The sequence below is a fragment of the Centroberyx affinis genome, unplaced genomic scaffold (assembly GCF_046629955.1).
Source record: "Centroberyx affinis isolate AG114_WGS23_722 - 3 ecotype Tasmania unplaced genomic scaffold, CSIRO-AGI_Caff_v1 ptg002190l_1, whole genome shotgun sequence".
In the NCBI taxonomy this organism is placed as follows: Eukaryota; Metazoa; Chordata; class Actinopteri; order Beryciformes; family Berycidae; genus Centroberyx; species Centroberyx affinis.
In genome coordinates, this window is record NW_027280498.1 from 145,738 (window position 1) to 217,826 (window position 72,089).

Sequence of the window (72,089 nt, forward strand, 5' to 3'; positions counted from 1 at the left end):
TATGCATCATAACTCCAGACCCTCTTCATCACCATGATACAATACGTTTGGTGGAACGGGGATAGCCTATATACGAATAACAGACTTACATAACGGGCAACACACACACACAAACACACAGTCTTATCGCACTGATGGAACGCCACACACACACACACACACACACACACACGCACACGAAAACGCACACACACATGCACACCTCACCCGCATTTCGTCGCCCAAACGAACGCATATTTGCTAGCTAGCTCGTGTAAAACCGACCTCCGACTTTATCAACACACTTGCTATTAATTGAAAATCACATTGTGCCACAGATGCCATTCATTTTTTTTTCTCACTGGCTCGTGCGGAGAAGGCTTGCACGAATACATACCAATTCACACCTAGAAACAAGCAACACCTCGTTGGGTCATAAAATACTCAATAAAAACCTGAAAAATGATAATGCCAGGGGGCGAAAACCCGAAATACACGCTAACGGGAACCCTCCCGGTGCCACATCTGTTATAGCCTGCGGTTAGTCAGCGAAATAATATAATAATACATAATTGTAATGGTCGGTATAATGATAATGATGATATACTACTTCCATTCTTGTCAGCGACAACTAAATTGCACAAATTGAAGGCTGACATCTTAGCTAATCATTTTTTTATTCTTACCCTCCGTTTTCCAGATTCCCCAAATCCTCAGCGCGAGCCTCTCTCCGTTCCCCCGGGTTGTCGGAGCGAGCCGAGTGCGCGAGGACAGCTGGCACAGCGCGAGCCGCAGATGCTCCTTCGCCGGAGTCTGACAGCAGCCAATCAGACGTCGTTTGAACCTGAGCAACGGGAAAGGCTGGCCAATGGGAGCCGGGGAGCCGGGAACGAGGTCCTCCCTTTTTGGTACACAGGGGCGTGTCTTGTCTCCGGAGGAATATGCTGCCTTCAAGTGCCTGTCGGAAATATGGCACTTGCGACATGAGCAACAAATAGCGACTGTGAAACTTACTATGTGATTGGATATAAACCTTATAAACAAAATTCTTTTATATTTGCAGAAAAACATTAATTTATGCTTTTTTTTTTAGTTGAGTTACATCAATTTGATAATACTTACAATGATGTATACTATAATAAATATTTATGTCAGCCTAAAAATGCAGGTAAACTATTTTTTCCCACAAAAATAAAGTATCTAAACTGAGTGTAGATGGCTTTACCTGCTGCATCCCTGGATAAAATAGTAGGAAACGTGGAATTGTCTATGATACTCTGGCTGCCGAGAAGTGACGTATAGACGGAGGAGCACTTGAATGCAGCAATAAGCAGCATAGGGCCACAGTATGGAGACTAGGGCCCTCCTCCTTGGCAGTATGGCTGATTGGTGGTGGGAATGAAGGAGGTGGGAGTAATAACAGAGGTATACTGTTAAGGGTGTCAATTCACTAATGTCATTTACCACCAAAACATCCACACCTGCTTGTATAAATACCCCACTGACCACCAGGCCACCCTCCTCTTCTTCCTCTCATATTTTCTCATCTTCTCATAGTGCAGCTGGAGCTCTACAGCAGCAGCGATTCCTCAACATCCTTGTCCTCTGTTCCCTTCCTGCTGTTTCCTCCTGCGTTCAGATACAAAGCACGGGTAGAACATCCTTTGATGAAAACAGGATGAAGGCCTCAAGCACAGCGACTGATTTATTATTAATTTCTTACCAGCAGCGGTACACAAGCTGCCAAAAGTTGCTCTTCTGAGGGGCTTTCATGTAGAAGAGAGACTTTGTTACTTACAGCCTTGAGGCCTCATTGAGTCAATTAGCTATTGTTTCCAGGAAATACATACTAATACAAACTTAGCCAGCAAGCAGAGCTGTGGATAATATTTAGTTCCAAGAGGTAAAAATTAATTCACTGTCTCACTTAATTCAGTAAATTGAATCCCATGAAAGAGGTTGAGCAACTTTGTTCTAAAAATCCTAGTGATACTCAGAGATCAGCAACACTCCCAGCAACAGGCAACCACGTTTCTTCAAAAAGTTGCCCATGCATCATAAAGTCCCATAGACATACACTGGCATACAGTGAGACACAGATAATACTGAGCCTTTAGGCTAAAACACATGAAACATGTCCTTTTTTTATTCACGGTTCATTTCTTACATTGGTTCAAGTACAAAGTTAAAATGCCTTTTTAATTAGTTCATATTCATACAAGAGTAAAATAATAATAGTGCCTTTTCATTACTACGACAAACTTAAATACAGTCATTGTAAAGACAAACTTGATTTATACTCCTAACAATATATTTTTCTTATTTTCAGATAAAATTTTAGCACCTTTTGAAACACCACCAGTTCCTCCGTTCCTAAAAGCTCATCTTTCATTTAGTCCATGAGATGAGAGTCTGCATGCGCCACAGCATCGTATTTGTATGTGTCTGGAGTTAGTATTCCTGTGTCTGAGCGCGTCTGCTCTGTGTGTGAGTAACAGTGTTGCGTGTGTGTGTGTGTGTGTGTGTGTTTTTAAAGTATGTGTCGAAACAGCGCGCCACTCAGCCTAAAAGCTGATAGGCGAACAGAAACATCATCACCGTGTCACCTATCAATCAAATTGACGGACGTCAACCAAAAACAGTACGGATATCCACTGACTGATCCTCTGACCGCCCTCTAAAACAGATACATGTTGAAATAACACTGCTTGTGTTGCCCCTGAACATACAAATGCATTACAAAAACAGCATGTGTTTAGAGATACCTTGACATTTTGAATTTTACTTTACCAGGAAAAGGAAAATTCTCCCCTTTGCATCCTGTTACACTGTTGTGTTGTAATTTACTGTTTTGGTGAACCTACTTTCCCTACTTTTACTTTAGTTAGTGATTTTTAGTTAGTGATGTCAACCCCCTCTCTTTCGCCTCTACCATGGATTTCTCCTAGTATGACTGTTGAATGTTGGTGCAAAATGGTGAGACTAGAAAGAAGCCCTGGCTCTTTGATTCTGAGGGATCGACACCGAAACCTGATGTTTACTGACAGATTTTCTATCAAACTGCATTGTAGCTGCACTGGAAATATCCGGACGTGACGTTGCTTTCTCTACGCTTGGCCAGGAATAAGAAAAATACACCACCAAACTACAAGACGGGCCCAGGAATGCAGTTACATCACCAATAGCTTTTAAACAGTGCTTCAGTGTTTTAGGGGGGATTTGTCTTTTAAATTTCCTAAAATTGACCTGTTAGTATTCCTTACTGAAACCAAGTGGCAATTGCAGCTACCCGTTTCTCTCAGCTTCAGTTAGGATTGCTGAAAACCCGAACAACCGTGGAAATATTTACCCCACAATTTAATGTGTCTAGTGAAGAAAATCAGCCAACTAACATCCAAGCTATGAATCAAATAAATGGCATTTGAATGAACCAACATGTGCTGCTATTGCCAGATTGTAAAACATTAACACATTATTGTGTATTAGGTTCAATGGTGGAAGTAACAAATTACAATTACTCTTGTTAGTGTAACTAACTTTTTGTTTACTTTTTTTTTTTTTTACTTCATTTATGCATTTTTTTTACATTAAAAGATGCTAGTTTGATCTCTGTCCTCTCATTCTTTTTGCATGGGAAACATTTTAAATGTCCTACTTTTGACTTTTTTGTATTTTTACATTAATAATTTTATTTCTACTCTAGAAGAATTCTAGCGACGTAGCAGCACTTCTACTTGAGTAGGATATTTGGTTGTCTCTCCACGCCTGGTTATGTTCAGCGACAGTGCAGCCGGCGTTATTTCAACCCATCTCTTCTTAGAGTGTGTCCTGTAGCTCATCTGTCCTACAATCTCCTCTGGCATCCTTAGGTACAATAGAATGAGTCACTATACTAACTGTACAATATGCTTTCTCTAGCCTCTCTCTCCCCTATAGGCTGAGACTGAACTGAACTGAGCACCAACCTGGAACAGTACACACACACAATAACAGATTATTATTGTAATTATTATTACCATTATTATTATTATCATTATTACCTAATCTAACATGGAATCGGAGATTACACTGACTGACTGACATGCAGCACCCGGGGGGTGAGGGGATGGGGCGGGGTGTCGGGGTTCTGGAGGGAGCACCAAATGGCGTAGGGTGATGATGTCACACCCGGCGGCGCCGCGGGAGGCCTGATGGAGACAGGCGGCCGGCAAAAACACAGTATGTGTGTATGTGTGCGTGTGTGTTGTTGATGTGGTTTGTCCCGAAAGGAGTAGAAAAGTCTGCACCATGTTGGTTTTGCTGCGGTTCTGAGTGTGTCTCCAGCAAATGTGTGTGTGTGTTTGCGTGTCCGTAACCTGGTAGAGAACTGTAAAAAAGAGTTAAAGAGTTTAAAAAGCACCTGAAGGTTGGTTGTATAAATGGAGAGTAAATGTGGTGCAAAACTGTGAACCTGCTGGTTTACTGTTAGTGTGTATTCCTGTGTGTGTGTGTGTGTGTGTGTGTCAGTGTATGTTAGCATATACTGTATGTGTCCAGTTGTTAGCTGGTATCTGAGGAAGGTCAGGAGATCGGAAGGCGTCCTGGAAAAAATGGCCGTTTGAAGACCAAAAGCACCAGAGAGAGTGAAAGTGATGTTTTCTCAACAGACGGTCCTGTATAAGTAATGGATGCACCATCATACAGATTTTCATACTGAGTGTATACAGCATGTAGACGCAGACTTTTACACATGGTGTCTGCATGAAAGCATTGGTCCTGGATGTATAATAGCCTTGGAAACATTGCGGTACCGCTCTGCCACATTTGATGACTATATAAAAGTCTATCTGTATAATACAAGGAAGCATCCATTATTTATACGGGGCTGTCTGTTTCAGCTGTAGGAAGTAGAAAGCTGGCATAGACTCTGCAGAGTAAAGGTCTGCCGCTTCTTTCACTGGATGTCACAGTTCCTACTGGCGGCCATTTTGGATCCCTAATAGTAAGCGGGGTAGGAAACTAATTGCAATTGCTGGTGGATCCTGCAGGTCACTGGTCACTTTCACTATTTAATCAGACAAAAGAAGGGCGGGAGACTGTCCTGTACCCGGAAGTTGCCAGGTTGCATCCCCCATTGACCCCCTCACTCTCCACCCTGCTGAAGTGAGCAAGATGCTGAATTCCTACAGACTGCAGTGCTGCAGCCTCTGACCTCCCTGTGGACAGCAGCTGGCAAACACACACATTTTGCAGATTGAAGTTTAGTTAATAATTTCTTCATAATTTCTGGGAGGCAGAGCTGCCTTGGAGGCAGAAATAATCTCATTGGTTGAGTTAAACCTCAGTGGGCGGAGCCAAAGATACAGTACAGTTGTTCAGAGTGCAAGTTAGCTAACTGGCAAACTTGAATCTCAAGGAAGGAATTCTGGTCAATATACAAAAAAAATATATAAATGACATATTTTTTTCACTCATTCCTGACCATAACATTAATGATGTTGGAAGGCCAGCAGCTAGCTAGCTAGCTTACCTAGTTAGCTATAGGCTAGTATAGCTAGTTTGAACATGGAAGGTCAGCTTGGCTAACTAGCTAACCTAGCTAACTTATACTGAACAAAAATATAAACGCAACACTTTTGTTTTTGTTCCCATTTTTCATGAGTTGAAATAAAAGATCTAAGACTTTTTCTATGCACACAAAAGGCTTATTTCTCTCAAATTTTGTTCACAAATTTGTTTAAATCCGTGTTAGTGAGCACTTCTCCTTTGCCAAGATACTCCATCCACCTGACAGGTGTGGCATATCAAGATGCTGATTAAACAGCATGATTATTGCACAGGTGTGCCTTGGGCTGGTCACAATAAAAGGCCACTCTAAAATGTGCAGTTTTATCACACAACACAATGCCACAGATGTCACAAGTTTTGAGGGAGCGTGCAATTGGCATGCTGACTGCAGGAGTGTCCACCAGAGCTGTTGCCGGTGAACTGAATGTTCATTTCACACCATAAGCCATCTCCAATGTCGTTTCCGAGAATTTGGCAGTGCATCCGACCGGCCTCACAACCGCAGACCACGTGTAACCACACCAGCCCAGGACCTCCACATCCGGCTTCTTCACCTGCGAGATCATCTGAGACTGCACATTTTAGAGTGGCCTTTTATTGTGACCAGCCCAAGGCACACCTGTGCAATAATCATGCTGTTTAATCAGCATCTTGATATGCCACACCTGTCAGGTGGATGGATTATCTTGGCAAAGGAGAAGTGCTCACTAACACGGATTTAAACAAATTTGTGAACAAAATTTGAGAGAAATAAGCCTTTTGTGTGCATAGAAAAAGTCTTAGATCTTTTATTTCAACTCATGAAAAATGGGAGCAAAAACAAAAGTGTTGCGTTTATATTTTTGTTCAGTATAGTTTGGCTAGATTTTTTTCAATTAGTAGCAGAGCGCTGGGCTTCATAATATTGGCTTCCTCCCCTCTTATCTCTTGTCTTTCTCACTTGTCTAGTGTTACTTAGCCAGAAAAAAAATTGTGCTTCTTTGGCTGCGCCCATTGAAGTTTAACTCAACAATTCAGAATATTTCTGCCTCCAGAGCAGCTCTGCTGAAATGATTGTATAACTAAAATTCCAATCTGGCTGAAGATCCTGGTTGGCTATTGACTGGTAGAGTAGACGAACTTGCCAGCCACAGGTACATTTTGCCACCTTTTTTCACTTGTGTTAATTTCCCACCCTGCTAGTAAGCATTTGGTTTAATTCAATTAGGGAGCCAAAATTGCAGTGACAGAAGCAACCAGAGACTGGTTAGTCTCCAAGAGCACCAAGGACTGTAAAGTGTGTAGAGTGGCACCATTTGGACTCAATCACTGCCTGACCAGCACCATGAGCTTTGACTGGAGTGTGTGTGTGTGTGTGTGTGTGCACAGTATGTGTGTGTTCATTGCACTGTAATACACCAGCAGCACTGTCACTATGCATGAGTACAGATTAAGTGTTACGGTTCAGAGGGATTCATTGGCGTGTTGATTTTTTTAAAGAAACAAAAAAACAGAAAGTCAGGGCCTCTTTGTCATTTTGCCCCCCCTGGAGGTTTGACTCCACCTACCACAACACAGTAAAGCCAGAAGACACCAGTTTGAAGGTCGGACAGCATGTCTGCGTGCGAGGATATAAACAGTAGACACCTTGCACCAGTGTGTGTGTGTGTGTGTGTGTGTGTGTGTGTGTTTGGTTGTGGTTGGAGATCAGCTCTGTTGTGCGGAGCAGGGTAGCACCAGGGGACTAAGGTCAACCAGTGGTCTATATGGGCTCTGGGAGAAGCAGTCCTTTACAATGGATGTGTGGATGGAATTATTAACCTTATCTGGATGCGTTTGTATCCATGTATCTAAATGGCCATGTGCCTATCTGTCTAGTCATCTGTGTGTTGCTCTGTGTCAGACTATCGGTCGCGTAATATCTGTGTATCTAGTCATCTGCGTGTGTCTGTCATCGTGTATGCGTGTGTGTGTGTGTGTGTGTGTGTCGGTGTGCGTCTAGTTGCAGGCGAAGTACTCCTTCAGCGGGGCGAAGAGGTGCCTGATGACGGGGACGCTCCAGGAACGTCCCAGCAGCCTTTGCCTGGCTAGACGACTCATGTTGGACACGTCTGTGTAGTGGACGGGGAAACCGAACACCCTGGAGACATGACATGAGATGAGGTTAGACTAGACTAGATTGGATTGGACGGCATTTTAATAATCCCTATGGGGGAATTTGGCAAGAAACGCTTCAAAAGTTTGTGCTAAAAGACTAGAAACTGCATCAATTAGAGTGTTTGGAAATGCTTTAGAAATATGCATACGAAATTGGAATTACAGCATGTATGATAAAAAAATCAAGTATGCAATATATAACATATCAGAAAATATGAGAACTGGTATGCACATCAGAGAAAGTAAATTAAGGCAAAGAGTGCAGACAAGTCCATCATGCTTAGCGAAAGTTGCATGGACTGGAACTGCACCCTTAAATATTGAAACAACAGGACAGAGAAGCATGTAGCTCACCCACACACACACACACACACACACACACCGCTGTACCTCTCCATCTCGGTGCACCAGAGGATGTCCTCCTTGTTGTCCATGTAGACGGGGAAATGCTCGTCCTTCCCCTGCTTCACGGAGTTGGAGCGCGTCGTTATCGTACGCAGCTTCTCAAACTGGAATTAGCGTCCGAGCGTGCGCGCGCACACACACACACACACAAACACACACACACACAAATTCTCAATTAGTACCTTTTAAATGTACAAGTAGTGTCTGTCACTTAAAAAAAGTGATTACTCCATTCATTCATTTCAACAGTTTGAAAAAAATGCAATCAATTATTTATTGAACTCGGTGGCAGCTATCAGTAAAGTTATCTATCTGCAGTGGACAATTTTTAATGCCATATAATGAACTGAAACAGTATGGTAACACAAAAGTCATGTGTAACTCAATGTTTCTCTCTCTTATTTTATCTTAAGGGATCCTACACTCCTCTATTTTTCAATTCCATATTTTTGCAGACATCAGTTTTTGAGTTTATATTTTTCTACATATTAAAAAGACATTGAAAGAAATGTCCATGCTTCTCCTTCTCGCCTGTGTTAGAACCCTGTATCTTTGCACATCACCAGTCAGAGATGATGTAGATGTGTTAACAAGCTTTTTAAAACAATAACAGTAATTACAATAATAGTATCTGCTTGTATGCTGTAATGAGCAGCCTTTACTGTCTGCAGCTGTTTTAGTGTGAGGACATGCCTCGTCTGCTGCTGTTAAGCTGATTAACATGGACTTTTAGTGACAAGTCACAACTCAGCACAAACACACACACACACACACACACACACACACACACACACACAGGTGTGTACCTTGGCTGTGCGCCCATGCTCCAGGCACTCTTGTAGATCCAGCTTGTCATTCGCCATGGCTGTCAGAGGTCTGGACAAAGAGGTAGGGAAAGAAAGAAGAGACAAAATGTGTCAAATGTAAGCGTGTGTCAAGGTTGGCTGCATCTCACTGTCAGTTTAGTCAATCCAATGAGCAGATTTTCTTCAAAACTCAAAGCCTGCCAGTAAAAGTTTATCATATCCCATCTATAAAGAAATGATTGAGAATGACAGCGTAATCATTTTTATGTGAAATGGAGTTTCAAGTTAGATTTGGAGTTAAGTGAATTGAGGGAGAATTGAGCCCAACAATGGTGTGTGTGTGTGTGTGTGTGTGTGTGTGTGTGTGTGTGTGTGTGTGTGAGTGTGTGTGTCTCACCTGGCCATGCCTGGCAGGTTTCCCCAGAAGTATCGTGCGCGGTGGGCAGCAGAAACCTCCTTGGCATCGATCATCACTGGGTTAGACTGTAGGGGGACAGCAGGGTTACCTTTCTGTTCGACCTGACACAGCGTCTTCCATCAGAGTCACTTATTCTTTTTCTTTCTTGTTACTTAGGGGAGTGAGTGGAGCGCGGTTTACAGTCCAGTAAAGCTTAACACAATGGTACTGTAGAGCGTTTCAGATGCTGTAGGTGTCAAATATCATATGTCTTTATATTATTATACTTAGGGTTCCCACTGTGGCCCTGAAGTAAACTTGGAGTACTTCCATGACCTAAAAATGTTCTTTCTTCCTGGTTCTTTCTTCCTTTGTTAATGTTGTTTTTCAGTCTGATTTCCACTGGCTGAAAGCCATCTAATGCAATGTGTGAAAGTTGGAAAATACATTCTGCTATAATCATGTCAAGTGGCCCATTTATCCACTCAAAACTCCATTGACCAAAATTCCATGACCATTACAGAAAACTGTAATGAAAATCATTTTGAATGGACAATTTAATGGTATTTCTACTACTATTTCTACAGGAAAGACTGGGGTTGCACCCTCAAAATCCCGACTACATGGCACATACCTTAGCACATATCTTAGCTCACTAAGATATTAGTAAGGGTCATTTTTAATATGGGTCATGACAGTTGAATTCCTGCTGCCACAAGAGGGCAGCAAATCTATCTGTGATTATATTTCTTCTCTCTCATCCCAATCAACATCACTCATCGCTATATTTGTGTATTTCCATTGGTGTATCCAGTTGTCTGAGTGTGTGTGTGGGTGTTTGCATGCCGGCGCGGACTGTACGCGTTTGTGACTTTGTGTGTGCGCGTTCATCCGACCTCCAGGAAGCGGGAGATGTCCCGTTTGTCGCTGACTCCCATGGCGACCACGTTCTCGAACAGCCAGAAGAACGGCCGCTCGTCGCCCGGTTTGGGCCGCGCCTCGTGCAGCAGCCGGTAGAACTCGAAAAACAACCGGCCGGTTCCCTCTGAAGGGAGGAGGGGAGACACTCATACTTTAAACGAACCAAAACAAGATGCTAACCTGTCCGTCTTGGTATTTGTAGTTTTACGATGTTATGTTGTGGATGGACTGGTGAGCCCGGAGATTTCTAGACTCACTCTTACCGTAGAGGCCTTTCCGCGCGGGGTTGACTATGGACAGGTCGTTGCAGGGGCTTCCTCCTATCACCAGGTCAAATGGTCCCCAGTCCTGGATCTGACAGACAAAACGCAAAACTAGTCAACACCAGCATAGAGATAAGGGCTTTGGAAGGAGTGTGGTGAAGTAGGATAGTCAAAAAGGTGATCTCTGGGGAGTGCAGTGCAGAAACCCCACAGCACCAAAGATGGAGGCACAGTAAAAACTAAAGAAAGCCAGAAGGTCTTGCAGAGTGCCGCTTTCAATCTGTCATGGATCTGTCAGGATATCGCTTACGTGTTTGCGGGTTACGTTGCGTACGTCGCCCACATACATGATGCGTCCGTGGTGCCGCACGATGCCGACGGTGATGGAGTCTTCACACACTTCTGACGCCACGTATCGGTCTACTTGGATGCCCAGATCCCTCAGCACTAACAGACCTGAGCACACACACACACACACACACAATATAGACACGATATAGATTAAATGACTTGTTAAAAGTGATTATTTTTGAGTTGTGTTCTATTGACCTATTCTGGTTCCCCAACCTTAATCCTAATCCTGACCCCTAACCCTAATATAAGTGTTTTTTATGTGATCATGTGCATACACACTTACACACACCTGTGGCGATGCCATCAAACAGAGACAGGACTCTGATTGGTTGCCTCTTCTCCGCTGCAACTGGAGGATACAACTTGGCTGGCTCCTGCGCGAGAGAGAGAGAGAGAGAGAGAGAGAGAGAGAGAGAGAAGGTGGGCAGAGAGGCAAAGGCAAGAGCTGGATTAGATTATTATTATTGGATTATTAGATGAGAGATCATTATTGTGTAATGATCTCTCTCTCTTTCACTCTCCTCTTATTCTTTTATCCTATTGCCCTTGCTATTACATTGTTTTTACCCTCTAATCATATTCTTTTATCTTGTAGTGCTGTCTTGATTTAAGTCATTTTATGAGAATTTTGTTTGCTTTTACAGTATGTTGATTGTTAAAGGTATCATATGCAAGATTTTCACTTTAATCTAGTCCACAAAAGATATGGTGGAGAGGTGAACTTCTAATGCATTCATTCCCTATTTGACTTGTTCTTGCTCCCTGTATTCAGCTCAATGTATGAAAAAAGCTCCTCCCCTATAGCTGGAGCCCCTCCCACCCCTGTCATAAATATACTACTCCTAACTGACTTGTGTTGAACCAAGAATTGATTTCCTTTGTGTCACTTGGTGGCAGGTTGTGTATGCAGTGCTGCTTTGGAAAGGGGGGTGGAGGCAAGTTTTGTCTTTCTTTAGATTTAGATTCATAATTCATTTTCATGCCTGCAGGGGGTGCAGTCTTACACAGTACAGCTTTAAAACTTTGTAACGCTTTTTAAAAGATGCAATGCAAATAAAGTTTATGATTATCATAATCGTGACTATTTATTTATCTCTATTTATAAATAATAGAAGAAGAGGAGGAAGGAGAAGGAGAGGAAGAGGAATCTCAGACTTACAAACTCCTGTTCGTGGTTGTTGGCGAAGAAGTGCTGTAGTCGGCAGGGCCAGTCGTCCCGTCGCCGTAGCAACCCGTAGGTGTTCCGGGGCCCGCACATGTAGCAGTTCCAGGGGTCTTCTTTGATGGCGGCCGCCGCTGAGCCGGCGCCTACCAACAGATCCACACACTCCACACAGAAACACCTGCACACACACACACACACACACACACGGGATGGATTGTCGTTCCTTGTACTTCTTTACTACGGCTTGCGATTATGGGATTTACACATTTTTCGAATACGTTTTGTTTTTGGACTAAGTCGCACTGTATAAGAAAATCACCTACATGGCAAAAAGGGTCACTCTTTAATGAATACAGCACTCTACTGACCTACAGCAGTTGTTGTTGCCACACATGAGCACTTCCCTGCCTCCACAGCAGATGGTGCAGTAGGACTGGTAGCCATCGTCGTCGTACTGGTAGGCACACTCCAGGAAACAGTTCTGCCGGGGGACAAAACGGGGTGAGGAGCAGGCAGCGTGTGTGTGTGTGTGTGTGTGTGTGTGTGTGAGATCATTAACGGGAGGCTGATGATGATGAGGCAAGCTGTTTACTGGTGCCTTGTTTGATTTGAGTGGGGCCTGTGTGCGTGATTGAGCGTATATGTGCGTATATGTGCACGCAGGAACACTCAGTGCGTTGTCATTATGGCTATTTATTCCGCATTTGGCAGTACACACCTGGGTTTAGTATACAGTACGTATCTCACCTTGCAGCCCTGGCACATGGCTCCGTTGAAGAGAGGATGCTCCAGAGAGACGTTGAGGCTCCCGCAGGAGATACAGATATCTGAACACAGACAGACAGATGGCACAAAGACGTTCACACTACTACTTTTAACGTGTTGTTCAGCCCTTTGACTGCATTATCAAGGAATTTAAAGGTGCAATAAGTAGGATTTTTTTGCTGTCCCATAGTACAAACTGACTATCTGAAGGGGTAGATAGGGTTGTTGATCAACACCAATAACGCAACGATTACTTCACCAGGTGCTGAGATTTCTGGTTTTCAAATCTCACTTTCCAGCCCGTACCCCCAAACCGTGAGACTGATGCTCTGATCATTTCAGAAACCTTTACCTTCTATGTTCCTGGTCTTCTTCTTGATCTCACATATGAGTCTCTCTGAAAACAAGAACACATTAGAAGAGAAGCTTGGTCATTTTGCATATCAGCACACGCACACACATAAAGCCAGGAACACGTATCAACAGCAGTAGTCAATGTAGTGGGTGTGTTTTTACCTCTGGTCCCTTCGTCGATCACCTCTCTGATCTTGGCCTTCTCAGCTGAGTTCTTGCGGGGTTTCTTGGCAGGGGGAGGCGTATATGCTGCCTCAGGCTCCGCCCACATCTCTGGATACACTTCCTTATATGGGTTTTGTTCATCTGTGGGGGAGGGGCATAGAATCAATCCGTCATTGTGTCATATTGAGGTGAAAGACACCGGGTGTGCATTGAACGGTGTGATGGACCGAATGATGTACAGCATGTGTATGAGTGTGTGTTTATGAAAGAGAGGCCATCTTAGGTTGCTGTGAGAAGTTACCCACTGTGTGTGTGTGTGTGTGTGTGTGTGTGTGTGTGTGTGTGTGTGTGTGTACCCTCTGGAGGGTCCAATCCTTGTGGGCCACTGGGTTGGAAGCCGGTCATGGCCCACTCTATCATCTGTCTGGTCTGAAGCTCCACCCCCTGGCTCTCGGCATCATCGCTCGCATCAGGAGAGGATGGGAGAGGCCTACCTGCCCGGGTACTTGCCACCTGCACAAACACACACACACACACACACACACACACACACACACACACACACAAGCACACACAAGCAGACAAACGATTAGTGTAAGGTGTTAGGATTTGATCAATTCCGTTTCCAATCTCCGTTCTCTATAATGATAAACCCTCTGGGTGCTGTAGCGGCTGTAAATGAACATGTAGTATTCTGCTGGACCCCAAAGATTATTCCTAGATCACCAAAAATTACAAGCAACCATGGAACCCCAGATGCTGTGGAGCTGAGTGGAGCATCAGTAGTGGGTTTGTTACCTGCAGAGCCTCGAAAATGGCTTTCCGGTACATGGACTGTTTGTTGTAGGTGGGCTGGTGGAAGGCAGATGAGAAGGAGCTCAGAGGCATCAGCTTCTCCACGCAAACCTGGAAACAGAGACATAGTCAAGAATGTCAAGACAACATGCTATAGCGAACAGAAAATTTTCAACAAAACAAGCCCTCCTACAGTCCTAATCCAGGTGATTTAGGGTGCCGAAATAAGCGTTGAGATATAAAGATACAAATTTCTTCTCCGACTCAATAGCCTCAATAGACCAGAATGCAATGCAGCCACAAGACAAGTTATGTTTTGAGTAAGGAGTGCAGCCACAATCACAGACACGCCCCAATGTTCACAAACTAGTTGGCTAGCTAGCTATATTTACAGTACATGCCCGCCTTTGATTGAAAACAACAAGTCATACCCCTTCTCTGGGGTTGTTGAAAGGAATTCTGGGGAAAACTCCTGGAATGCATGAAACCTCACAGATTGATGATGTATAACAGTGTAAGTGCCTCCAAGAGAGGAATTTAACCTCAGCTCATAAATTCTAAGTTGTTGGAGTATTTTGTATGACTTGGCTGGGGAGTGAACCTCAAATCTAATCAATTCAGTTAGGAGGTTCCTAAATAAAAGCGGTGGAGGTTCTTCTTACTCACCACAGAGAACTTGCCGTCTCCGAACCACATGACCCAGCGGGTGCCGTCTGCGGCTCGACTCCGGCCGCTCATCCACCAGGACACGATCCGGCCGGGCCACCAGGAGAAACCCCGCAGCTTCCCAAACACCAGCGCGCCGATGACAAAGCCCCTGCCATCCTGTTCGCACACACAGGCACAATGTGGCTCTCAAGTCATTATGGGCAAGAGTCCAGTTTCACCCTGTGCTCAAGTCGTAAAGAACTGTAAAGTTCCAGACTAGAAGAAAACTTTCATCTCTCAAGTCCTAATTTCGAATCATCATTTCAAACTTTTGAGGGAGCGAGACTCGATAGACTCAATTTTCTCCTACATGAACAATATTGGCCCAGGCGTGTTAGTGTGTCAGAAAGTTTAGAAATCGTTTGCACCAAGTGAATGCATAAAGTAAGCAATTACCCCAAGACATCAAGTCCTCCGCCAATGATCCCTACCTTTATCCCCACAAGGCGCGACTGCAGCACCAGATGCTGTCATACATCACATTGGGGATTTAACTGCAGTGGAGCCAGGAAGCAGTGAAAATGAAGCGACGAAGTACATAAGGAAGTAGTTTTATGAAAACATTTAGGGTTAGGGTTATTGGCCAGATATTGGCCTTGCATTGTGTTATTAGTTGCCTGAAAACAGTGAGGAGGACCATCCTGGATGAACTGCATTTTTTTCTGCCCAGGGTACCCCCATATTGGTGAGTTTAGCGCACCAGCATTTCCTCTGGAAGAGTTATACACAGTGATTTAAGGTACAGGATATTAGCGGTTTTACCTGGTACTCCACCTCTCTGGGCGTGGGCTGGTCTCCCCTGGCAACAGGCTCTGGCGTCACGGCGACTGTCGGCGAGGCGGGGTCTGTGTGTTGCTGGGGAGGGGCTGGGCTGGCTGGCTCCTCCTCTTTCTGAAAGTCGACCTCCGATAGGTCGTCCATCATGCTCATCTCAGCCTCGCGGTAAGCCCGCCTCTCTGCCTGTGAAGGAAGCACAGAGGCCGGCGTCAATCAACGAGCAGCTAAAGGAGCGGCAAGGAGGTTTGGACGCTACCTCTTTGTGTAGAGCCAGTCAGGAGCCTGTTTGATACACAGTCATTGTTTCGCTTTAATTTGATTGGCTCACGGTCACAAAGAGTGTATGATGTTCAGCAGGGATAAAGACTGTATATAAACAAGTACGCAAACAAATGATATCATCAAAGAGTTACCAGCCAGTGTGGTAGGTGACCCTTACTGATTTACCCGCCAAAGACAAATTTTAATGTTAACGTTAATTTTGGACCCTGGAACAGGATCCAGAATTCAGCAAGGCGAATGTGGAAATTGCCACCGTTGTTTACTGTCCCCTTTGAAACAACAACCACACCAGAGTGCCGTTTGCTAATACCTATAGCGTCACCTTGCAACCACCAACGTGTAGCATACAATCATCTGTGGATGAGATTTTGATGGTGTTAGGTCAATATTTGTACATGCCAATGATATTGTTTGCTAACATCGACAATTATCGGTTCTAGTTTCTAGCTAGCTACCGCCGGTTTCAGCGCGGCGGTTACAAAGAGCGACACTTTCCTGTTTACACAAATGATTGATTCATGCATGTGAGCCAGAGGCCTGGAGATTTCCTGGTTGGGAGGGGCTAAAGCCTAGATGAGGAGGGGATCTACCAGGACATTCTTTTGCATAGTGACTGACACACAGCATGCAGTCGCCTGGGGCAAATATCACACCAGCCGCAATTTTGGACCATATGTTACTGACATTGGTTTGGTCAACTTGCCAGTATCTGCTGAAGGCAAAGTTTCCCCATCTGTATTCCCTCAAAAAGTCGCCTGTGTATCATGACCCTTTATGCTTTATTCCTATTGGTCAGAGACAACCTCAAGGAGGTCCCATAATTGATGTTTTATGTGGGTCTGCCCAGCTGATGTGGTGGCTGCTCTAGATCAAGGCCTTGGTGCCCTGGGCTGTTGGAACAATCCTTTAATTGTTCCTCTAAACAGGAAGTGAGTGGGGAGAACGGGAGGCGGGAGGTGGGGGCGGTTCAATGGGTTCAGCTCAGGAAGGAGGGAGAGAGAGGGAAAGAAGACAAAGAGAGAGAGAGAGTAAACAGGATTATGTGTGAGATTATATTATGAAATTGAGGAATAGAATACAGACAGGAAGAAAGGAGCGCATGTGTGATGAAAAGAGACGGACAGAGAGAGAGAGAGAGAGAGGATATACAATTGAATGTCCGTTTTGCTCCTCTCTATCGCCAACTGATATAACACAATAGTGATTCAAGCTATATCCAGTTCATGAAAGCTTTTACATTTGCTGTTCTAAACACCCGGTATCTGGCTGGTCTTTCCTGGGAAAAACCCTCTGGCGCACAGGAAGTGATGCGTTTTCCAGTTTCTTTGGAATAAACAGAAGAAGAAGAAGAACTGGGTAGTTAGCATGAGCAGTGGTAGCCACCATGACTGAACAGACAGAAGAAAACTGCATCAACAGAAAATCCAAGGAAAAAGACGTCACAGTGCTGGACACACTGTTTGATTGACAGGTGATGCCTTCCTGGAATTCCCTGACTTCCCCAGAGAATTTATCAAATTCCCCGACTTTCCCTGTCTGGAAAACACCTCTCTAAATTCCATGACATTCCAGATATTCCAGGACCAGAAGGATGCTTATACTGTATGTGGAAAAAAAGAGTCAAAAATCAAGATAGAGAGAAAGTGAACAAAGAACAGAGACAAAGTAAAAGAAAGAAAGAAAGAAAGAAAGAAAGAAAGAAAGAGAAAGCAGAGGGAAGCCGGCATAAATCCTAGCGGGGGAGACAGTAAAAGTGAGAGTGCCGGGTCCTGACAGGTCTCTCCTCGGTTTGACCCCGGGGTCAGAAGGCCACTTCTCCCTGCTCCTGTTGACCTCTGACCTCATAAACTCCTAATCAGCCTGTTACATGGATCACAGACACAGACCACACACACAAACACACTAACACACTCACACACACACACACACACACACACACACACACACACGTTTTCCCATAACATGCACGCACACACACAAATGCATTCTAAGAGAAATTCCTTATGTCGTCACTGGTTTCCGGAAGCCTTGCATCTACAGGGATTCGATATTTCCTACAGCTTTCCTGTTTTTATAAGGTGAACAACTAGTGATTCACACATCCATATGCATGTCCTGTCCATATGTTATCTACATCAGGAAATGGAATACACTTGATAAGGTGATTAGTCGCCACCTCTAGACACTTTCTGTACAAATGTATGTCTTCTGTAGAGCTGTTAATGTGAATATGACGTTTTTGCACGTCATGTGTATATGTCGTAAATTCACATATTTATTTTCTTCATGTTTGCATATTCTTATTTGTTATATGTTGCATATATCTTGATATTTCCATGTTTTTTCATTTATTTCATACCACATGTATTTCCGATTTTTGGTATACTTTCATATTGCACATATTTTTCATTCATTTTTTTTTTTTTTCTCATTATGTTCTACTGCTGCTATTTGCACACCAAATAATACTGTATTTTTCTTCCCAAACTTTTCATTCATTCATGTTTTAGTGTTGAAACAGTCAGTTGCTTATGTTTATACAACCCTCCCTGCTATATTCTTATTTAGAATAGATTTTCGTTCTGTATCCTATTACTGTTTGCTGCTGTCAGGACCCAATTTCCCCATGTGGATCCTTCAAGCTTCATCTCATCTTAACTTTCTTGTTATGACGGAAACTTGACAATTTCTGTCAGCATCTGGACCGGATAATCTAATTATAAACCTTGGACCTGACTCCTGTTGCTAAGCAATATCAGCCGAAATTCTGCTTACTGGATGAAATTGTGTTTGTTGCCTGGCAACATTAGCTGATTGAACACTCCATCAGGATGTTTTGCTGCTTTCGGAGGTACAGCATGACTCACTGGAGATAGTCGCGTCTGGATTCATCTACTCAGGTTTCAGTGGAAGCAACACTGGCTTCGAATATATCAAAGGGTCAGCTTCATGCAAAGTAGGCATGTCCAACAGGCAACCCTCAAACAGATAGAAACCCACCATTCTGGATGCATATTTCTGATTTCTGCCTTGCTAAACAGAGAATGTTCATATATATTGCAAATACTGGGTGAAGTTTTGTGGTAGACTTTTAACAATCTCTGCCTTTACATTTTATGTGTAATAGAGCAACATCATCATTTTATTTATCATACATAATTTTATTTTTCTTTTGTAAAGCGTTTTGTAACTAGGTTTAGTGCTCTATAAATAATAATAATAATGTATATTATTATCTTCTGATATCAAATGATACTCTTGTTAAAGGGATTAATTGAAGACATCCTATTCAAAAATGTTCTACATCAGTGTAAAAAATATCTGAAGCTCATCATTCAATATCTACAAATTATAGAGAATGCAATCAGTTAAAGTATGATCATATTTTCAATCAAGGTCTTAAGTTGCCTACTAGCCTTGAGAAAGTACTATGAGTTTTAACTTGTTGCTTTGATCATTGTGTGGGTTTGTCATTTTTTTTCAAGTGGTAGTTCTCATTTTGTGAAGAAAACTCTTCAATTGTAGGTTGAGTGGGATGATGCCTTGTTGTGCTGCACACTCATGCAGTGGTGGAGGTTTGAGGAAACTGTGCATGCTGTATATTCTAATCCTGGATTTCATAATGTTGTTAACACATTTTAAAGCTGTGTTTGAGCTTAAGTGTAGTGAAGAAAATATGTTTTTTCCATTGCATATATATACCATGCTATGCCCATAATGCTACAGTATCACATGTTTTCCATTGTATGTCCGTTCAACAGGTATACTAGGGGTTCTGCTGGTAATGTAACCCAATATATTTAGAGCTGGCATGGATGTTGTCATTACCATGTTGATGTGGAAACGTATGCAACTGCTCAGTATTCTAACAGAAAATTCAATTGGGAAAAAAAAACAGCAGGCATGTATGTTTTTAGGTGAAGCAGAAATAAAGGCAGAAAGTGAGTAGACAGAGAAAGAAAGGCCGTAATGTTGTGAGTTACGACTTTGAACTTAGATGAACCCCGTGGCCTGGTCAGTGTTTTCACTCTTTGCCCCGCCCCCTTGGCCTCTCACCCCTCACCCCGCGACCTATCCAATGAGCCGTCCCTTAAACCACGCCCCCTTTATGACCGTGACCGACACTGACCCCGAGATGAACCCGCCGTTGCTCAACGCACGCAAGCGGATTCCCACAAACACACATACACATACATTACGATTCCCACACACAAACATCTAAATCACAGCTAAGAGGGCAGTTAAGACCCTCGGCCGCGCCACATCGTCAATAGGCAACACAGAAAGTGAGTGCTCTTTCATTAGCATCGATCGCAGCCGTGGGACACGTTAAAGACAAACAATCAATGGCTTTCCATGAAGCTTTCCTGAGGTCTCTTCTAATGAGATGAACCCAGCAACGCCTGTCTGACGGCTGTTAAACAACAACAATGCTGCTGTTTTAAACCTGATGGGAGCCAATACTGCAGGTCAATGCTTTGGTGTCTTTTTCCATTATCAAGATGTTACATAGCCATTTGCTCGCCATTCCAGTGTAGTGGAAAAGTGGAAAATGCACTTTAAATACCACCCCCCCCCCCTCCAAAAAAAAAACAAAACATGAAAATGACCTCAGTGTATGAAACCTTCAGATGCTTTACTACTGAGGTCTCTCGTGCCGGAGCTGATGACGGAGAAGCAGCCTAGATGTGTTTTCACACCGCTTGGCATGAAGCCAGCCAGATAAGCATGGAGAATGAAGGCAGCCACTAAAAAACAAACAGTTCACTTCAGCTTATAAAATAAAATCCATTAGCAAATGCAAAACTAAACCCTGCCTGAAACAACTTTGTGTTAACGGAAACAGCTTGTACCACTTCCTATAAAAAAAAAACAAAAAAAAAACTTAACTGTAGCAGGCACCATACATATTTCCTCACATACTTACATACACTGGAACACATGTGCACAGATGGAAGAGAAAAATAAATCACTTACAGACCGGACATCGCAGCTCTGGAACTGCAACCTTTCCTCTCTCACCCTCTTTCTCTCTCTCATTTTCTTCTCTCTTTCTTTCACCTCCTCCTCCTCTTCCTCCTACACTTTCCTCTCTCGGTCTCCTCGGCTAAACTCACCCTCGAGCCTCCTTACCCTGTCTCTCTCTCTCTCTCTCTCTCTCTCTCTCTCTCTCTCTTTCTGTTGATTGGCCAGCAGTGAAGTGTGTGATTTACACTGAGACGGCTCCTTCGCCGAACAGATGTTTAGATGAACCCCCACAACACACACACACACACACACACACTCATACACACACGAACCCAGCCACCCCCAACCACAATCCCTCGCCCCTCAAATCCTGTCTTCATCACCCTTAAACCCCTCGGGCTACCAGACATAACTCTACACCTCTACTCACTCTTTGTCTGTGTATGTGTGTGTGTGTGTGTTGAGGTCAGGGGTTAGGTAAGCCTCGGGGTTGACAAGGCAATAGGAGGTGTTAGGGTCAGGACCTCACCTACACACACACACACACACGTACACATTACTGTGAAATGCAGTTATACAGTTAAGTCACAGACGATAGTCTAGAGTTACAGTCAGGAAAATAAATAAAATAAAGGTGGACACACACTACATACAATACAATAGTTCTGATTGCCACAATACATCATTCAAAGGCTTTTGTACAACTCTAAAAAAACATGTGTCAATTAGCACACGTGAACAAGTTTTCCTCCATGAATGATACAAGTTTCTTCAAAAATCGGACCAGTGGTGTAGCAGTTATGGCCTTTCCAAGTTAGAGATTTTGACCTTTAATTATAGCGCCCCTATTAGGCCAATCAGTGTAATGATATTAAATGCCAGAGCACAGTGCCAAAATGCATCATCCCTCCAAGTTTCATCAAAATCAGCCGAGAACCTTGACGAACGGATGGACGGACACAGCCAGAGAAAAATGGCAATGTTTCTCAGTACCTGATGAGGTATTTTTTGAACTATAGAAAAATGTCTGCACTCACAAAGTATGTATTTATGACCATATAGGGTATTTGAAAAGTCATTGGGACACCATAGTGAGTAGCGGTAGTAAAGTTGTTAGTAGTTGTTACTGTATTGAAATATCAGTATGGATCACACTGGCTGTGTTATGGTCGTTTCTAAGTGTTTCAGTTGTACATCAGTGTCGGTCCTTATGGAAACAAAGTGTGCGTTGTGTGACCCACTTTTTTTAATCAGTGCAAAGTGCAGTTGAGGCAGTGCTATTTCTATTAAAAAAAAAAAAAAGCAGAATAGTGTGAACACACCCTTACAGTATATATGCCCACTCGACATTATTTTTGGGGCCGTAACTTAACACTCAAAGTGAAAAGGAGCCAGCTTTTCTCCCCTGAAACGGAAAAGACTTTACAGAGTTACCAGGTTTCCTTTACACAGCAGTGATATGGGATATGAGGGAATGGGGTTGGGGTGGGGGGTGGGGGGTGGGGGGGTGCGCAGCAGCTGGCTGCAGTTCAACTGACTGACAGAGTAAACACACACACACACACACACACACACACACAGAGGCAGAAACCTGGAACTGGTTAACCTCTGTCTCCGTCACTCTGATTTCACCCCCTGCTCTCTCTCTCTCTCTCTCTCTCTCTCTCTCTCTCTCTAACTTTCTATGTCAAACACTGTCTCTCGTTATCTCTCACTCTCACTTTGTCACTCTCTCTTCCCCTTGCTATACGTCTCCTTCTTATGCTTCACTCTTTCTTTCTTTCTCCCTTTCCTTTTTGTTTTCGTTTTCCTCTTTTTTTCCTTCCTTCTTGCTTCCTTACATTTCTTTCTTTTGCCTTCCTTCTGTCCTTTCTCTCATTACTTTTTCTTTCTTTCGTCCTCCATTTCTTTCTTTGCTCCTTCCTCCCTTCTTTCAATTTTTGCTTTCCTTTGTCCTCCTCTTTCCTCCTTCCTTTCCCTCTCTTTCTTTTGCCCTTTCTTCAATCCTTGCTTTTTTGGCCCTTTCCTTTCTCCCTTCACTGTTTCTTCCTGTTCCTCCCTCCCTTCATTCCTTTCTGCTTTCTTTTTTTCCTCCTTTCTTCCTTCCTTCACTTCTTTTCTTTCTTAATTCTGTCCTTCCTTTCTTGCTTCCTTTCACGCTTTCTTTTTTCCCCCTCTCCTTCCTTCCTCTTTCGGTACACTTGTGTATAAAGTGAGTATACCTTTAAGCTAAAAACATGCCTTTCCCCCTTTCTGTCAGCGCACACACACACACACACACACGCAGAGCAAGTCTCTCTCATTTGTGGTTGAGAGTGAAAGGTGACGAGGAGACAGTTGACAGGAAACGACACACTCTACCTGGCTCTAGTGCTTGCTCGCTCTCCATCTGTCACAGACATACATGCAGCGTTTCCTCTGCAGCTAGAAGGCAAGCCCAATCTATGTGGCCATCTAGCATCTGGGTGTTTGCATAGACACCAAAATCATCCATGTGTCCCCCGGTAGATTGTTGGCTCTGGCGCATACACTATGTTCAGTTCATGCTGACACGGCTAACACTGCTAACACTATCACCACAGTGATAGCGGGCCACCGGCATTATCCAGCCAATGAGTCATTCATCTACTAGGGACACATGGATGATTTTGGTGTCTATGTACTCATCGCTTAACAAGTAGACAGATGGGGCGATCCCCTAAAATATTGGTGTATTCCCTTTAGGGATTATGAAATTTGTTGCATATGCTCAAAGTCACACAATCACACAATTGCTTGTGACTGAAGGTGGATTTGCAAAATCAACATGTAATCTACATAACCGGACTGCCGCTTGAAACATCCACAGCAAGTGTCATGAAAAAAGGGAGAACATTCCTAGTAACATTAATACAAAGATGAATGGTTATGGGTCAGAATTGTCACAATGTTACTGGATGGATGTCGTTATCACTATGAGACCTGCTACGTGTTAAAATCTAACATTATCATCAGTGCTTCTTCTGTTTATTCCAAACAAACCGGGAAGGTAAACACACGGCTGCTTTGAAACCCTTGGTTAGAAAATGAAGGAAGAGCTCATTCAAACAAATAAGATGAAGGAAACTGCAGCCGCTTCCTGTTGGTCTATCTGTCTATCTCTCTCTCTCTTCCTCTCACACACTCTCGCTCTGCCTCACACAGTCACACACTCTCTTGCACACTCTCAAATCCCGATGTGTGCGCTGCCTGTCAGTCAGCCTCTCTCGCCCTCTCATGAACACACGCACTCGCTCTCTCACGACTGTCTCTCACAGTGCCTCTTTTCCTTCCTCCATCGATCTCTTACGAGCACACACACACACACACACACACACACACACACACACACACTATCTCTCACTCGTACACTCTCGCATGTACATCTATTCACTCACACTCACTCACTCTCTCTCCCCCTCTCTTAGATACTACTGTCAAGGACTGATGTATTAAATGTACCAATAAAATCTTTTTTTTTCCTTTTGTTTGCCAGGTTCATACATTACATTACATTACTTATAAAATCCTGTTGGTGGTGCATGTTAAAAGAACAGCAGGTGAAAGATTTCCTTCCGTTGTTGGAAGGATGGCGGAGGAGTAGAGAGAGGAACTAGTCAAAGATGAAACCACAAGCTTTCAAATCAAAAGTGTGGGTCCACTTTGGATCTTACTGCATTTAAAGAGCTAAAAACCTTGACAATGACAATGCAATTTGCAAGAAATGTCTTATGAAAATCAAACTTGCATGCACACGTTGTGTGCCATCCATCACCCACAGCTAATTGAGACATCAAAACAAAATACTGCATATCAAAATCCTTTGGACTCAGAGTGACTTTATCAGAGTGGAAAGAGTTCATTTTATTTTCATTGTCAGCTCCATTCTGAAAACATGTGAAGCTGACAGCTGAGTACTGCAAGGCAGTGAAATTACAACGTGGTAATATGGATATTTACTCATAATGATAAATATTCAGCACTACTCCTACAAACAAAACAAATGAGTTCAATAGATTGCCTAGATCTGCCTTATGGGGTCTTATGTTGCCATTTGTATGGGGTATGATTTCAATGTTTGCGAATATCACTTAAAAATCATGATATATGGCAATGTATGGAATTGCAATATGCAATTGCAATGCATTTTTAAGTTGATCTAATGGGGTTTGAAAGGGTTTGATGGTAGAATTTTCTCAACCCATAGAGGACCATGTGATGAAAATATGAAAATCACCAAAATTGGAGTTACGCGGTTTTCACATGACAACAGCGCTATTCACTCTCTATGTCTCTCTATGTCTCTCTCCCACCTCTATCTTCCAGCGACTGAGCCATTCATCTCTCTGTCTCCTGCTGATGTAGTAGGGATCTCCAGCCTGGAAGGTCACTCTGGGAACTGGCCTCCTCCGCAGCCTCCCGCTCTCGCCCTGCACACACACACACACACACACTACTTACTATATTACACTGCTGTTAACTCTACTTAGAATATGACAGTGGCTGGCTACGTTTTTGGATGTAAAAGACCATCAGAGTTGGAAAAATGTGTATAGCAATCAACCAATTTTCTCACCTCTTTGGGGGAGTCGCAGCTTCTGTCGTCTGGCTCGTCTAGAAGGGGAGAAAAGTGGGTTACAGGAAATGGCCCATTTGTCCGTGTTTAACAAGAGGGCTAATGGGGAGGTAAAGTCATGGTTTTCATCACTTTGCCCCAACGTCTATATTTGAAGTGAAAATGCGGATACAATCTGGAAGTTATTTGACAATGAAAATTTTGAGCATATTCACATATGCCCAGGAAGACTTGAACGCAATTCTTTTTTAGAACTTAGAACTCAAATACAGGTCTTTTTTATGTTGCAAATGCAAACATCGCAAATATAAACACACCTTTTACATCCTCAAAATACATATAAATGTTTAGCTGTCGCATACTGTCAGTCCTTGTATCAAAAGCTTATAGAGTGAAGATTTTCAAATGAGCTTGAGTTGGTCATTTTCCCTCACTAAACATGTCAACATCATCAACATCAGTTGATGAGGCGGGTGTGCAGTCGTACTGTTTTAGCAATAGTAGGTGTGCATTAAATGTATGTCCTTACGCCTCTCGGGGTGCTCTAGTTTCCGACGCCCGCGCTTCCTGCGAGGGGAGGGGGAGGGGTCGGACTCCTCGGGCGGGGTTGGGGGGGCGTTTGCACAGGGGTCGGGGGTCACCATCTCCTGGGAAAGAGACGGAGCACAGTCTGGGTCTGAGAAAACAGCTGCTCGCCCGCGCCGAGACTTATCAAAGGCCTCCACAGACATAATAATCGCACACACAGACACGTGTACACACCGTGGAGTTATTATAATACGCACACACTCACACACACATAAAACACATCCATACACACACATGTGCATCATAGACCTATTATAATACAGACGCACACCTATTAGTCCGACCTTGTTAGTGCAATGCAAAGCAGGTACGCCCCAAGGGAGAGCGTCTGCACATGATCAGTGTAAATGAGCCAACCGACCCCGACACACACACACACACACGCGCACACACACAACATCTATGAGATGAGAGGGGGAGAATTATTGATGTTGTCTACAGCACTAATGACAGCAGTCCATTAATGAGCACTTGTATCAGGACCTCTCTGTGTTAAATGATGCTAGCCTCTCATAACATTAGGCTAACATTGGCTGCCAAATACAGTGCAAGCTAAACTCCATCAACATCAAATAATACTCTCAGAAAAATGTACTTCCAAACAAATCATCTTAATCACGTTAGAACATACTGAGACTACAATTACAAAGCTGAATTCTTAGCATCGTATTCAACCTCCTGTGTGCGTCTCATGAATTCACCGGCTTATCCGTTAGCTTGACAGCATGTTTAACGACACTAAACCATAATCATGTGGCTGCCCCGAAAGGCTAGCGGGGTTTTTTTTTTTATGGGTGTGTCGCTAACAGGCTAACAGATTTTATAGGTGGGTATTTAGGAGGGGAGAGCAGGGGTGAGCGCGGAGCTCAAAGGCTACGCTAACGCTAGCTAGCGCTAACAAGCCCACAAAGGCTGTAATGAGCAGGTGAGAAGGACTATAAAAGGCAGGGAACACAAAAGGTGACTAAAAGGGCCTCGGGATAAACTGCAGTACGCCAGCACACACTTCTGACTGGATACTCCAACACAGGAACAGAACCAGGTTTTCCTGCATGGGCAATTTTTTGGCCCATAAAGCATGAGATAAAGAGTGACTATCCAGTAGGGGAAAATCTGTGTCCTTGGTAAGTATGAACTTGTACACACTTCTAATACATACATACTAATACATACTGCACATACTCCTTGAGTGTGTACAGTATGTATTACTGGGTCTAATAATACACTGTGCGTCTGACAGAGCAGCATGTGGGGAGATGGAAAGACAGAGCGAGGGGAACGTTATGTAGGGGCAAATCATGATCGGGTTCGAATTCACACATATACACACACAAACACGCGCGCTTAGTACTTCACACATGCACTAGCGGTTTAGTGGAAATATTTCTTGTCTTTCACACCCCCTTCTCTCACCGTCTGACCCCCCACTTCCTCTCCTCTCAGCATCTCCCCAATGACCACTTCCTGTTTCTGCACATGATAGATGCGTAAGCCTGATCTTGAATGAACTAAGAGCTGTGGAAAGTACCTGACTTACTCTTCACTTTGACAGACCTTAGTCTGAGCCGCGGCCCATCAAGAGAAGTGCAGTTTTTAAATCGCACGAAACTTTAATGATCCCTGAGAGGACACTGGGTGGTCGCAACAGCAGTGAACAGGATGTAGCTAACAATAAGACAATAGAGAGTACTGAAAATAATAAAAATATTGAAAATAATACAGCAAGTACAGTAATACATAAAGGTATAGCGTCTTCACTGACAAATGCACAGGTTGAAGCAAATGTTCAAGTGTGCATTGGTAGCTATTGACATTATAGCAGAAACAAATGCCTGTGTCCAGGCATGCAAATATGCATTGTAGCCGTTCACAATATCAGATTTACAAAATGGTGAAAATGTGCAGAAATATGTGCACACGGCACAGTATGCACCTTTTTTCAGGGGTTTGCTGGCGGCAGGTGCATGTCTCCTCCAAACAATGGGCCTGGTGTTTTGGACATGGTGTGTTTTGTGGTGCTGCCCGGGGCGCTCCGAGCCGAACATGTCTCAACTTCTGCAGCCATTATGTCAGTGTCAGACCCAGAAAAAAATAGCAGCGCCTGGAGTGTAGTAAGCAGCCTCTTACAATGACGTTAACTTTAACGACATCCTTCATCTCAGAATGGGCTCCTCATTCTCTTCTTCAAGCGCAAGCAGAGAAATCACTAACTTTCTCTTGTCCATTTTTATTTTCAACAAAGTAATCCCCTTTGTTAGCTCAGGGTAGTTAATTCAAGCTAATTTGCTAATTGCATAGCAACCACAATGATGTAACACCCCTTGCACCCTTTGAGCTGTTGCCACTCACACTCACAGCCACTGTGAAGCTCATAGCCTCATAGTGACGCTCATAGCCACTGCTGCCAACTTGGCGACATTTTTGCTAGATTTAGCAACTTTTCAGACCCACTGGTGACTTTTTCTCTAAAAGTAACTGGCAACAAATCTAGGGACTTTTTCTGACCATGATGAACAATGGTAATATAATGTAATGTGTTGACTCCCAAAGCATTTGCCGACAAATCGGTACAGCTGATGCTGATTTACTCTACTTACTTAATCCAAAGAGGTGTGATGATCGCAGCAGTTCCCATACACAGTGTATCCCCTCCCTCCACTAAGAGAAGCAGGATCGATGTAGCAAATATATTCATATACAAATTACTGTATGACATCATCTGATCATTTCTAGCGACTTTTTGAGACTTTTTGTGTTGGCAACACTGCTCTCAGCTGCGCTTTAATGGATGCAGATCAGATTTTTCAAGCACAGCAGGTGGAATGGATACCATTTTGAATTTCAGTTTGGTATTTATGTATTGTCACCGGTCACACTGTGGGGTAAAGTTTTCTACATTTGTCCCTCAGCCTTCCTCATTGTTAGCATTCATCATTAAAACCAAGGGGTGGTACAAGCTGCAAGCCATTCGGGTTCAAATGTAGAAACTTCTTCACACAAACTGACATACTGTATGTTTGGTTAAGAGAAATAACCAAATAAAAGTCAAACTGATATGTAATCCTTCAAGTGAAATACAAAATAAAACAGAACTTGTATATGATCTTCTAGCTGTTCCCCTCTAGCTTACAGTGAAGCAGACACCAAGTTTGTGGACACTTTGAATGGTTCCAGTGTGGGTTTTTTTCAGGGATATGGGTACATTTTTCTGGCTTAGAGCAGAACAACTAATATAAAATCTCTTACAGGTGTAGTATTAGAGACTAACACTAAATACGACTGTAAGTTCAGCCGCCTCTTTATTGGGAATAGAGCAGTTCAAAAAAGTGTTTCTTGATTATGATTCTTGATTCCCTAGTGTTGCTCATGTTCACAAAATATTGATTAGAGTGACAAACTTATTTGTTTTTATATCAGTTGACATCACAACTATTATTCTACAAGCAGTGATACATGTGGCTATGAGGCAATGCTGAAATAAAGTCAATACAAAAATGTTGGTAAACGAGCCAATATATCTCTTTGGCCCTACCTCTAACTCTTTAGTGTTTCAGCAAGAGGTACAGCCACCAGCCAACGCACACACACACACACACACACACACTCATAGATAACCACCAGCTGCTCCACACATGGTTCCGGTAGCAGAAAAAAGAGAGAGAGGAGAGAGGGAAGAGGGAGAGAGAGACCGGGGGAGAATGAGAAGCAACGAGAGTGAAAGGAAAGAGAAACAAGATGGAAGCTTGAAATAGTTCAGGACCACGAAGCTAATCCATTTATCCATGAAACCAACATCATTGCTTATGTGTGTGTGTGTGTGCATTTGTGTGTGTGTGTGTGTTTGTGTGTGCTTGTGTGTGTGTGTGGCCACTTGTGGGAGAGAGAAATGAGTGAGCGAAGGAGAGAAGTGAGAGAGAGGAGAGAAAGTGAGGGGAGTGAAACGATAGCCCCTCCCTCCCTCCCTCCTTCGCTCTCTGGAGTCTATAGTTAGTGTGACACTGACAGCTCCACCCTGAGCCCCACACAATAGCTCTATTCCTGGATACACTCCGGACTGTGTGTGTCTGTGTGTGTGTGTGTGTGTATGTGTGACAGGGAGAGAGAGAGAGATAAAGAAAGAGAGAGAGAGAGAGAGAGAGAGTCTGCATGAGTGTGTGTGTGTGTGTGACAGAGAGAGAGTGAGAGTCTGCATGAGTGTGTGTGTGTGTGACACAGAGAGAGAGAGAGAGAGAGAGAGTGAGGGAGATGGATAATGGGTAACATACTGTATGCTTGGAAAGAGGTTTCTGTTATAGCCTAAGTAGTGCACCACTACTACTGCTGATAATACTATTACTGCTACCATTACTACACCTATTAATACTACTACTACTGCTATAACTACTGCTAATTCTATTAGTATTATTACAGTTTTACTACTACTACTATTATTACTACTACTATTACTATTACTACTACTACTGTTGTTACTACAGCTATAACTAGTACTACTACTACTACTACTACTACTACTACCACTAGTGCTGCCAGTACAAGTGTTACTACAACTATTAATAATAGTAGTTAAAAACACACAGGCATTATCTTATATTGGCATGTTTTACATGCAGCTCTGTGTTAGTGTGTGTATGCTTTTAAGTGAATGTGTGTGTCCGCATGAGTGTGTGTGTGTGTGTGTTTGTGTGTGTGTGTGTGTGTGTGTGTGTGTGTGTGTGTGTGTGTGACAGGACCCACATTCATCCCGCCCACCCTGTCAAGAGCTCAGACATCAAAGCATGACCAGACCTGCTCTCCCTCACATATAAACACCCCTTCCACACACACACACACACACACACTCATATATGTTCGTTGACTCAGTACTCCTGTCTGACTGGAGTTGTTTGATCAGCTATATTGACTTGCAGAGATTCGACCACAGGGCTCAGTCAGCACAGGCGCACACACACATACACATAAAAGCACACACACACACACGGGAGAGAGGAGGGGAGAGAGAGAGGGAAGGTGAAAGATAGAAAGAACATGAATGGAGAGAAATAGGGGAGAGACTCTGGCGAGGAAGAGAAGTGAGTGAGTGTGAAGGCATCGATACAGTAGCTTCATGTAAGTAACAATGTAGCTTTATAACCGCAGAGGTGGAGGCGGCCTAAAAGTGACTGGAAGGTTGCCACTTCCAATCCCCAGACTGGATGAACCGGGAAAGTGAGTATCTAACATTTTCACCTTGCTTATACTGGCACTCAATGCCCAACTTGCTCAGCAAACCTTCCCAGGCTAGATAAGGGTAAAATCCAAAAAAGATCTCGTGTTGCATGTGTGAATAGATAATCAATCACTCTGCTGCGATGTAAAGCGCCGAGAACTGAGCTGACACCAGCCTGTGATGACGGTACTCACGGGAAGCGGCTTGCGTTTCCTGCTGGGCCGGCCCACTCTGCGGGTGGCGGGGGGGCTCGCTGGCGTCCCCTCCTCTGGACTGTCTTGGTCCACTCCGTCTTCGTTCTGACCAATTAAACACAGCCCCCATCAAAAACTGAGCCAATCGAGTGACCGTATGAGCAATAATTCATGGCATCATGATCATGACATTTCAGAAACAATATTTTGAGACAATGTAGTTTGGCAATGCTGTGGACTAGCAAATAGGACAAAGTGAATGTAGGTAGGACAGTTGGCTTCTAGGAATACAAATATGATAAAAAATACTGTTGATAGTTCTTTTTTCAAAATGCAAAGGATAATTTTAGTTTAGTTTAGTTTAGATAGTTTTCCAGTGTACTCTCTCCCTTCTAAAAATCCCTGTGGATTTCATGCTGTTATAAGTGAAACAGTTATCATGTGACTTACTTCCCTACCTATAGACACCATTCACTTTCATTCAACTCATTCAACAAGTATATCAAAACCAAACTTCTGAGATGGCAAACTAATGTAGTAACGTAATCCATGGGGGAGATGTGTGCGTCTATTTTTGAAAGACCTAATAAAGCATTTAAAAAATAGTTTTGTGAATGAAAAGTAGTTCCTATACAAATACATTTGAAAGTTTTTGAATTAATGCGTGCATTCAGAAAGCCCTCTTTGGATGAACGGGGCCAGATTGGGTGTGTCTGTGACGTTAGGCCACATGTAAACATTGGAACAAGGTGGTAGGAAAAACACCATAGCAGCATAGTTGTATCATCGGAACAACATTGTATTCTGAAAATTTTAAATTCTCCAAATACCTCAAACTTTAGAAAATATAGGTTAAATGTAGGACATCTATGAAATCCCTCTCGCTACAGATTACCACAAAAAAACAGGAATTTCAGGGTTAGAGGGCACTCAGAGTTATCCTTTAAGACTTTACTGGAACTGAATTTAATATGAACTCAAAAACCAAAATAGAAAAACAAAGCTGACAAAACCTAAAACCAACTGACTAAAAAACGAACTATAACCAGCTAAAGAAAGTTGTGAGAATATAAATGGGCAGAACAAGAAAAAGGGCACCAGGACATTAATTAAACAACTTGAGTACTAGTACAAACTAGTCATTACTTTGGGTGTGTTGGCTCAAAAGCAAACAAGCAAGTTCAAAACACCTTTGAAAAGCTTGTAACCAGAGCACTGGTGATGGTCTAATGGGCTGAATCATTTGCTTACATTTTTCTTTGTCTTCATTTGTCATTTTTTACACCATGTGAAAGTAAAAGAACTGTTGCTTTTACTATCTCATCAAGCTGCAATTTGAAGCTTGATGCCCTGACTGGCTGGTATATGGGGTTTTCCCTTTTGATGGTGTTTTTGAATATTGGCATAATAACCATCATTCACAGGCAGCAAAATGAGCCAGTGTACCAGTGAACTATGACCAACAGTATTATTCAGCAAACTTTTGTTCTTTGTAGGCCACATATTCATACTGATGTTGCCTAAATCCCCTTCCTGCTGAAGGCAATATTGCCCGTCTATGTAGGCTCAAAAAGTTGCCGGCATAGAACTGGCTGTTAGGCTTGTATTTCCATTAATTTCTCCCTCCCTATCTCTCCCTCCTCCGCTGGACCCTCTGTTGCCGTGACAGTGGAGTGGTTGCTAAGGTGCAGAAACTGCTTAGCAACTGTCTCCGACGGGGCCGCCGTGCTGACTAAACATTCTGATGTCACTTCCCTGACGATCAGCATAGCAACCGGCTAGAGCGGGTAATGGCCCTGCGCCCGTGTGCCTGGTGTGCTGTCCATATGCCCGTGTCACGACACACACACACATACACACACACGCACGTACACACACACAGTACACGAGCGTACTCGATTGTGTAAGTGCATCGAGTAAAAACTATCTTGTACAACAAAGTCAAATATACAGCAAGAGAGCTAGAAAGGCACTCAGCCGTATCCCCCCAAGCATGTGTAAACACACACACATACACACGCACACAGACACACACACACACACCAATCTGTCCATATATCTTTGGTCTATTTCTGTCTCCTGAAAGGTTATTTTAGGCTGCAGCAGTTGCTAAGCAACCAGACTGCAAACCAGGCGGGTAAAGGAGGATCCCATCAGCAGCAGACAGCTTGTCCTCTTTCTCTCCTCTATCCTCACTTCCCTTTTTATCTCTCTCTTCCTCTCTGTCTCACACTCCGTCTACCTGTATCTCCCTCCTCCCTCCTCTCCTATTTCCTTATAAATGTCCTCTGTCTTTTGCTCTGGACCAACTAGTCAACTAATCATTGGTTGATGAACCAGTCAACAGCACAAATACTAGACCTAAATTTATCTAAATTTAACCTACATACAGAGTTGCCAGACCGCTGCTCTACATTTTAGTAATGCATCAGTATTACTAGAAATGTTCATTTTGCACACTCTTACCATGGAAACATGAAGCCGTCATCTGCCCTCTGGATTGTACAGGGGTTGTGTGTTTTGTATTCACACTACAATGGGCTGTCCATTACCCATCTTTCTACTTTTTAGGCTTTGTCAATCAGTGGCCTCTGTGACATGAAATGAATTACCAGTGAAATCAGTCAAAACTCCCATCCCTTTCTTCTCTTTCTATCTCCCTCGGTGTCTGTCTTGCCATTTCTTCCTCCCCTACGCTGTAGCTCTCTGCCCCAAAGCTCTGTGACTCACTCTTATTTCTCTCCAGGCTTTTTCTTGTTGCTCTGAGAGGGAGTTATGTCTCAGGAAGTTAAAAAAGAACAAAGTCTATGGGGGGAAAAGCTATATGGGAAACTCTGGACTTGTTGGCATATTGCCAGTGTGCTTATGTGTAAGTAAGTAAGTAAGGCGGGTCTTTATATAGCAGTACTATAGAATGAGTTTCAGACTTCTCACAGATTTATGAGTGCTGCCCTGGGCTCTGGGGGTGCAAATGAAAGGGGCCATTTTTCACCTCATGTCTGTGTGTGTGTGTGTGTGCATGCATGCTCATTTGTGTTGGAGTAAAAAGAGACTATGTTGGAGACTAGAGACTGCGTACCTGCATGTGAGCAGGTGACTGTGGAATGCAGAAAGGCCGGTACTGAATATAAATATATAACCATTAGTTTAATAATTACTGACACACACATACACACTGACTTGCTAGCCTTTTTGTGTGTGTGCGTGTTGCCTAAAGAAATATTCTTTCTCAACTGTTCCTGCTGGTTTAGCTCAGGCTAAGGCACATCCAGTCTACTCATGACACTTAGTAGTAGTAGTAGTAGTATTATAAATAGTAAATGGCTGTAGTAATAGTAGTAGTAGCAGTAATAGTTATAGGAGTCGTAGTAGTAATAGTAGTAGTAGTAGTAGTAATATCTGTAATAACAATAGCAGTAGTTGTAGTGGTAATAGTAGTAGTAGATGTAGTAATACTACTAGTAGTAGTAGTAGTAGTAGTAGTAGTAATAGCTATAGAAATACTACTACTACTAGTAGTAATAGCTGTAGTAGTACTAATAGTAGTAGTAGTAATATCTGTATTAATACTAGTTGTAGTTGTAGTAGTAATAGTAGTAATACAGCTAATAGTAGTAGTAATAGCTGTAGTAGTAGTAATAGTAATAGTAGTAGTAATAGTAATATGTGTAATAACAACAGTAGTAGTTGTAGTAGTAATAGTAATATCTGTGGTAATACTACTAGTAGAAGTAGTAGTAATAGCTGTAGTAGTAGCAGCAGTAATTATAGTAGAAGTAGTAGTAGTGACAGTATTTGTGGTAGTAGCATTAGTCGTATAGCAGTAATAGCATTATCAGTAGTAGTTGTGCACTACTTACAACCGGAATCACTGAACCTTTTGCCAAGCATACGGTATGTTACCCATTATCCATCTCTCTCTCCCTCTCTCTCTCTCTCTCTCTCTCTCTCTCTCTCTCTCACCAGGTCATTGGAGGTGTCGTTCTCTGGTGCGTGGGCTGGCTCGGTGGCAGCAGGGCTGTTGGACGGCATGGCAGGAACGGCTCGGCAAAACCACGTTTAGAAAGTAAAAAATGGAGCTAATCAAAACATGGGAAAGGCCCTCAGAAGCACCAGGTGTGACTTCATTCAGTCTGTCTGTCTGTCTGTCGCTCGCTCGCTCGGTCCTCCCGCTCTCCTGGGGGAAGAGAGGGGGAAAAAAACACACATCCTGACATCAGTGGATCAGTGGACATGAGGGGTGATTTATGGAGACAAATTTGTCAAGTTTGAGAAAAAATAATTCTCAACTTGTGGAGAATATGCCTTTGGGGTGACATTCTACTCTCCCTCTCCCTCTCTCTCTCTCTCTCTCTCTTTCTCTCACACACACACACACACACACACACACTCACAGCCTTGATGTTAAGTCGGTGGAACAGGTGTGAGAGTGCGTCTCTATGTACTGTATGATGAATGGGACTCCTGCTCATGCAGAACTGAAAATATTCCAGTTCCGAGTGGTGACAGGTTTACACACACGTCCACACACAGTTACACACACACACACACACACACACACACACACACACACACAGGTGTCCTCAAATAAATCTGCTGGAATCAGGGTAGCTTTCAACAAGGCAGATGGAATTTGATTGATACACGGCAAGATAAAACTGTCCTATCTATTGCATTAGACACTGTGTGTGTATGGCTTTACTCAGGATGTGTATGTCACACCGTGGCCTTACGTCACCTACTGGACTAACAATGGACAGCAGGGCAGGGTTACTGGTGCAAAGAGACTGATGGAAACATTGGAGAAACGGGTGTACAGTATCCACCACACCCCCCAGGGGCTCCCAGCCCAAAGCCCTGGCCAACTAACTCCTCCAAGTCGGAGTATTTAGGTCACACACACACCTAGCACTCCTATAGCAAGACTACATTCTCTCATTTAAATTGTTCCAGTCTTCATGCCAGCAATGGTTTAAATTAGACCGTATTGAAAGGCCCAAGCAGAAGCCTGCACTAGTGGGAGGAGAAGTTGCGCAGAGGAAAAGCTTAAGAGCTGCGTCAAGCTAGCCAGAGTTAGCCAAAGAAAGAATGGGAAACAGGCGATTTTGCCTTCAAAATAAAAGCGTGAAATGTGTCGCTTTTGAAGTAAGCGGGCATTTTTGCTGGAGGCTTATTCTGGCTGATTTACAAAGATATTAATATATGCTGCAAAAGGGACATTTTGTAAAGAAAATAATCAAAAAATAGACAAAAAAGAAAACAACTATATTTTCATATGCTGCAGATTTTTCCTAAATTACATTTTTTTTTCACTTCAGTACTTCTTGTTAGGTTTGAGTTTTTGAAGGCAGATGCAAATATTTTTTAATTGAACCTGCAGATTGCCGATACTTGTTGTTGATGTTCACTATCTTTAAATTTGAACCATTTTCATGCCGAACAATTCCAATTCCAATATCAAGTGTTTCCCAGAGAAAGTTTGAAAGTTAAAGCCTCTGAAACAGTGTTTACACCATGGGACAGTAAAACTCTCCATTGAAACCCAGCATACTAACAGTTACACTAATACACATTCATGCATACTTGTGTGGAATCTGTTCAAAATGTCACATTAAGGGCCCATTCAAAGGCCCACAGACAATTAGTGTAGTATTGATCAATTCTGATTGATTACATATTTATTGTAAACTGCATCATATAGGCTACATAACACCTTTTAATGAAAGGGCAGCACTGGCAAACCAATATACTGGTCTAACTCTGCTTTGTATTACTCAGAATACATTGTGAAATGTTCGTCGTTGAATATTTTATTTTAAAAGTTTTGACCGGAAGTGTCGTTGTAATTCTGGCTAATTTGACAGCAAAGCTTTATGACAATTAATTTGGGAACGACCTCACGCGGCCTTACCGGGCGGCCTCGCTCTTATAAACGGCATATAATCCCGGTGGGGGTGTAGGGAGAGCGAGCCGCCCGTGAGAGACACGGGTCTGTTTGTCTGGCGACGAGAGGTTTTACTGGGTCAGGTAAAAAACACACACGGGTGCGCGTTTCAGACCGAATGCACCCGTTAACCCCGGTAGGCGCGTGCCCGCTCGCTCGCCGCGGAGGCGACGGTTCCGCGCGCTGATGTGTCTGTCTGCATCTGGGGGGTGAAGACGGTGCGCTCCGGTTTAACGTTACCTGCTGGGGGGTGGGGGTGGGCGAGGGGGGTGGGCAGCGGGCACTAGTCAACGTTAGACACACGGCAAAACCGTACAACTGCCCGGTTGCTGTGATTTTCCCCTCACCGTACAAAGAACCCCTCAAGTTCACTCGCCCATGTCCGTGTTTGAACCGCTCGGTCTTCACGCGCACATCATCTGCTAAAACGGACGGTTTGGCTCCGGCGCGCGCGAGCGATGACTTTAGGGGATGACTGTACGAGTGCGTAACGGCTGTAACGGGTGTGCATTCCCGTGCCAAAATTAGGTGTTTATATTTACCGTGTTGTCCGTCCCCAGGCCCCCGGACCCCGGCGGTAGTCGCTCTCTCGTTCACTCTCGCTCTCTCTCTCTCCCTCCTCGCGCTCTACCGGGTCTTCTCTCCGTTGCTTGCTCGCGCTCCCCGCCTGCCTCTCTCTCTCTCCAACCGGCCTGCTCACGAGCCGCATAGGCCGCCGCACCGGAGAAAAAGTTTCCGCGGGGTCCTAGAGTCTACCCAGCTCTCAACACACACATACGCACACAGACACGACACAAGCAGACGCAAACGCGCATGCACGCACACACTCAGGCGCACATTCACGCGGAAGACAGGTGTAGTGCACAGACTCTACAAACTAACAGGGACAGCAGTTTCCATGAAATAGACTGAGCAGGTGAGTCCAGGACAAAGCTCGGGTCCTTAACTGGTTCTTCACTTGTCATTACTGGTCGTTAACCGGGTGTTCTCTTCCACTGGACCGTGTTATGTCAGATTTGCCTGGCTAGCTTAGCTGCTACAGCAAGACATTCTTCTTCACCTCAGGGTTTAAGCCCTACTTTGGTTGACACTTGAAGTTTAATTGAAGTATCATCTCAAAAAGACTTAAAACACTGTAGCACTGATTAAAAAAAAAAAACAGCTGTTGCAGACGCACCTTGCATTTCTGGACGTCACGCAGCTACAATGGAGTTTGATAGCAGAAAATGTTTAAGCTATCATAAACATTATTAGTAAACGTCAGGTTTTGGTGTCTGTCCTTTAGAATCAAATAGCAAGGGCTTCTTTCTTGACTTGCCATTTTGCACCAACATTCAACAATCATACAGGGACAAATCCATCGTACTGTGGAAGAGGAGAGAGACCAATTTCTCCACTGACTGTAACCTCAATAGACCAGAATGCATTGCAGCCACAAGACATGTTGTGTTTTGAGTGAGGGACCAATCCCAACTTTTTCTCACATATTACTCTCTCCACCTACATGTATGTGTGTGTATGTGGAGAGATGTTTTGGTTTGCTGTGTGTTTATCAACAGATGGAGATGGAAAACTGTGAAAATCACTATAACTCACTGTAACTTAAATTATGGATGAATTAAGGACCTAAAATCGATTATGAATCTGATTATGGTGGATCTCTACTAGTTTGTGTTCATGACTCGGAGTTTTAGGAATAAGGTTAAATTCACTCAGTTTGGTGTCTGAGAGGAAAAAGAAGAAAAAACTCTGCCGTATAGGGTAATAACAGTAGGTAGTGTGTGTGTGTGTGTGTGTGTGTGTGTGAGGGGGGGCAGTTATTTATAGCAGTCTGTGAGGTCACGGACAACAGAAAACCTCAAAGAGCTTTCTTCAGTCTATAGTTTACACCCCCACCTTGCACACACACACACACTCTCTCTCTCCCTCACACACACAGAGTCATGACCTCTGAAGGAAGCTCATGGGAAAAGTGAGAGCAGCTCATCCATACTAATGAGGACACAAACAGGGGGAAAGTTAAAAAAAAAAAAAAAAAAGTCTTACATGCTGGAGAAATCAATGTGTGTTTCTGAAGTCCGTGTCTTTTCTGGAGTCTGCATGTATAGAAACTGGGTCATGACCCAAAGCTGGCTCATAGGAAGATGTACAAATGTGTCTCCAAATGACTCTGAATGGTTTGTGGTGGAAACTCGTGATTTTTTGTGTGAAGCTACTGGCTTTGTTGTACTATCCCAGCGTTCCTCACATTCCTAATATGGCTGAATTTTGTAGGCCAGTGGGTTAGTGGCCTAAAAATAGGAGACATTTTGTTAAGATACGCCTCCTTCCATAGTAGCCCCCCGAAAAAAAATCAATATTAGCCCAGAATTAAATGACTTCAAACACTTTCAATGTATTCATGCCCTCACTTTCCATGTATGTCTCAGATTTCTCTTGACTTTCTCTTGTATTTCCCTTTTAGTTTCTTAATTGCCGGGTCACTTTCTGGAATATGATGAAATGTAGAGGTTGTATTCCAGACAGGGAAAGCCAGGGAATTTGGTAAATTCTCTGGGGAAGTCAGGGAATATCTGGGAATTTTACAAATGGGCCACTTTAAAGGAATATAACAGACTTTTCCAACTTGTTTCACACTTTCACTGCATTAGACGGTTTTCCACCCAACTGAAGTGGAAACCAGACTGAAAACATTAACATGAACAAACCATAAAATGTTCAGATCATGGGAGCGCTCTGACATAAGTTATGGAACGTCATGGAAATTTCATGTCATTTTACATCACCCTGTTATTGTGTTGTCGGCCTGCCCGGCCTTTTGTGTTGGCCTACTCGGTTTTAACTGACCAGCAGCCACAGAGACAGCAAAAACACGGCGGTTGATGTTAAATAATATTTATTGTAGATGAAACACAGATCCACACTTTTCACTCGCACCGTCAAACTCCAGCAGCATGGGAGCTGAAAGTGTTTACAGTTTGATGTCAGGATGCGTCTGTCCTGTCAGTCTTGATTTCCCTCTCTCTTTCACGCACGCATCGAATCATGAACTCAGTCATTCATTAAATCAGTAATTCAGTCAGTCAGTCATTCAGCGTACTGAAAACAAATGATCATCCCAGTCCCCGCTTGTCAGTCAGACACTGGCCGTTCTGTGGAGGGCCTGTCTAACCCAGACCGATCCAGAAAGGTACAGCTTTCTGTCAGCCCCGAACCAACTAAAGCTAAGAAGTGTTGCATGACAAAATGCTAATAAAAATATTTAAATCCCAGCAGTTACATGAAAAAAACTCAGCCTGATCTGACACAAGCCCAGTAGGTCCAGTTGGGTCCTGTTGGGTTTGCATATAAATATCAATCTCTATTGGTTGGGGCGACAGGAAGGGGTGGTGCTGGGGGGGTCATTGCGGGGAGGGGGGTAGCACCTAAAACATGCTATACCGGCCTGCCCACAACATCCACAGAGAACTGGAGGGCTGTGGTAAAACAACTGGTACAGTACTTCAACTCCCACAATCCCCTGCCCAGCTTGAAAAGGCAGCATCGCTAGAAGTGACCCTGTCGAAGCATAGGCTTTTACATTCTCTCTCTCTCTCTCACACACACACACGCACGCATACACACACACACGCCACAGTAATCAGATAGCTCCTCTTTGACTGTAGTCCCACTGCAGAGGCCCGGACAACCTGAGCTGCTATCATACCAGCACCCGTGGCACTAATCTCATCCAGGTATCAGTGACCTGGAAAGGACGGGGATTTCTACTTTCCACTCCGCAGCGCCTCAGCCTCAGCCTCAGCCGGGGGACTGGGCCGGATGCAGCATAAAAAAAAAAAAAGTCCCATTAAAGCTTATCGTCTCAGCAGGGCCTGACCACACACTCACACGCGTCGCTGGCTCCACTAAAACCCAATGGATAAACGGCAAAAATCAAATCAAAGCAAAACCGAAGCAAAGCAATAAATACTAAGCACACAGTGCCGATTACAGGAAACGTAAAAGTCGCAACTCAAGTCTCGTCCTTTTCATCCGCTGACCTTCTATTTTTCTCCTCTTTCACTCTCCTCTGTGATGCAATATCTCAGCCCTGACACTTTTCTGTATATCTATATCCAAAATATAGGTATTCGGAACGGCGGATAATATCGCGATATTCACGAAACATCGCGATATTATCGGCCCAAGCCTACTTCTCTGCACATTATTAATCTTTCACTCGTTCCCTAAGTCTTTCTGTCTCTTCACGGCGTCCCTCTCACTTGCTGAACCCTCTCGCAGCTCGAAATGCGGCGCACACACGACAGCACAAATCAGTAGGTTTCAGATTCCTCATATAGCTAGGTACGATCAAATCAAAACAAGATCAAAACAAAGTACAACCACGTTGAAACAGTGACAAGACAAACACAGAATCACAGCTATACATCAGTAGGGACCCAGGGGTCGTTTGGTGTCCAGCATTGTGATTGGTTGATTGGCAGTGGAGCTCTAATCCCATTGGCTAACGATGAATACATATACACATATATATATATATATATTATCCCAGTGGGGTCAGTCTTCTTTGGCCGTGATGAAAGCTCCAGTGGAGTGGCATCACTCTGCCTGAGGAGAGATTGACAGCTCAGTCAGACAACCAGTGAACCTAAGCAGCTAATAGTCACTTTTACATGCTGCATTCATGTCAAATGGGAAAAATCAGAGACATGAAAATACCGTTTTCAACTGGTTAATACTACTAGAAAACACTGTTTCAGTTGGTAAGTACAGTAACACTTTACATTAAGTGTTACCATTATACATGCCCATTATAATACTAATACATGAAGAGTTAGGGTTTCAATTTAGTAATACATTGGTATTAACAAACATGTATAACAACAGTGCTATACAAGTTATCATGCTATAAAAATGTGTGAGATTGCACGACATTACTTACTGTTACTGTTTGTCCTGCGTTCACTTTAACCTGCTAAACAGAGAGAGAGAAGGTTCAGTTCTGAAAGTAAAACAAGTGCTACAGCGATCTGCCAGAGACCATAATGAGAAGCAGACCGGCTCCCTTAGCAGCTCATAGAAGTATAAAGTCGAGTGTACTTGGCAGGTGCGAGGCAGAATGACTAACGCCAGAGAAAAGACAAGGGCCTGTATACTACATTTATGATTTCTGACAAACGAATGTGAACATTCTTAATGCAGCAGCGTTTGTTTGAACTTGACGACCCGAGCGGGGCTGAACCCGGGCCACCTGTCTGACAGTTTAGGGGTCGGTGGGTTAGCAGCGCAGGTTAGACCTCTAATGAGTGTTCAGGGAGCAGACCAGGAAGTAGTTCCACCGCTTCCTCGCGGCAAGCGGTCCCCCTCGTAAAAGAGGAGGGGCTCCATAAAGCATGGCTAATGAGACGGCATGCTAATGAGGCTTGCTACAAGCCCACAGACGAGAGAGGCTGGGATAGGCGGTGTAATAGAGGGAGTGTGTACGTGTGCACACAGAAACAGAGACATGCACCCAAACCCACTAACACAAATGCATTTACATTTTATGACTTCCAATGAGAGCAACAGCAGAATTTCGATTCCAATATCAACAAAAATTTCAAGCAACCACATATAAGAAAATGAAGGCTAGGGTTAAACTGATATATTGGCTTTTTATTAGAAATTGGAAATCGGATACCAGTCGGTGTGTTCCTCCCTTACCACAGCTAGTCGATATATTTTCATTATTATTATTATTTTCAGATGTCTGACCAGAGAAATCCTTCCAGTGTGCGGTGGGAGGATTTTACTCAACAGTCTGTAAAAGCTGCAGTGAAACCTGCCTCACTCTGCCTTAAGGAGCTGCTGACCCACCTGAAACAGTTTCATTAGTACAGTATGGCTTTCAGTGGAGAGGTGTACCCTGCGTTCACACTGTAAGCATCACAACAATTCACCTATAGACCTCAGTAACCAGGGAAACTCCAATGTGTGGAGGGCCAACAAACGTTCTGGCTGAGAAAAGTTGGCCACGGCCGGACTTTGCGCTGTCACTGGACGATCGGATTTCGGCGCTTCCTTGTTTCCCCACTGATATCATTTCATGAACAACAGTTTCGCCTGGCAAGTGCAAAATGGATGGGAAGTTGATTCCGGCTATTCAAAGCTTCCCAGTTCTTTACAACTTTTACTTGAAAGACGACAGGAATAATCGGCTCAAAAACGATGCTCGGAGAACAGTCGCGTCCATTGTCGGGGTCGATGGTGAGTACAGATACAGACACACACACACGCGCTTACCTCTGTCCTTCCCGTTCAGCAGCCTCTCCTCTTCCTCCCGCCCATCATCTAGTCAGAAAAGGAGGGTGAAGAGTTGAGGGAGGTTTGTGAATGTGTGCCGGAACAAATCTCAGTGACTCTGTAAATATTGTCTGTATCCAGAAGAAAAAAAATCCTATCCAACTCTGTCTTTTTCATACTCTTTTTGGTAGCTAGGATGGTACTGGCAGCCTTCTATAGGATACTGAGCAAGTGTGTGTGTGTGTGTGTGTGTGTGTCTATGTACCGGAGTGGAGCTCTTTGACCAGCGAGGACATGGTGTTGGTGATAGAGTCCGCTGCTACCAGAAGGTCGTTCCTCAGGTTCCTCCTGGGACCTGGAGAACAGGGACGAGGACGAGGGAGGAGGAGAAAGAGGAAAAAAAATGAGAGATGCAAAAGCAAAAAGAGGGGCAGAGGGAGAACAAGGAGAAGAGACCGAGGTCTTTAATGTGCTCTGCTCCTCTCTGCATAGATCTCATTACAGAGTGGTTTCAAACTTGAACAGCGGGTCTCTTGGGGAATTTAACAGGATTTTGAAGGATCTTGAGGCAGACATGGTGATGAGTTGTCTATGCTTTGCTTTAGCCAAACTCATTTTAGGCTGTGAGTTTGCTATAGGCCTACTGCCTTCTGACAGATCATATTGTTCATTCAGACTTAGCCATCATTTGCTTTTTAACAGCATTACTGCTTATATCCATTGTATGTCGACTTTTTTGTGGTAACTAGTAACTCAACATGTTATTTTTTTAATTCCCATAATCCGTCATAAATTACTTTTTGAGATTATAATGTTGTTATATATATGTTTTTAGTGGAATTTCTGTTAGCGCAAACGAAAAAGAAAGCATGAAAATGACAATCCCGCAGCATCTCATGCAGATAACGTTCTGTGAATTGAAGCAACACAATCGAAGTCTGCTTGATATGAATGAGACTGACTTCCTGTTAAAATAAAAATAAAATCAGCAACAGCCTTGCGTTGCATTTTAAAACGATACTGGACAGAACACCTGGCAGCACAAGCCATATTGCTACACCATTTCTTGGAAGTGAGGAATATAAAAGTACTCTAAAAAGTTACCTTTAATAGAGTCATTTTCTAAGGCAACTAGTTACTTTTAAGGTAAGTATAACAGATCGCTTTTAAAAGTAACTTTATCCTGCACATCTCAAATGTATAAGAACACAAAAGACTCCATGAGACAGACATACAGCTTAGAAGTTGATGAATGCCAAATGCTGTGAGCTTTGCAGCACCTTCATTTACATAATGTACCACCAAAAGTTTCCCATATGTGGCGGATCTTTTTTTAGCAAACATCTCTCGCTTTATGGTAACACAGCTCGCTGCGTGGCCTCGCCTGATGGCCTACTTCCTGGACTGTGTTTCTTGTTGAGTGATGTGTATTATAGGCATGTCAGGGATTTCACAATGTACCATGAACTGCTAATAAGGTGAAACTAATCAGAAACATTGGTTGGAAACTGCAGCCTTTGTTGTTGTGAAAGGGGGTGATTATTTATAAATGGAATAAATACACGCGGATAAACTGTTGAAATGGAAATGCAACAATCATGTAATAGATTTGTTTGAGTTTTTTCATCTGAAATGAATCAGCAGCGAAAATGAAACGGTGGATAGTTCTGAGATTTAAAATAACTACAATATTTCTTGTTTTTTTTCTTTGAACCTGAAGTGTATAGCAAGGTTCTTCCTAAAATGGTCACAGACAAGTCATGTTTTGGTGAAAAACAACTGCAGCACACATTGATTCCGTATATATGAAAGCACGAAACCATAAAGAGAGACGAGATTTTTGAGAGTCGGCGTAGTGGAACCACATGTAAACCCTGCTGCTCGAGGACTGGATCCCGCCAAAACCATCTCTCCCGTGTGTCTCGAAAGAGAACAAAAAAAAAAATACCCTTATGTTGATGAGATGTGAAGGGACGGTCCCCGCTGAATTCACTGAGTTCACTGTACATCGTCTTAAACCCCCGTGACTAAACCAAAATCATACTAGGGGAGAAAGAAAATTGCGCTCAAACAATAGACGTCTTCATGGGGAGGGCTGGAACGACAACAAAAAAAATATGAACTCCGTAGAAGATCCCCAAAACGGAGTTAAAGGACTCACATCCCGCAAATAAGAGTTGAAGTGGCGGATTACGACATTGCACTATTTCCATTGAAGGGCCTGCAACCATCACAAAGCCCTAGTAAGCCTCCATCAGAGCGTGAGGAAAACTTGGGTGAATGACAGGACCGTCTCAAACCAAAGATCAAGCCCGTGTGTGTGTGTGTGTCAGGTTCTTGTGTGAGGCCCGGCGGAAGCAGCCCATCGGGCCTCGATACGTACGTACAGTTACGGGTCTTTCGTATATATATTCCAAATCCTCCGGGCCTTACCCTGGGCGAAAGCCTCCTGCACGTCGCCCCCGACCCCGGCGAGGGAGTCCTGGGGCGGGTACGCGTGCGCCTGGGGAGGGGAGGGGCCTGCCGGGCGGGCGCTCGCCGGGACCGGCCGAGAGGGAGAGGCCTGGGCGGAGCCAGCTGCCTGCGCCTGGGAGGAGGACGGGGGTGAGGTTTGTTCAGAAAAAAAAAATGACCTGTCGCTAGGAAAAGTTGACTATTTTTTTTTTTTTTTTTTTTTGGAGATAGAAAGATTCAGCGGGAGTGTCAGTTAGGTGTGCGTCCCCACGTTAATACATTGTTTACAGCACTGTGAAACCGGCAAGAGGGGAAAAACTTACTGCCTGTCGCTGTTCCTCATCCTAGGGGGCATGGGACAGACGGAAAACAAAGAGGGGAGGAAAGCACGGAAAAGAAGAGGTCAGGTGAAGTCAGAAACTGAAGTGGCAAAAATCAGAAGGAAGAAATAACAGAAGGGCATGCGGAGGGGAAAGGAAACCCTGTGTAGGACTGATAGAGTAGGAGAGGACAGAGGTGTGGAGGAAAGGGGAAACTATTGCCCTCTAGTGTGTGACAGTACTCACAGCATGCTGACACCTATGCTAGGCCAGTGTGTGTGTGTGTGTGTGTGTGTGTCACCTTGAGGAGCTTCATCAGTCCCTCCAGCTGTACCATCAGCTCCCTCCTGCTCTCCTGCAGGGACGACATCCTCTGCTCCAGCTCGTCTTTCCTCTGTCTGCAACACACACACCCACCTTCCATTACTGTCACATTACTGAAGATATAAAAAAATAAAAAAAAATAAAAAAAAACACACTGCACACGTAGGTTCTTACCATTTCAGAGTCTGCTGGCAGCAGAAACAGGCAAATATGTAAGAGTCAACATCTCGACAGACTAACAAAAATATGAATTGGATGTTTAGAGCTGGTTCACCAAACCAGGATGGGAGTCGACAATGTTTTTTCCCCGCTTCCCTGCTTGGCTCCCCTTCACATTGTGGGGTAAACGAGAAGGTAAACAAGTGAAAGAAGAGCCTGAGTCACCGATCCAGCTTTGAATCATCATGCTCCCGCTGTATAGCTTCAACATCGGGATTGATATAACGTCCCAAATACGTACAAGGCCAGTTAGAATTATATCTGCATCATGTATGACATTTGCAGACTCTTTTTTTTTTATAAGAGGTTTGCTTCCACTGTGACATTTGCACTGCTTTTGCACTGACAAAACCACCAACTCCAAGAAGAAGCTCTAAAGGGAGGATATGACCTAGAAATAGGTCTACCAGAGAAACCACGCGTCTGATATCTGCTCTTCACATAGATAAACAGGGTGGAAAGGTGAACAGATTACTGGTGGAAGGGGACTCTGTTCTGAGTATTTAGAGATGAGACACTCTGTATGGGTTTTTCGAGTATGAACCTTCTAGTTGGAGTCTGAACTCAAACTCGCTTGAACTCAAACTCTGGTTGTGTCATTTCCTTACTAAGGAATATGCAGTACATATAGTGACTTTCATGACTTAAACATTCTACATGTAGCACTGTTAATCAATAGCAGGCCTATACCATTATCAAATTAACTGTGGTAACTTGCTATAATTACCGTAAACAACTGAGACTCTGGTGGAGAAGACTGGTAACCACTTTCTCACACCAATCGTATTGTCAGTGCTACTCTTTCTCAAAATTAAGACCACATTTCCCATAAACCACGCTGCTTACTGTCCCCCCTTCCCCCTCCTCTTCGTCTTTACTGAAGAGGATCAACATGTTGGAAGTGATTTTTCCATCAGCTTTTCACTTCCACCATCTGCCCTTGCCAGAAACTGCAAATATCCCTTTGTGCTGCAAAGCCATACGGCAGATTCTAGTAGTGGAAAATGCAGTGTAGAGGCTGGTAGAGGCTGACAATCTCCTCGGTGATGTTCTCATTTGTTTACGGCAATTATATTATATAGTCTCAAATGAATGTATTTATGATTTAATGATGGTAAAATATTACACAATATTTCAGTTCTTTTTCTCTGTGCTGTTTTAGGTCAATTTTAATCAGGGGTGAGTTTGACTAGGGAAAAGGGTTGGACCCAAAGCTCTAGTAAACTAAGAAATGTGCCCAGTAGAGCGCAGACCTCCGCCATGTCTGACAACACTCTGCAATCGACACGAAAAGTTAATCAGTTCTTCCTTGGCCCATAACCACCCTTCATACCAAGTTTTGTGCAAATGCGTGCCCAGATTTTTGAGATGAGGTAAAAAAAAAAAAAAAAAAAAAAAAAAAAAAAAATGGATAGTATGTAGTATGTCGAGCTAGTTCCAGTGGCGCTCCTGGGCAGCCTGGTCTCTGGAGGAGGCGGTGACCCAGGCGGTATTTACCTGAGCAGGCGGAGCTCGGCCAGCAGAGTCGGGTTGGTGCTGCCCTTCTCCGGGCTGGGCTGGCACGCCGCCTCGTGCTCCGTACGCAGGCGGCTGATCTCTGCCAAGATCTCTCTGTGGGAAATGGAAAACACAGTGGTCGGCTGAGGCCGGGGAAACTGAACAGACTGATGATAAGACTGCACATCGCACACACCTGACGGCTGGCTTTTGCTGATTTTTTTGGGGCCTTTGTACTGAGGCACATACACTAAAGCGAGTTGGATTTTGGGGAACACACACTTGGCGACCAGTTGGATAAAAACAATCGTGACGGTCAAGGAAAGAATTTTCGTAAAAACTCACACACACACACTACAAGATCGTCTGTACGACTGCCACAGACTTGCGGCGATCTTGAAAATCGTGATGCCAATTTCTGGATACAAGCTTAAAGTCGTGTAGTGTGTCCCCAGCTTGTCTTGCGGACAAAACATGACAGACATTATTCAACACTTGTGGTAAATATAAATTTTAATATATTTAAATTCTAAATACAAATTTTCGGGCCAAATATGTGCTAAGCCACGGACTTTTTGGCATTTATGTAATCTTGGGGAAAAACAGTTTTTCCAAAAAAATGTAAAATGGTTGAAAATCTAACATGACGGATAATGGGTGGTCAGAGGCAAAGTTGTAGACTAAGGATAGTTGGATGTGTGTAGCAAGTTTTGGGTCAATCGGACTTAGAGTGTAGGAGTTGGGGCCTTTCAGAGCTCTAAATTTTGACCTTTAATTATAGCGCCCCTATGAGGACAACTTGTGTATCTTTTTAAACCCTGGAACACAGAGCATTGATGCATTGTCTCTCCAAGTTATGTCAAAATGGACCAATGGTGTCTTGTCAGAGGCCCTGGAAATCCTACTGTACTAACCCCTCAGTATACATACACCTATACACACATATACACACCTACACACACAAAGACTTAGATAAGCACAAGCAACAATACGTGGGGTTCACTTAAAATTCATAATTCCATTCAAAAGCCCATCCGCCATTTGACCCATTTCTACCTGTTTTTGCACTCCAGCTGAGCGATGAGCTCCCTCTGCTGTTTATTCACGTCAAAGTTGATGCTCCGGCTAGGTATCGCCCTCTCCTGAAACACACACACACACACACACACACACACACACACAAACACACACACAAGTTTCAGAACTTCTTTAGATCCCTCCCTTTGAACTGGCCATGACTTGATCATTTGGAAGTGAACAACATTTGTGAACAATGCAGGGTGTGTTGGTAAATTGGCACTGAAAGTGCAAGATTTAACTCCAAACTGAACTCTTAAATTCAGAGCGCTATCAGAAATTCCTGTTCATTTATTCAGCATGTGCAGCGTTCACGATGCACTCTGGATGCCTTCACCACAGCCTAGATGCAGCTGAGTGTTTGAATGTTTGCAAAGGCGGTGAATAGTATCAAGCCGAACTTGCTGGAACTAGCTGTCTGCCACTCCATACTGATGAAAATTAATCAACTTGGCACAATCTTGTTTTTGCCTGCAGGAGGGATTTAGCCATGTGACAGACAGTAATTTGACTTTTTTCCATCTTCATATCTGCAAACTGAAACATTCATAAGTCATTCTAAGATTTTGTGCTCTGCTCAAACTGAACCTGAATGCTGTTTTTTTATAGAGACTAAATTTGATATGGACAATAATATACTGAGGGGAGCAGGTTATGTCAAACCGCTGAATAAGTAGAAGACTAAAGTAGTCCATACATCACATTTACTCCTGACACATGCCCATGCAGATAAACAGGGCATCATGATTCTGTCCAGATAGGGCACCAAGCCACAGTTAATCAGTGGAAATCCATTCCACCCAGTCCATCAGATCTTTCCCACTTGCTACATATTGTAGATGGTTTAGGAAAATCCAATGTCCAATTCTGTTGTCGTTCAAATGTGGCTTCTAGCCATGTGAATGAACAATAAACAATAAACATGTCGATGAATCTTTTATCTGCATTTGAAACAAGCTGGAAATACACTGATAATGTTTGGCAAATTTGGGACTTTAGTATTTATATTAAGCAAATGTTTTACACTTGAAATTAGTTATGGGCCTTCAAGGTCAGAGGGAGATCGTTCAACATTCAGTCAGAGCTCTGGCACAGAGGGCATGTAATGTCGGTGGGCATGTATTTGTGGGTTAATGTGTGTGTGAGAGCGGGGGGGGGGGGGGGGGGCTGAGGACTCACTCCTGTGTTGTCGGTGTCTGCTAGTCGGGAGGCGTAGCGGGCGATCAGTTTGTGCTCCTCGTCTTGCCTGCCGGGACTGTCCACCACACCGCTGAAATACATGGAGAGCAGAAATCTCAGCAAAAAAAAAGACTCATGATAAATGATGTGGACGATAGCCAATATGGAACACCGGATTAGCATTTTAATAAAATGGTGTCAAACTCAAAAAGCCATGAAAAAGTGCAGTTGCAGTGCTTTTTTAGTAGTAGTTTATAAAAAAATACCTGTCAAATTAAAAATGAGGGGGCACAAAAATTCCCAGTATTTTTTTAGATTTCGTCCGGTTCAAATTATTTTTCGATGAGTTGCGAATGCGACTACTGTCTCCGCGGGCCACAGTAGGCAATATGTGGGAGCCTGTGACCGGGGGGGGGGGGGGGGGGGGGATTCTTTCCAGTGCGTTCTGGAGCGGTTTTTCCCATCCGAAAACAACTGAGCACGGAGCCTGAAGCGGTAGAAAAATGTTTGCACGCCGCAGCCAGCAGTCGAACTTAAAACGCCGAACCCACACGAACCACGATGTCAGCAACAAAAACAACCGATATGGCAAAAAAAAAAAAAAAAAAAAAACTCAAAACAAAAGGAGGGGGTAGAAGACGGGACTGGTCGGGGGGGAACAGAGGGAGGAAAACGACACCAGCTTCTTCTGGAAGCCACCGGTTTCCAACAGTGGTGAAGAAGTTAAGACAAATCTTCGTGGTAGAAATTGAGGGTTTGTTTGGCAATATGCAATGCAAATGTTCTATTTCATATTTCAATCGCATTACCCTCGAGAAGGACCACAACGCCCTTAAAAATCAGATTAAAATTCCTCTGGTTTGGTGACCTACATCTAATAATTTATCACATTAACCAAATAATAACATCTTGTCAGTCGTCAGTTGTTGCTCCATTTGACCCCAGTTTAGTCGATATAAACAGGTTTAAAAGATTTGGTGGTAAATGATACTGGATGCAGGAATTGTGCTGTAGCTTAGGGTTTAATGAACTGACAAACAAGAACAGTTGTTGAACCATCTGACAAATGGAGCGAGACAGCTCAACCTGCAAACTATCAGCTAAGAGGGAACACTGGCCCTGAACGCTCCCCGATGGGATTTCTTTTATACGGCTTCCAAATAAGACTGACTGGCGAGTGCCACACCATGCCATACCCAGGCTTTTCCATCACACACACACACACACACACACCCCCTGTCCTCCCTCACCGTGGGCTGGTCTGCAGGCGATTGACGTAGGCGGCGATCAGAGCGTGTTCCTCGTTCATGCGCTGAGCGGCTGCCAAGCTGAACAGCAAACAGACAGGACATATATTATATATTATTATTATTATATATTTTCATGTATGTATTTCATAAGTTTCATTCATTTCCCTTCCTTTTGCACACCCTGCATACCTGATGGAAATGTATATATTTTGTATTTTGTATTCTCTAGTGTCGTAATTGTCATTTGCGTTTACTTTCAATGAGATATAAAAAAAAAAAAAAAAAAGACAGAAAAAAATCTGGGGTTTTTCCATTCCTCAGGCTGGTCCTTACCTCTTGGGGGAGCCTGGGGCTGCTGGGGACAGCAACATGGCCTCACTGGTGTTCCCAACCGGGCGGGCGGGGCTGCACGCACACACACACACACACACACACACACAAAACGAATCAGACTTATGTGATTAACTGAGCTAAAAACTAATAACGATACAAACAACAAAATCACTAAAACGCAGGTCTGCCTGTCAGAAAACACACACTCACACTCACACACACACACACTCCCTCTCTCTCTCTCACACACACACACAGTCACACACTCTCACGTGTTTCTGAGTGCATTCATGCAACAGTGAATTCTACCGGCCTGAGCAAACACAGACAGGGCAAAGATCACCAGAGAGAGAGAGAGAGAGAAGGAAGGAGAGAGGGAAAGAAAGAAAAAGACCTGAACGCAGACCCGCAGGAAGACAGAAACGGAGAGAAACGCAAAGAGAAACGAGAGTTAAGAAGAGGAACGAGCGCTACGCATACTCACCTCTGTGCTAAGTGCAGGCCCTGTGTGCGGAGTGTGTGAGCCTAGTGCTCGGAGGTCTGCGCTGACCCAGTCTGCCGTTGTTGGGAAAATCAAACACTGTGGCTCCGACCACAAAGGGGCGGAGCCACCGAGCCGCTTGGCTATACAGCCGGTATGTTTTTTTTCCCCATGCTAACCAACCATTCAGTGGAATTCTATTGGCGATCATTGACAGAAACGGTATCAAGTAGTACTAGTGTGGAGAAACATTTCATTGTGTGGCTGTAATCGTCTCTGATTAGGAACAGTTCAACCTCTGTCACTCACTCAGGCACTCACATTCCCATTACTAACTACTGCAATACCCATAAGCTTTACTAGCAATGCAGCATTCATGTCATATGGGAAAGAGGTAATACTTACATCTGTTCCATCTCCACTGAGTCTCAAAATACCATTATTGGTTATTGTTAAAAGTGTGAGTGTGTGTGTGTGTGTGTTGCAGGGTCTTTACACTATATTAGCCAGGTTGAGGGTCCTCTCAGGCTCCTCCGGGTAGAGGGGGTGGGGGGGCTCTCGGGACGATACACACCCCAGGGTCCTGCTCAGGGCTCGGCCCAGCTTCACCACCGGCGACTTCTACACACACACGCACACGCACACACGCACACACACACACACACACAAACGTCAGACCAAAGTTCAGAAACTGATTGCTGATGTCCTGCAGAAACATATGGCACTTTTGCAAAGATATAAATGTGTGGATGAAATAAGTCTTTACCCAACATGAATCTATAAACTGCTATGCAGCTATTCAGATTGCTCCTTTCTATCTTACTATAATAGATGGCCAATTTTGCCATTATGGCCCAGAGTGTGTTTCGTTACATTTCATTTCCGGTTAACCTACTAAAGGATACATTTGCATTTTGCAGGGATGAGCAACTTTTTATTGCACCATAAGCCATTCTTCCATCCAGCTGTTAAACAATACCCATCCATGCCTTAAATGGGATCAGTGTCAATGTCATCAAATCTTAAAATCAATTCTCAAACTCAAATTCCCAATTCTCAAACAGGTAACCAATGCAAAGATGCTAAAATCGAGGTGATGTGATCTTTTCTTTTTGTTCCAGTAAGAATACCAGATGCTGCATTCTGTACAACTGGAAGATAAGAGACACTTTTGACTGAGGTAGAGTCATTAGGTTTTACAGGCAGATATAACTGTGTGTCGTCAGTATAACAGTTTTGTTTGCAGATAATATGTCCAAGTGGAAGCATGTGAATAGAAAATAAGATGGGGCCCAAAACTGAACCCTGTGGGACCCCACATGTAATGTCTGCTGGGGATGAGGATAAGTTGCCTATCTTGAAAGTGGACATTCTATTGGAGAGATAGGAGTTGAACCAGTGCAGTGCTTTGTACCTGACACCACACAAGTTTCTCAAGTGGTCTAATAAAATGGTATGGTCTACAGTATCAGTACAGTAAGGCACTCAGATCTAAAAGAATTCAAATGGAACATCTGCTGCATCTGCTGCTCTCCTCAGGAGACTCTGAGGAGAGCCTCTGTGCTCTGAAGTGCTCTAAAACCAGACTGGAATTTCTCAAAGATATTACTTTGACTCATATATTATATGAATGGGATTGAGACAACTTTTTCTAACACCTTGGATAAAAGAGGGCAGTTTGGAGATGGGCCTGTAGTCTGCAGGAGACAAGGGGTCAAGACTAAGACTAATACCTCTTTAAGAAACTTCATAGGGACACCATCTAGGGGACAGATAGAGGACTAAATGTGAAACACTATCTCCTCCAGGACACAGGGAGCTTGATGGAGACTTAGGGATGGGAGAGACACTGCTGTGATATTTCTGGGAGGTCGTGCTGGACAGATATACTTGGATAGAAACCCAGCTATATTGAACTACTGGCTCCCTGTCTGATCTCATCAACTGCTGTTTGTCTGTACAGGATATAAAGTGGTGATTTGTCATGTGTTTTCATTGTGCATTTTATTGCCTGTCTGCTTGAATATGAATTTGAATATTTCTCATCACCATTGCTGACCTTTACTCTATATATGGGGCATTGCATTGAGTCTGTGTTACATCATTCTGTTCTATGATTGATTGTTGATCAGTTAGATCTAGGTCAGCGCATTCTCTGTACAGTCCTTTGAGACATGTTTGTGATGAAGGGCTATAAAAATAAATGAACTTGAACATGAACACACACACACACACACACACACACACACACAGTGCCCTCTGGTGTGAACAAGGCGTAAACACACGGCGACTCACCCAGGACGAGTGCTCCTTCATCTGATGCTGGCTGCTATGGGAGCCGCTGGTGTTGCCGCGCCAGAAGCAGTTCTGGCAGAGCTGGTAACCACGGCAACGGAGGCAGCGATAGCGGAAGCCCGTCATACCGTTGCCACGACAATAGGAGCACGACACCGGGTGATAGACTGAGAGAGAGAGAGAGAGAGAGAGAGTGTATGTCTATGTATTTGTGCATTTGCGTTTAGGTCTGTGTGTATGTCTCCGTGTGTGTGTGTGTGTGTGTGTGTTTACCATGCTCTACATTGGCCATGCGGTGCATCAGAGGCAGCCAGACGAGACACTGAGGAGGAGGGTCGGCTACGATGTCCAGGAACATGTTCAGCATCACCCTCTTCTACACAACAACAACAACACAAGACAAAAGCACACATTGGGTCGTTGCAGCAGCAGATAATAGGATACAGGAAAGAACAACAGAATATAAATGAGAAGAAGGGAAATGGGGAGTACTACACATAACGCAACCAACAATGTGTGTGTACCTGTTGCGGGAAGCAGGAGCGGGCCGAGGTGTGTGTGTAGCCGAAGGACGGACCCTCGTGCACGGCGGTGGGCAGCTTGAGAGCCTCCCTCAGGAAGCTGTCAAACTTGGACTGTACCAGTACCCCGCTGGAGTCGGACACCTGAGAAAACACATCTACACACACACACACACACACACACACACACACACACAGGTAAATTAACATAAGCAAAAAGCAGCATTTACATGCCTTTTCCACAAGGTGGCCCTTCTGTAACACGTATACATCTCCATACTTGCTGAAATGTTGATTAAAAGAAGGTTAAAATAGTGGAACTGACAACAGAAGAATCTTAAAATATAGTATATATGTATACTGTCTTCTTAAAGTTGTGTTATTGCAAGTATGAAACAGTAGATTTTTTCATGTCACTGATATTGTATAACAGTAACATCTTGTAATATTAGCACATATTGATGATAATATGATTCCACTTAGTCTGTAAACTGGAATAAAGTGTTTAACTTCAAATTCTATGGATCTTGGATGCCAAGTAACCTAAAAGTTATGGAAACCAATCAGATTGCAGAGCTGAAATATTAAAGGAAAAATCCATCCTAAAACACTTCAACACTGTTAAAAACAGCTATTGGTGATCTACTTTGCATTTGTGGCTCTATTGTATTGTTTGGTGGTGTATTTTTTTTTTTTTTTTTTTTTTTTATGGATCAGATTAGGGGTGAACCCTAATCTGATCCATCAGCCACTGAATAAACACTCTAAATAGATCATTGGTAATCCGCCAATCACTGTTTCAACTGCCTACTAACTGAAGTAGAAGCAGTCGAGGCAGGTTGAGGGAAAGTGACACCAAAAAAGTAAATTACAATACTTCATCACAAAATAACATCAAAATGATGATATGTAATGCAGCAACAGGATCCAATGATTTTCCTTTCATTTGGATTATGTTACTCTTTAGTGATTAGTGATCAGTAACAGATACAATTTTAAGAGTATCTTTGTCAGCCCTGGTCCTGTTGATGGTGTCAGTCTTGGTACTCACAGCGGAGCTTGTCCACCAGCTTCCCTCCACACAGCATGGCCAGCATCGCCTTCACAGAGTGCACTGTCAGGCGGCTGTCTGGCTCACTGAAACACACACACACACACACACACATTATGCTGTAGTATATTTCACCGTCACCTTAGTATGTGTGTCCCTTGTTACGGGGTTGAGCAAAAAGACAAACACAGATAGAGTATCACAGGGGGGAAAAAAGGAAAACTGACTATATGTAGCTACCTGTCAACGGCGGCCAGTATGAACTCGACCAGCAGGGCGGTGCTCTCGCGGGGGTCGATGGTGTGAGTGGTGGGCAGGCGCTTGCTGAGCTGGTTGAACAGGGAGGACACCAGGTTCTCCAGCCTGGTCACCGAGATGCCGGCGTTCAGCTCCACGGCGTTCAGACCGGCGTCCCGCACCGCCTCGATCACGTTGTACACGTCGATCAAATGCACTTGGGGGGGGGGTGATGGATGGATGGATGGATGGATGGATGGATGGCAGAACAGAGAGAGAGGTGGGGAGGTGATGGATGAAGAAAACAGTGGAAACATGAAATAGTGCGACACAGAGGTGACACTGAACAACAATATCTATCTTAAGTCTAGTTTAGTCTAGTGTTTCAATTTTTAAATCTTGTTTTCCTTTAAACAAGTGAAAAATGTGGCGTGGGGTGAGATAATTGAATTTCTTTACAATGCAGTTTTACCTGTTTGGGTGAAACTGCATTGTAGTATCAATATAAAGTCACTTGATTTAAACACTTCTAAAGGACATGGTAGCATATTTTGTCTTATTTTTCTCCACTACATTTGTGACTTGTTCTGTGACTTGCTACACCTGTACTGGCACCTCTGTTAACTGATGCTATCAATGCTGACTGGCCATTTTCCACACAATGCAATAAAAGACTAAAACTCATAAAATGTCATATCATCCTTTTCGTAACCGGTGCAACCAGATGCCACGCTGGCGGTGAATGACTTACAGTTGCATCTCTTCTGTATGAATCTCAGCTTGCAGGCCGTTCGATACGTGGAGAGCCGGATCGCATCGAAGTTCTGCTCCACTGTGACGAAAAACAAGAGAGACTCTGCTAGACCATTAGGCATTAATAACAGAACCAATCTCATGACTCATGAATCTTATGTACCATCCGCCATAATCACTGCTGGGACAGATAATGCTTCCTCCTCGCATGAGAGTGCTGGCATGGCCGGGATGATATAATTATGTTTTTGAAAACATTTTGCACCACAGAGAATGACGCACTTTCTTCAATGTAATCCCGGGATCCTGCGTTGTATTTGGCATTTCAAATGAGGTCAGAACATGGCTATTTTAGAAGCCTAAATACAGAGTTCACACACTTGCTAAGTTCAAGTGAATGAAATAATCATGTAATAAACTATACTTCATTTTGATGTGCACCCCTGGAACCCAGTCAAGGATCAGTTGTATTAATCCCCATTGACTTTTTGCACATTTTCTTGTGCTACAAAATTAGTTCGAAATTCATTTGTTTTTAGTTTTTCATTTGTTTAAAAATAGCCGTTTCTATCAAAGTGGAACAACGGAAAAGTCTTTGTCCAACATTCCATAATACAGATCATTTAGACTTGATCTTAAAGTTGTAGTTAAACAATTTAAATGGGTTCTCTTTTCAAAATTGTTATAATTTACCTCTCTTGCCAGGAAGTCTTACACCGGGTCCCTTCAATAAATCTTAATAAGACGTTAGGGCGGAGGGTGGTTCCTGCTTCAGCTTGCTGGAGCGCAGTGTTGAATACCTGCTTTAATTATGGATGACACTTGATTCCAGTGCCTGTGGTTTTGAGGAGAAAAGACATGATCTCCCTTCCATAGACTGTACGTGAAAACAGAAGGTGGCTTTGGAGTGCGCTTCCCCTCTCATGTACTTTCACGCTGACTTCATTAAGCAAATGAATGAAGAAGCCGGAGAGAAAGAAGTGCTGAAAAGTGCCGCCTCTCTGTTTTCATGGAGAGATAATTGATGTTTTTCCTCAAAACCTCAGAAACTGCAATCAGATAAGCGTCCGTAAGTGGCACGGGTATTCCGACACTGTGATCCAGCTTGAGGATCAGGAGGAGGGTCCTATCAGGGGGGTCAAAGGTCACTCACCCAGCTCGGCGAGGATCTGCCTGCTCTCGCCTCCCCCCGCCGTCGCCGTAGCCCCCCTCCCTCTGTCTCTCTGGCCCCCCTCCTCCATCACCATCCTGCAGGAGACGGAGACACGGCACAGAAACTCATCCATCCAAGTGTTCTATTATCTCAATGAAGGGGCTGTTAAACCTTTTATAATCAGGAACTTTTATTGTGATTACATACAGTACATTGGAGCATGTGAACGCACACTCATGTAAATACTTGCGTGTGAATTTTCAATCAAACTGATTTCATGCCGCATGAAAAAACATGTCTTATGTAACCGCAGCTAGTATTTCCACAATTCTCTTTTCATCTCCTCCTAATTTTAGATTCCATAGTTACAGTTTGACACACAGCTGCATGCACACACACACACACACACACACACACACGCGAGACAGTCTTGACAGTCATCACTAGGAAGATGAGTTGAGGCGCTTGGTAAATAAATCCATTAATGACAGCAGCTGATGAAACCCGATCTGGAGTCTGGCATTCGGAGAACTTAACAAGGGCACAGAGGGAGAGGGGGAGAGAGAGAGAGAGAGAGAGAAAGAAAGAAAGAAAGAGTTGTAGCTAGCCAGACTGTCAGCCACAACTGTCAGGTGACATAAGAGGATAGTCAGTCGCCATGGTAACGGTCATACCCACCCCCCTCCACACACACGCGCACACACCTGCAAATATTTGGATTCCTTGTATGAACGCAGTGACATGCCAACCCCCTAAACACACACACGCACACTCCAAGTAGTAGATACGTTTCCCCTGCACGCACACACACACACACACACACACACACTCACTCACACACACATACACACACATTCCAGAGAGGATTTAAGAGCTTCCCAGGAGACTTCATGCTTCATCCGGACAAAAGAAGGATTCCTCCTTTCAAGAACATTTTCTTTCACTGTCGCTCTCTCTCTCTCTCTCTCTCACACACACTCACACTCTCTCGCATTCCCTTACATCTTCGTACAGCTGTCACAACGCTCTCTCTCTCTCCCTCTCTTTCTCTCTCTCTCACACACGCACACTTGCATTGCCTCCTTCCCTTTCACTCTTGTCGTCTTGTACAATGCTCTCTCTCTCTTCCTTGCTCCCTCCCTCGTCTCCCCCTGTCCACTTTTTTTCTCTCTGCCTCTCCCTCTCTCTCTCTTACACACACACACACACACACACCAGAGGCAGTTGGTGCCAGTCAGTCAAGTGCATGTGTAACTATCTTTGTTCTAAACCATCTGTGCTTTGTAGACGACTCACACTGACAGCCATGCCAATGTTTTTGCCCCCTGCACTTAACCTGCGACTGCTCCACATGGCGTTGCCCAGTGGCTGAGAGTCAAAGCCTATTGGATGAGATGGTGAATTACAGGAAATGAAGTAATAGTTTGCCGGTTTGGATCCCAGTTACTGTGAGTAAGTCGTTATTTCCAGCCTGGCCTTGGTGTTAACTACACTCTGTCTGTCTGCGTGTCTGTCTGTCTGTGTGTCTGTCTGTCTCTGTAGAGCTGACACGGAGGAACATTTGGTCCGTGAGCCTCGCTTCCCGTTTTAACTCGCCAACGTTTCAAACCCTCTCAGATATAATTAGCCTTCCTGCAATTACCCCCAGCTATGTCGGATGGCTAGGAACAGCTCGGCTGCTGTTTTCCCGAACCGCGGGGTCCGAAAAAGCCTTTCATCCGAGCCCCCTTTTTTTTTTTTTTTTTTTACTCCATTATAACTCTTCTCTCGCAAACGGTCTTGGACTCGTTACTAAAAAAAAAAAAAACACAACATATTATTCCTTACTCATTTCAAAAGTACGGTGACATGGTCCAAGGCCTAGACCACTGAGCCACCGGGACGCCCCCAGAATATTGTTTTGATTATGCAACAGCTGACGAATCGCATAAGCTGACGTCGCTGTCCTGTGAAAACCTCCTATCTCCAAAATGTCAACTAACAAAAACAGCCTTGTTTTCAGCTTGACCACCATGTAGTTTTGAGGTTATCCAATGGCGTTTTGAAAGGGTTTCGTAAAACAAAGTTGTTATAACTTACTATATACTTACAACTCCCTGACAGGAGTAATTTGGGACACTGTTTGATACATTAGTTGTGTGTTACAACCCCGACTCTGGCGACTGCATCCTCTCCAGAGAAAGTCAACTCTTCTCCCAATTCTCATCTAGCTAGTTACTTAAGTTAGTATGAGAGGACAATGCCTATCATGAGGAAAAGGTATTTAGATACTAAGATATTTAGAGAGGGTGATAACATAACTTATTTGGTTTGACTGGTAGCTAACATTATTACTCATATTGAAATAGTAAGTTGTTACACTACTTGTTACTGGGAAAAGTAATGATATTACTGTAATACACTTTACCACTCCACACTACTTACAAAATGATTGCTGCTATGGTACTAAAGACCTTTCTATCAGATAAATCAATTGTGTTTTTGAATGGTGAGCAGTGAACTGATACATTTCTTTCCAGTGGATATGGAGCATTTTGAAACGAAAAAAAAAAAAACATACTCTTTTGAAAATGTAGGCTGGAAACTGCACAGCTATAGTGACTGACAGAGGAGTTATAAAGTGTTCTAGTGGTGGAAGAGCCTTTCCTTACAGAGCTCAGCTATTGAAAGGCCAAAAATAGAGAGAGAGAGAGAAAGAAAATGAGAGAGAGACAGAGACAGAGAGAGAGAGAGAGCTAGAAGAAATAGAGACATACAGTAGAGTGAATGTGTGTTCAGTGGGTGGTGATGCAGGCCACTGTAGCACCATGGTGTTTTATTATGGCTGCCATTTGCTGAGCGTTACGGAAACAAACACACAAACAACGCACACTGCTCTGCACACACACACACACACGTTGGTTTGAGGAAGAATTTAGAAAGAAAACAGGTTAAATGCTTAATTGTACAAAATACATAGAAATGCACTGTGCAGACTTGTGGCACTACTGCATCCTCACCTAAAACTGTCTGTGTGTGTGTGTGTGTGTGTGTGTGTGCGTGTGTGTGTGGTCTTACCTCTCTGTGTTAGGGGGTCACACAGGACAGAGGATCCACAATAAAGGACGTCTAGCGGAGAGAAGAGAGAAGAAAAAGGCGAATAGAAGAGAATAGTCTTTTCAGTCTGGAGACAAAACATGTCAAAAGGCTTTTTGGGGACAGCAGAGCCAATCCAGTGAGCAGAGCACACCCTCTATTATAAACACACACTGGACACCACCAGCGGGGTACACACTCATCCCTCACTCCTTGGGTTAAAAATGGCTCCTGACATTTTATTTTCAGTGAACACGTTAATTCACTGAATAGGTGTGGTGGGTCACCCTGCCCTGAGGAGCTGCTAACCCTAAAACAGTTCTATTAGTCTGCATTTCAATGGAGAGTTTTAGTGTCCCATGATGGCCTAAATGCTGTTTCAGAGGCTTTCCCACCCTGACAAGAATATAATTCTGGGGGAAACACTGAATTCTTGTAATTTTTTGGCATGAAAATGCCAAGAGGGTGGCATGGTGGCCCAGTGGTTTGCACAGTTAACTGTTGCCTCACAGCAAGAAGGTCCTGGGTTCTAATCTTGGCTCCAAATGGCCCATGGGTGTGAATGTGAGCTGGAGTGTGTTTGTCTATGTGAAACAATAAGTAGAAAATTAATGTATGAATGAATAGCGGCGCAAAACAGTGACTATGGACAGCTTCAATAAAAACACATTGGTATCTGGCTTCAAAATGAATCAAATCTGAACACCATCTGTTGTGTAGTTTTGTCATGATGTTACGCAGCAACAACACTTAATCCATATTGCTTTTATGTTGCTGCAAACTACGTAGCAGAGTTCTACGCAAGGATCTCGCGGCAAAAACGCATGGAGATTAAAGTAATTCAGTGTGGTTCTGGATTGTACTATTACAATGACACATTTTCAGTGCAGTTTTGATTCACACACACACAAACATCAGTGAGCTGGAAAAAATAGGGTGAAGAAAACAACTGGACATGGTCTGACTTCCAAACCAACATCAAAAGCTACCTGCTGCCATCCTCACCCGCTTCACTGTTTTGTTGGCAAAGATGAGAAAAGAGAGCAAAATTACACTTGCAACAAATAAAAGGATAGTACACATTGCCAGACATTTCATAAGCCTCTGATCAACCAACTCTCACTGGAGCAGAGATGCCATTCCTCCCACTGACAAGGAATCCCAAAGTTGTGCCATGAATGCAGTCTAACCCAGACCTCACGGATATGAACACAGAACTTATGACATTTCTACATATTGTTGTTGTCGTGTGAAAACCTCATTTTCATGTTGAAGGAAGGATTACACGGTCCTCTGGGTTGAGAAACAACTTATTGGGTTTATGAAACCCTTTCAAAACCACTATAATGTGAAGAATGCATTGGCAGCAAGCTAACAACAAGGCTGTTTCTCTTAGTTCCTTAAAAGTTAACATTTTGGATATGAGGAATTCACCTGACAGCAATGATACGCACTATATCTAATCACTCTATCTCTAATCACAGTTAAAGCCAGTAAATATGGGACCAGGTCTCAGGATTACTTAATCTTAGATATTCCACATGTAAATACAGATCTTGGCTAAAATGGTTTTCGATACTCTGCGCCTTACAAATGGAATGATTTGCAAAGGTCTTTGAAATTAGAATTCCTTGTTTCTTTAGAAAAGTTCAAATTCTTCATCCATGATTTTTCTAACACTGACTGTAACTGTTTCCACTGATTTTTGTTTGCTTGCTGATTGTTGCTGTGTAATGTTTGAATGAACTTGCATGTCTTTTTTATAACTGTTCTGTTAGCAGGTCTCTCTTAGAAAACAGATCTTGATCTCAATGAGACTTCCTGCTTAAATAAAGGAAAAATAAAAAAATATATCTATATATTTCTGTGTGTATATGTATATAAAGGAAGCTCCTGACACTGAGTTCAATGAATGTGCAGTATAGGCTGCTAGCCTACCTAGAATAAGTTGAATATGACAGTATTAATGCACAGAAAACCTAGGCTATACACAGTTGGGTGTGAACTACACTGATAGCTTTTTTGCTGTGCTTGTTGAATATCAATCAATAGTGACTGCAACATGCAGAGGGCAATCACAGACTGTCAGCAGATGTGACTAGTAAAATAGATAGATTAAATATATTAGACGGACATAGAATAGACAGATAGATACATAAGTACTATATTTATCCTAGAGGGAAATCCAACTGCAGCAGCAACAAACAAAACAGCGAGACACAACACTATAATAAAAGCTAATACAAAATAAAAACATAATATTCGCCATCTTGTACAATCACCCGACATATTGACATATCAGTTATAGAGTGTGGTGTCCTAACTAGCATTTGGTTACTAACTGCAACAGCAAAACAAACAGGATCCTAATCAATACACTGAAAATTGTCAGCCTGCCCCAAGCCCACTATCAGTACTACACTAGTTCAGTAAGTGTGTTAAATAAGGAAGTAGGCTTACTTAATAAGTGTTGCACACACACACACACACACACACACACACACACAACACTGTACAAGTAATCAGTATATGATCATCATATACTATGCAATTTTAAAGACAGTGGATTTTAAAGAGTACATTTTAAAACGAGTTCATTTCATTTCATCTGCTGCAGTTGAAAAATGCACACACACACACACATACTCACACACACACCTTCCCTTTCACTCCTTTCACCACAGGGTGAGTGCGTGTGTGTGTGTGTATATGTGGGGTCTCACATCAGTGCAGGCCACCCAAACAGACCACCTGTGCATCAACACCCCCCAACACACACACACACACACACACACACTCACTGTTTGTCATTACTGGTATGGTTATTCAGGCCCAACACCTGAGCAAGACAAACAAACATGAAAACACACACACACACACACACACACACACCTGTTCTGTGGATGTGATGATCAATCAGTTGCCCCTAGTCTTAAACATCAAACCACACGCATGCAGACTAAAGGCCTGGATCTCTCACCAAACACACACACACACACACACACACACACATACAATACCCATAGTGCTTCTAGACTCACCGGTGTGTTCTCCACCAACTAAATGTTAGCGAGTGGGAGAGAAGAGGTGATATGGCGATGACACCGACACAGAGCCGGGCGTCAGGCAGGCGAATGGGTACTCAAGAGGGGTAGGAGGGCGTTTACCACTTACTGTACACACACACACACACACACACACACACACACACACACACACACAAACACACACACACCATGCCTTGACCACATTAGCACTTGCAGCTGCTCCCTATTCTCATCGTCTGTCCTGACAGGGCCTGACCTACAGCATGTTTGTATGAGTGTGTGTGTGTGTGCATGTGTGTGTTATAGGTTATACATATGCTGCAACTCTAGACACTGGCGTTGTTGAAATACCTCAGAGCTCCTGTTTTTCCTCTGAATGACCTCAGTCTAGCACGGGAAACGAGGCTGAAAACATTTTCCCCATCGATCTCCAAAAAGGAAAACTTTGGTTGGAATTGAATCAAAAAGCTGGAAAATTTGTCTTTTTCCACACAGAAACACTTTCAGCTGCACTGACTACCGAATGTAAAATCTGCTCTCCGACCTTTCACTGATGACCTTTGACCCGCCCCGTGTTACTGCAGAGACAGCCCGGCTGACCCTGGGGTGTCACCAGGCAGGTATAAACGGCAGCAACAGATCTCTGGTTACACACGCGACGGACAATTAGCATGCCAGTGATCTTCGGGGGAACCGGTCCATAAGTTATGCTCTGGCCTGGCGACACAGGAGGAGAGAGAGAAAGAGAGAAAGAGAAAAGAAAGCCAGGGAAGACATGGTAGAGATCGAGAGGTGGAGAAAAGAGAGCGGAAGGAAGGAAATAATGCAAGACCGAGACATAGAGACAGGAAGCGAGATGAGAGGTGAGAAAGAGCAAAATAAAAAGACGAAGAGAGAGATAGGAAGTGAAAGTCAAGTAAAGAGATGGAACCCAACCCATAGGACAGACCAGACTTCGGTCGCTGTTGTCATGCCATTAGGAGGAAAACAGAGTAGAAATAGTGTTATAGATAGCCATCTTTAGGGAATGGATAGTGTTAGTGTGTTGCTCTACCCATCGAGCTACACAGAAACATCAATATAAAGGGTTGAGAGCCTATATCCAGAATTTCAGGGACTTGAAGACAAAGACAGCCAACCCAACTCCCCTCCACAACAACCCACTTGGCCAGGGCCTCTTAAAATTTGTCAACCCGAGACCTGAATGAGCAGTTCTTTTCCTTTCACCCTGTGACCCAGTCGCTTGAAAACAACTGGACTATTCTTGTAACAGAGGGACCCCTCCAGTAACAGGCCTGGGTTTTGTTCTGGATCCCCACAGCTTCAGAACCCAAGCTCTAATGGCACATCAACAGACAGACTGGAGTGGGACTGGTCTCTTTAGAAAGTCGCACATGGATTCTGCTTGTTTGAAAAATACACCCGCTTTTTGGAAAATAAGCTGTTTGTTAAACCATTGCGTGATGAGAAAATTATTACCATTTAGCTCACTTACCGAAGGTTAATTCGTATTTTAATTTGGACCCTACAAGCTGCTAAACATCACCTCAAAAGCACCGTCGTGTGCCAAATAGTAAACCAGTGGTTCTCAAAGTTGGGTCCGGGGTCCCCCAAGGGTCCTGGGTATAATTTAATTCACTAGAAATTATACCAATTAGAGACTGGATAAGAATGATTACACTAATCACAGGTTTCACTCTCGCCACTGTTATCTCCCCACCCACAGTGTAGACAGTAACACAATTCAATACTAAATTGACAACAATAAAAATCTTTCCATATGGGGTCACTGAGTTACATGAGAACATTTGAGAACCCCTGTAGTAAACACCCAGCGGTGAAGCCAAAATGTCTGTGTATTCCTTAAACTATAGGGGAAAAGTAGGGTGGTTAATTGCTGCCAATTTCCCTTGTTAGATGTAAACAAATCGCCCACTGCCGGATTCAAATACACAGTATGCATCTGCCAAGGAAAAAAGTAGGGGCCATCAGGGGACAGTTTGGGACACGGCCCATCAGTTATTATGATCCTCTCTCTCTCCCTCTCTCTCTGTCATCCCACTCTTTTTTAGTTTCCTCCGCAGGGAACAACAGATTTGGAAGAGCATGCAATCTCCCTGGAACCACACTTAAGCATACGCTCATTTTGTTTGTGCTCTGGTTTAAATTTTTACATCTCCTGTATGTTTTTGTCGTACTTGCTGGTATTTTTTTTTTTTTTTACCGCTGTTTGAATGATCATTTTACATTTGGCTGCAGGTGAATAAAGTGCCTCACTCATGAGGGACCTCTCGTTGTCATCCCCCGGATTATGTTACATGTTTTCTCCTAACCTGCACAACAAATTGCATGAAACAAGCCAACCACATAAGTCATATAATTTAAAAGAATATAGGTTAACCGGATATGTGAGGTTCTCCCACGTAGCCAAGCTCCATAGAAAATGTGCAAGTTTAACTTTGCTGCTTATCGGCAAACGTACGCATCTGGTTGAACACGACTTAATACATTTTACTATTCCCACAATCATCTTCCACCAACATACACCATGTTTGACGGTGGCGAGCCGTGTGAACCAATAGTAAAAGTTGAGATTTTGTTGACATAAAGTGCTGCTTGGTGGATTAATATATGCCGTGATTAACAGTGGACCCTAACGATCCGTAAAAGGTCATACGTCATGTTCCACCAGCCATGTAGTTTTGGCCATAAGCAAGGCAACGTTCAATTGCCAGATTTTTGAATGGAGCGTCACGTTCCCCCTATACAAGAGAACGGAACCTATCGGGGCTACAGCACCGCTGCTAAAAAATCAAACCCCAGTAATAGCCCTGATTTGAAAGTCGCATATCTGTCTGTTATAACACTCAAGGCGACGACACGGCACGTACAACGGCATAATTACAGCACTTCAACAATCTTCAATGGGCGCTCTCGGCTCCCCAAAGTTTCAAAGAGACTATTGAGTTAAAGTGGTTACAGGCTACTTTTAGTTCTGCCTACTTCTGGGAATCTGTGTGACATAGCGGCCATATTGCAGAAAAGTTTAACTCCCTGTTCACCTTGTTCCTCCAAATGAATGTGTTCTTCAAATCACTCTCCCTGACGCAATCCCTGACAAAATTAACATAAAGTCAGGTTTGTGGCGTCTAAAACCCAAACTTTAGTTTATGCAACAGTGCAATATCCCGTAATAGGCTATGTGAGAGAGGGTCTACTCACCGGGACTATTTTCGGCAGGTATCCGTGGCCAAATACCAACATCAACACTGAAGCGTGTGGCACTGACTTGAGCTGTAACCCAGTTTTCTCTCTCGATATATCCGCTTCCTCTTGGCATCGGTTTTGTGCCCTCCTGTTTAGATATCGTCCCCGTTCCGTTATTTATTTCCGTGGCGCACCGTGTTTCGCACCCTCCATACTCGCTGTACCGGGTGCCGCTGTGTGTGTGTGTTTCTCAGTGTGGTCTACTATTTTTGAAAGAAAGTCACTCCTCTCCCGCCGTGCGCCCTCCCCTTGACAGGCCGAGTAGCTGTGAGTGAATGGTGACAACATAGTCATGCTATATGCTGACAAAAACAAACTCATTACATTTTGACATATTATTGTTTGTTAAAAAGTAACGCATTACTCGTTACTCGTGTCAAAAGTAATGTCATTACTTCACTTATTTCTCCCTGGCAGCGGCACTTCGTTACGGTACACTACCCCTTCCGTCACTTTTCCGTTAACTGTTGATGGTTGGTGTCCTGCTTACTTTTAACATCGCGATAACTTGGTTACCGCTCCCGTGAATGAAAATCAAAGTAGTGGTAAAAGTTTTCAACTTTTCTACCAATTTTTCATCTAAACTTGATCACTCTGAGAGGACGACGACTAATTCTAATGAGAGAGAATCGTGGCATGGGGGTGGGATGCAATTTATGGATAATTCAACTTCAATTTGACACTAGTTGATAACAAAATTAACGTCTTGTTTTATTTGTTTGGTAAATACGGTGTTAAATATGGTGTTATTACTTAAGTTGAAAAATAAAAATCAGCAACTCCTTCCTAGGAAAAGCAATAACATTACTGCAGCAGTCTGTCAGTGACCTGTCAGTGTCTCTCTCTCTCGCTCTCTCTTCCTCTCTCTCTCTCTACTGTATTTGTCAAACTATCATTTTCCCACAGCTGTGAAATTCAACAGTGCTATGTGATGAGCACGTGCGCCCCTCCCACTCCCTCCACACACACACACACACACACACACACATTGGCTACATAGTAGTCTTAGGCGGACTACTCTAAAAATATGGGCTTTATTATGTCATATGGAAATTATTTAGGCCAGTAAACTGATCGTTGAAATTGGACAGTAATTACTTATTATTAGATTATTTCTGGACTCATAGGCCGATGGGATTCTGTTGAAGGCCAAATGCCAAAATTGTTAGCTGACCTTCTATTGCTTACCAATACGCCACAGTGTCCAGTAGGTTGTGCACTTGTCCACAGATCTTTCCTCTGAGCCATTTGATGTAATATCATCCAATGTGCTAGAACCGCTGTAGTAATATGTGACATTTTGAATATGAAGTAATGGAATCACATTTTGTTGCTACCCTTTAGGGAGCAGGATCAGGGCTGTAAAAACTGGTGTTTTACTATTTTCTACAATGAATAGAAACTCTACACTTGTCATTTATGACATTTTTGCGATAGCTTGCTTGTTAGGCCTGTCCCGAGCCCACCAAATCTAATGTTCAAACCTATATAGGCATAATGGGGAGGAAGCATTGCTGGAGTTAAGCATAGGAGACAGGAAAACTAGGAAAGTCTCAATTTCAGAAAGAAGAACCTGTTTGTCATTCATTTTGCAGAATTGTGAAATATACACAGCCTTACTTGGTTTTACTAAATGTTTTCCAACATATCCTGTGACTAATATATGGTCTCCCCTCGATTTCATCAGTGTAGCCTACACAAAATAGTACAGCTGTCAGTAATTTTGTTGCCACTTGCATAATTTTTCCAGCTCATATGTCAAAACAATGGTCTCGGATAATAAATCTTGGGACAAGATACATTTAAATATATTCCATGTCAAATGTATTTCTGTACCATTTATGTAAATGCACGTAGAACATAAAAGTGGCCATTTCTGTAATATTGGCATCTGTTTCCTCCATATACTGTAAATCTATGTAGCTATATGATAAAAAGTTGCAAGATTTATATGTGTAAATGTGGTTTCCATATGTGACAATTAGGGACTGAAATGGGGTTTTGATGGCTGATACCAACTTAGACTGTGGTCGTTACTTTGTACTGATATTCAATACCTTTAAATATGACAATTTTCATGCCAAAAAATATTATTCAGTGTTTGCCCCATAATTTTATTTTAGTTAGGGTGGAAAAGCCACTGAGACAGCATTTAGACCATCATGGGACACTAAAACTCTCCATTGAAAGCCAGACTAATGGAATTCTTTTAGGGTTAGCAGCTCTTTAAGGCAGAGTGACCCACCACACATAGTTAATGGTAGGAAAACAAAGACTGGCCGATCTCTGATACTTAATAATAAACTAAACTAATATATCAGTCTAACCCTAATGGTAATACATAACTTATGCTGTAGATATTATAGATAGACGTAGGTAGATGTCTATTTTTGTGTGAGTGCCAGTGGACTATGTAAACATGTTGTACTCCCTATTCTCTTGTAAATCTGGACTTTACCAAGAGGGGAATACCCGTCCGGCGTCATATTTGCGTTGTAGGGTCAATATAACAGTGTGTATGCTGCTAGTGAAACAGAACGGACAAAAACACTGATCCACTGCAGGACTTTGCTTTTAAAACTGTCCAGACTGGATGATCGTTTCATCTAAGATTAGGAGGTGAATTTCTTCTATCAGGCATCACCATCGCAATGATGTGGACGCTGGCTCTTCAGGTGGTTGCCATTGGTGTTTACCTACAGGTAGGAGCGTACCCATACACTCACCTTACAATATAAATTAATATGATATTGTGTTCACAGTACAACTTTGTAATTAGAAATGACGTTAAAATGTTAAAAATACTAAATGCATAGTGTGAATTTCTTTACCCAGCTGTAGTAAGTCTTAAAATTAACTGTGAGGTTTAAGGGGAAATTGATAGAAGTCAGTGTTCTACCTCCCCACCATCACCCTACTTGAAACTGAACAAATCCCCTTTCAGGCTTTCATGATATATTTTGACATGCTTACCTGCAGGTGCCTGGTTGCTATCCATCATGCCGTATATTGAGGTCTATAGCCAGCTGTAGCTTCCAGAACCACCTTTGGGTCCCTGCTCTACCTCCCCACATCACCCATCTGTTCCTGGAGATGAACAGCATCAGCGAGCTCAATGCCACCTCCCTGTCAGGCCTGGAGGAGCTCCGGGTGCTGGATCTCGGCATGCAGCGCGTGCCGCTCGTGATCCGGAACAACGCCTTCAGCAGACAGAGACACCTGATCCGGCTGGTGCTCGGGGCCAATGTCGGCCTTCAGCTGGAGCCGAGGGCGTTTGTGGGACTGTCCAACTTACGGGAGCTCCACCTGGATTACTGTTCCCTGCAGGAGTCCATACTGGAGGAGAGCTATCTGCAGCCGCTGTCCTCCTTAGAGACGCTTGACCTCTTCGGTAACCAAATAAAGAGACTCCAACCTTCACTGTTCTTCTCAAACCTGACGAAGCTCACAGAGTTGAACCTCAAGCTGAACAAAATCAACGCGATATGTGAGGCGGATCTGGTCGGTTTCCAGGGCAAACACTTCCGCCTCCTGAACTTGGACACCATCCACCTTCGGAACATGTTTAGTCAAGGTTTTGACTGGGAAGAATGCGGGAATCCTTTCAGAGGGATGTCCTTTCAGACGCTTGATTTGTCCTACAATGGGTTCAGCGTGGACAAAGCGAGACAGTTTTTCACAGCCATCGAGGGGACGAAGATTGGTCATCTTAAACTGTCTGGAACCATGGGTAAAGGATTTTTCTACGTCCACTTCCGTGATCCAGACCACCTCACATTAGAAGGCCTCAAGCATAGTGGAGTCCGCTTTTTAGATCTGTCTAAAAACAAGATATTTGCTTTGCACGCGGGGGTTTTTAGTCCACTGAAAGAAGTAGAAATCCTTGACATTTCCCAAAACAGTGTCAATCAGATAAATAGACTGGCGTTTCTTGGTCTTGAGAGACAATTACAAATGCTCA

At 43.4% G+C, this 72,089-nt stretch overlaps 3 protein-coding genes across 10 annotated transcripts in view; 1 reads left to right on the forward strand and 2 right to left on the reverse strand.

Annotated features, from left to right (window-relative positions):
* Positions 1–6,342: 6,342 nt before the first annotated feature.
* LOC139655125 (DNA (cytosine-5)-methyltransferase 3A-like) lies at positions 6,343–38,193 on the reverse strand. Of its 7 annotated transcripts, none has more exons than XM_071532434.1 (23): positions 37,856–38,193; positions 35,333–35,546; positions 31,370–31,474; positions 25,911–26,028; positions 25,382–25,419; positions 25,119–25,235; positions 15,523–15,720; positions 14,719–14,877; positions 14,056–14,163; positions 13,614–13,770; positions 13,255–13,398; positions 13,091–13,135; positions 12,721–12,800; positions 12,342–12,454; positions 11,968–12,151; positions 11,098–11,182; positions 10,765–10,910; positions 10,455–10,545; positions 10,167–10,315; positions 9,271–9,356; positions 8,874–8,943; positions 8,053–8,171; positions 6,343–7,645 (listed from the first exon to the last, which is right to left on the reverse strand). In XM_071532434.1, the coding sequence occupies exons 2-23, from the start codon at positions 35,399–35,401 to the stop codon at positions 7,504–7,506; spliced, it is 2,523 nt and encodes an 840-aa protein (XP_071388535.1). In that variant the 5' UTR covers positions 35,402–35,546; positions 37,856–38,193; the 3' UTR covers positions 6,343–7,503. The 7 variants fall into 7 exon arrangements, with proteins under 7 accessions (XP_071388535.1, XP_071388534.1, XP_071388533.1 ...); XM_071532433.1 differs by having other exon boundaries at positions 11,092–11,182; XM_071532432.1 differs by having other exon boundaries at positions 10,449–10,545; positions 11,092–11,182.
* A 2,006-nt stretch (positions 38,194–40,199) lies between these two features.
* On the reverse strand, positions 40,200–68,316 carry LOC139655126 (dystrobrevin beta-like). Of its 2 annotated transcripts, XM_071532440.1 has the most exons (21): positions 68,084–68,316; positions 58,740–58,834; positions 57,585–57,665; positions 56,837–57,050; positions 56,597–56,682; positions 55,549–55,703; positions 55,298–55,400; positions 55,025–55,191; positions 53,226–53,350; positions 52,249–52,320; positions 51,916–51,993; positions 50,655–50,756; positions 49,466–49,534; positions 48,410–48,523; positions 46,671–46,767; positions 46,373–46,393; positions 46,029–46,182; positions 43,861–43,950; positions 43,596–43,643; positions 42,256–42,285; positions 40,200–41,921 (listed from the first exon to the last, which is right to left on the reverse strand). In XM_071532440.1, exons 2-20 carry the CDS (start codon positions 58,831–58,833, stop codon positions 42,281–42,283), a joined length of 1,875 nt encoding a protein of 624 aa, XP_071388541.1. In that variant the 5' UTR covers position 58,834; positions 68,084–68,316; the 3' UTR covers positions 40,200–41,921; positions 42,256–42,280. The 2 variants fall into 2 exon arrangements, with proteins under 2 accessions (XP_071388541.1, XP_071388542.1); XM_071532441.1 differs by lacking the exons at positions 46,373–46,393; positions 57,585–57,665; positions 58,740–58,834; positions 68,084–68,316 and having other exon boundaries at positions 42,256–42,288; positions 49,466–49,551; positions 50,666–50,756; positions 56,837–56,886.
* Positions 68,317–70,782: 2,466 nt separating this feature from the next.
* Positions 70,783–72,089, forward strand: part of LOC139655127 (toll-like receptor 5) — a 2,227-nt gene continuing 920 nt past the window's right edge. Inside the window, exons 1-2 of the mRNA XM_071532442.1 lie at positions 70,783–70,830; positions 71,108–72,089. The exon at positions 71,108–72,089 is cut by the window's right edge and continues 920 nt beyond it. Coding sequence (XP_071388543.1) covers positions 70,783–70,830; positions 71,108–72,089 — 1,030 coding nt within the window. The remainder of the gene's footprint in view (positions 70,831–71,107) is intronic.

Bases quoted from the DNA above. Each gene is read 5' to 3' on its own strand.
- LOC139655125 (XM_071532432.1), bottom strand. From the start codon at position 35,401: ATGCCGTCCAACAGCCCTGCTGCCACCGAGCCAGCCCACGCACCAGAG. The intron at 14,164-14,718 runs GTGAGTAAGAAG...CTCTGTTTCCAG, and splicing joins GAGACGGCAAGTTCTCTGTG to GTTTGCGTGGAGAAGCTGAT. The intron at 13,136-13,254 runs GTAAAAACACAC...TCTTGTTTTCAG, and splicing joins GATCGACGAAGGGACCAGAG to AGAGACTCATATGTGAGATC.
- LOC139655126 (XM_071532440.1), bottom strand. From the start codon at position 58,833: ATGGTGATGGAGGAGGGGGGCCAGAGAGACAGAGGGAGGGGGGCTACG. The intron at 50,757-51,915 runs GTGAGGGAGGAC...CATGTATTTCAG, and splicing joins CGCCTGCAGACCAGCCCACG to CGGTGTGGTGGACAGTCCCG. The intron at 48,524-49,465 runs GTAGAAATGGGT...CATTTCCCACAG, and splicing joins CAGCTGGAGTGCAAAAACAG to AGAGATCTTGGCAGAGATCA.